This window comes from Phragmites australis, chromosome 7 (genome assembly GCF_958298935.1).
Source record: "Phragmites australis chromosome 7, lpPhrAust1.1, whole genome shotgun sequence".
In the NCBI taxonomy this organism is placed as follows: domain Eukaryota; kingdom Viridiplantae; phylum Streptophyta; class Magnoliopsida; order Poales; family Poaceae; genus Phragmites; species Phragmites australis.
The window spans coordinates 19,632,551-19,704,639 of NC_084927.1; the positions used below are offsets into that span (position 1 = coordinate 19,632,551).

The 72,089-nt window shown below is 40.8% G+C and overlaps 1 protein-coding gene across 2 annotated transcripts; it reads right to left on the reverse strand.

Annotated features, from left to right (window-relative positions):
- Window positions 1-18,423: 18,423 nt before the first annotated feature.
- Window positions 18,424-23,359, reverse strand: LOC133924113 (potassium transporter 1-like). Of its 2 annotated transcripts, none has more exons than XM_062369500.1 (10): window positions 23,196-23,359; window positions 21,621-21,846; window positions 21,306-21,528; window positions 20,958-21,206; window positions 20,812-20,862; window positions 20,473-20,733; window positions 20,332-20,384; window positions 20,076-20,190; window positions 19,723-19,977; window positions 18,424-19,628 (listed from the first exon to the last, which is right to left on the reverse strand). In XM_062369500.1, exons 2-10 carry the CDS (start codon window positions 21,741-21,743, stop codon window positions 18,631-18,633), a joined length of 2,328 nt encoding a protein of 775 aa, XP_062225484.1. In that variant the 5' UTR covers window positions 21,744-21,846; window positions 23,196-23,359; the 3' UTR covers window positions 18,424-18,630. The 2 variants fall into 2 exon arrangements, with proteins under 2 accessions (XP_062225484.1, XP_062225485.1); XM_062369501.1 differs by having other exon boundaries at window positions 21,621-21,852.
- Window positions 23,360-72,089: the final 48,730 nt, after the last annotated feature.

Here is a 72,089-nt window from a genome sequence, read left to right on the forward strand (position 1 = left end):
AGGTGCTTCTTTTCATGTGAGTTATGATCTTATTAGTCTCTCTTCCATTAGTCCTCAGTATATTCCCATTACTGTTCAAATTGCCAATGACTAGATGCTCTCAATTGTAGGATGATGCACCCTTTACCTTCCTCTTTTCATATTTTTGTTGTTTCATATGTTCCCAAACTAACTATGCAGCTTATATCTGTGGACTAGCTCATAGATCATGGCTATCGTATTATTCTTGATTCTAACTCTTGTTGTGTTCAAGATCGCAGCACATGTCTTCAGGTTGTTACCGAACCTTGCTGCTGTCACTCGGTGCCGCTAGGAGCTCTACTGGCTTCATCTTCCTTCCATTTCCTCAGTTAGTCTTGTCAGCTCTACTTTAGCTGCTTCATTCACTTTGTCCTTCGCCTAGTGGCATCATCGTTTGGGACACCTTTGTGGTTCACATCTCTCCGCCCTTATTCATCATGGTGTTTTGTGGTTTGTATCAGGAGATGTATCCTTAGATCAGTATCGGGGCTATAAGGTTGGTAAACAACTACAACTCTCCTATCATTGATGTATGGGGTCTAGCTCACTTCGGTTTGAAAGGGGGTCATTGATACTACATTAGTTTTTATAGATGATTTCCTTCACCACTATTGGGTCTACTTTACGTCACAACGTAGTGAGGTTTTTCATGTTGACTCTACCCTTTCTAAAGTTATTTGTCATTTTGTTTGTAAGTAGGGAACTCTTGCCCAATCCTCTTCTTCTGGTGCTCATGCTCAGAATGGTGTTACTGAGCATAAACATTGACATCTCCTTGAGATAGCCCATGCTCTTTTGATTGCATCATATGTCCTACCAAACTTCTAGGCTGAAGCTATTTCCTCTGCTACATATTTGACTAACATTCAACCTTCGTCTGCTCTTAAGGGCGGGATTCCTCTCGAGCGTCTCTATGGAAAGACACCCTACTACAATAGTTTTCACTTTTTGGTTGCATGTGCTATTTCTCCTTACCCCTCGTGAGCTCACCAAGTTGACCGCTCAATATGTTCGGTGCATTTTTCTATGTTACAATGTTGAGAATAAAGGGTATCGTTGTTGGGATCCTATTGGTCACTGAACGAGAATTTCTCGAGATATCACTTTTGATGAGTCCCATCCTTTCTATCCTCATCCATTCTCTTATATTTCTTCTACATCCTTGGTTGAGCCACTTATTTTTCTATTTTTACTGATATCTCTATCACCACTACCACTACCACTATCCCACAACTGAGATCATCTCCCTCAACATTACCATATGATGAGTCCTCTACTATCATACCTTCTATTTCCATCCTCGACTACTTGCCTCATGTGACATATGTCTACACACATCGTTCTCTAGTAGCTATGTCTCCTGATGATCTATCCTCTCCAGGACCGATAGTCAATTCAGCCTCCTAATCGTTTTGGTTTTGCTGGTGCCGTTCTAGCTACACTACTCTTGAGAGCACTAGCATGTGGGATCTTGTTCCCCCTCCTCGTGTCCTTCTAATCACTTGCAAGTGGGTTTATAAGGTTAAAACCCACTTTGACAGCTCCCTTGAGTGCTATGAGGCTCGTTTTGTGGTGCGAGGTTTTCAATAGCAACATAGTCATGACTGTGATGATACTTTTGCTCATGTGACGTACATGACCACTATTTGCACTCTTCTTACTGTTGCATCTGTTATTCAGTGGTCTATCTCTCAGCTCGATGTGAATAATGTCTTTCTTACTGATGACCTACACGAGGTGTACATGCAGCCTCCTTCTAGTTATTTAGCTCTTGAGGGCATGATTTGTCGTCTTAGTCTCTCTCTTTATGGAGTCAAGCATGCTCCTCGTGCTTGGTTTCGACGTTTTACTTTTGTGGTCATTTTTGTTGGTTTTTCTTCTATCACCAATGATCATGCGCTCTTTGTTCATACCTAAGCTCGTGGTTGGACCATTCTTTTGCTCTATGTTGATGATATGATTATTACTTTAGATGATTTGTCAAGGCACATCTCGATGAGCAATTTATTACATCTAATCTTGGTCATCTTCATTACTTTCTTGGGATTGAGGTCTCATTTACACCTGAGGGTTTTTACCTCTCCTAGGGGAAGCATATTCAGGATCTCCTTGATTGCGCTTCTGTCACTGATCATCACACTATTGAGACTCCCATGGAACTCAATGTTCATCTTTTGAGGCACTAATGGTGAGCCTCTTTTTATGCCACTTGCTATCGGCTTATTGTTGGGAGTCTCGTTTACCGTAGGGTCACTTGACTTGATATTTCTTATGCATACACATTTTGAGTTAGTTTGTCTCTACTCCCACTCAACTCCACTATAGTCATCTCTTGTGTGTCATGTGTTATCTTAGTGGGACATTTTTTTGGTGCCTTTTCTTCCCTCACTCCAATTCTTTGCAGCTCCAAGCCTATTTTGATGTTACTTGGTCCAATGATTGTTCTGATCCTGGGTCTCTTTTTGTCTATTGTGTCTTTCTTTGTGATTCCCTCATTGCTTAAAAGACTAAGAAGCAGACTGCAATTTCTCGCTTGAATGCAGAGGCTGAGCTTGGATGTTGCATGTGTTTTTCCATGTGTTGTTTGTGGGATAAAACAAAGAATTCGGCAGGCACTATCTGGGAATGAGTAACACAACTACACTAATGACAAGATTTTAGATTGCTTTCATGCTTTTTTTTTGTTTGATTCCCTATGGATGTTTTCACTCATAAGCGGACCCAGCAATAGGGCAAGCTAGAGCAGTCACCCTACTTACTACTGGCAGCGAGACCCCCTCCCCTAGAGCTCTAACCACTAATTGCCTAGCTAGATTTGGAGAAGATGAGACAAAGCAATGCCTGCGTTCTGCATCGAGCGGCGTCTTGGCCTGTTAGGGAAGACGAGGAAGAACGAAGGGGTATAGGCCTTGGGGGCTATGATCTAAGGATTTGGCTGGCCCAGCATTGTGCCACTATAGATTAGAGGAGAAAAAGGCCAACAGTTGGAATCGATCACTTTCTGGCCCTCTTGTCTCAACATGACACTCGCTCTCCCTATCTCTCGCCAGTGCAAAGTGTCACGGCCGAAGCCCCTAATGCCGCCAGCCGCTAGAGTGCCAAGGTGGGAGAGGCTGAAGAGGGTGATGCATTGGGCTCCAACATCAGGTGCAGACACATTCCATTCGAAGGAACGAGTGATGGGCTGGAGGCTGGAGCCTGGAGCCTAGAGGAGCCGAGCTACCCGAGCAACCATGGAAGAGGGAGTGAGAAGAGAGATCAGAAGCGGCTGGCCTGGTGCCTGCACTGCCCATAGGAATAGCATGCTCTCGCAGGGGCATGATCGTGATTGTAGAAGATAGTTGAGCTCTTCTACTTAGAAGTTTGATTTCAGTACATTACTAAGCAATGTGCATCTGCCATGTATTCTATGTATGAGTGTATTGATCGCATAACATGCTAAACCTTCAAGGCTTTGAACATAAAAACATAGTTGCAGATGTTCTCACACAATGCTTTGCACTCATTTAGGAAAGTTGTATTGTTGTAATAGCTTAAATGCTACTTCACAACTATACCATGTGGCCTGTGATTCCAAATATAGGGGAAAACTAATGAACTTGAGTTATCCATTGTCGATTGCATATGCAAAGATCACTTGCATTTTTTGATGTTTTCTAGTTGATGTTGTTTTGGAACCGCACAGTATAAGCAAGTACAAATAAATCATAATTGTTAAAGTAGCATTGGGTATACTTGTATTTATTTGTATTGCTACCGTAAAATTAGTCGCTTGTATCTGCCCCATCTAAAATTTAAGGTTGGGGCCGCCACTATTTTCACTGATAGCTCTTCGTGGATGAAAATCAGTCTCCAAACAAGTTTGACTGTTATGCCACTTCTGCATGATTTGCCCTTTTTCTGTTTTGTTCCACTTGTCATACCTTTCACACATTTTATCATGTTATTTGCCTTCTATGGAGTGCATATACAAAAGAATTAGTTATACAGCTGACTTTCTGGAGTTTAGTGCATTACTATTAATGAATAAAAGGATAATGGAATTGGTTGAATGTAATGACACTCTGAATTTTACTATATTGCCTTCTCACTGAATTTTCCCTAAATCCCTTAAATTCTAAAAAAATGAACCTTCACTAAGGTGGAGGACCTCATTATTTCTTTTGGTATGATCTTTTATAGTTATTTAACGAACCACACAGAATTAACAATGAGCAGGAGGTAATGGTTGCCAATATCTGAAAAGATGATATTGAATTTCAAGTGCAATTCGGCAATTCCTTTTGTACATCATGCATGGCTTAACATTGTTGGGTAAACATTCTTATGCATCTATAGCGCCACTTCAATCTCTAATATATATATATTTTTGAAAAGGGAAGCTTTGTTAACTCTCATAGCCACATCAAGATGATACAACACACAAGATTCACCCCTGACCTCTGTATAAGGATGCACACAACCAAACGAGAGGAACAAATAAAAACAAGAACAAAACTCTAACAAAAGAGAACAATGCTTCAAAGTGCCGACTGCGGTGGCATAGCTTCAATGCGAAGATTAGAGCTCTACCCAAACCAGGTATAGAGCTCCCTGGCCACTTGCTCCAAGTGTGCACATCCAGAATTAATGAACTAGCGATGTTCTAGTGATTGCAGCACCGGCCACGTATGGAGTAATTGTGTAGTAAAAATAACTTGCAAAAGAGAAGAATGTTTTCTTTTATTAAAGACAATATCATTCCTGCATAACCATAGCGACCAACAAAAGACAGCTGCCGTCACTAGAATAATTTCTTTCAAATTTTTACTAAGATCATGTAGCCAATTTCCAAACATATTTGGTATACTTGTGGTTGGTATAGATTTGATGCCAGCTGAACTATAAACCATGCAGAATGAGTAAAGCAACATTAAAAAAGAGATGCTTAATCATCTTTGGTTTGTGACAAAAGCATCACTTCTGATTGTCTTGCTATCTTTTAATTACATTATCCTCTGTTAATAGTACTCATTTGCGTAAGTACCAAAGGAAGATATTAATCTTTCATGGAAGTTTTAGTTTCCACATCTGTTTGTACTGAGTAAGTTGATTGCTATGAATGAGTGCTCTATACAGTGAGTTGACATAGAATCTTCCTGACTGGTTTAAGTTCCATCGAAACTCATCTCATTCTTCAATCAAGTTGATGTTTGTCATGCGAGACAGGAGAGCATTCAACATTATTTGTTTAGGACCAATCAGGTCCCTTCTGAAGGTGCTCTTCGGTGGAAAATCTTGCAAAATGGTAGCCTCGTACTATGTTATAAAGTTCTGGGAATTGATTTCTTAACGACGAATTGTCCAACTAGCTGTCTTCCCAAAATCTGATTTTTGACCCATCTTTAACATTAAAGGAGTCATACCGGAAAATGGTATGCTTTACTTTCATTAAACCAGACCAAAAATGAGAATCACCTGATTTCCTTTCCACTTGAGTAAGTGTTTTAGATCCCAGATATTTGTTTCAAAGGAGGTCTTGCCACACCCCCCTCTTCAGTGAGTAGTTTGTACAACCATTTGCAGACGAGAGCAATATTTTTTATATCCAAGTCTAGAATACCTAAACCCCCTTATTCTTTGGGTTGGCACAAGACTTTCCATTAGCCAAGCAGTATTTCTTTTTATGACTATCACTTCGCTAGTAAAATATAGATCATAAGTAGTCAAGTCTTTTTTAGAACCCCTCTTGGAATTAAGAAAAAAAGGACAAAATGTATGCGGGAAGACTGCTTAGAACTGAGTTAAGAAGTATGAGTCTTCCTCCTACTGTCAAGTATTTACCTTTCTAGTTGCTTAGTCTTTTTTCAAAATGTTCCTCTACTGCTTTCTAGTCAGAATTCCTTAGCTTATGGTAATGTATCGGGATCCCTAGATATCACAAAGGTAACTCATATTTTCAAAACCAAATATATACATATACTGATCAACATGATCCTTTGTCGTGCTAAAGAAGAACAATTCACTTGTGACAGTTTATTTTTAGGCCAGAGAGTTGTTCAAAGGCTCATAACAAAAGCTTTAAATTTTTGCTTTTTTGAGGTCATGATCCATAAAATAATTGTGTCATCGGCATATTAAAGAATTGAAATCTCATTATCTACCAGCTGGGGCATAATATCATCAATTTGACCAGCATTCTTGGTTCTCTCGATTAAGGCTGCTAACATGTCTATCCGACAATTTATTGTGTTCCATTTGAAGACCGCGTTCTGTACTTCTTTTTCTGAGAACATGGCTGTTAGAATTTCATTTTCATTATTTGTTACATGAGTGATATCATCTGTCCATGACACCCTCATGGAAAAGTGATTGTACTCAGGCAGACCAAATAACTTCTTGTAGTAATTTGTCCCGTATTCTTTTACCTGAGGTTCCCCCTCAATTCTTCCTTCCTGTTGATCCAAACAAAAGATACGTTGTTTCCTATGTTTACCATTTGCGATCATCTGGAAAAAAAACACATGTATTATTGTCTCCTTGGAGGACATTGTCAATTTTAGCCCGCTGCTACCATTTTTCCTCTTCATAGAAAAGTTTTACCAGTTTTTCATTTGCTTTGCTCTTAAGGTCAATCTCTATATTGGTTAATATGCATGCTTCCGATATCTTATCCAATTTAGCGACAATTGCTAGGAGTTCATTCATTTCTTGTTTGTAAGTCCCGCTAGTGTGCTTGGCCCACCCTCTTAGGTAGCACCTTAGCGAGCTGATTTTTTTTGTCCACTTTTGTGTGGGAGGCCGTCCATTGAATGGTTGTTGCCAAATATGGCATACTCCCTCTATGAACCCCTCCCAATTTAGCCATCCCAGTTTGAACCCTAAGTGTTTGTGTCCCAGTATCCAACAAGATAGGAGTATGGTCAGACACTTCCGTTTGTTCAAGGGCTTGGACATTGGCTAGTGGGTATTTTAACTCCCATTCAATGGTCATTAAGACTCAATCTAATTTATCAAAAGTGGGGTTTAAGGTATTGTTATACCAAGTATATTGCTTATCAGACAGGTCAATATCTCTTAAGTCCAAGCTGTCAATGATTGCAGTGAACAAGAAAGGCCACCTATTGGAGAACCTGTTATTATTTTTCTCCTGTCCATATCTTAGAATATTAAAGTCCCCCCCCCCTCCAATTAGTTACCACGACAAATTTTTACCAGCTCTTCAAGGAAACTAGTTTTGTGATCCGTTTAGGCTGATCCATATATTGTTATGAGGGTCCACACGAAAGAGTCAGCTTTATTTTGAAGATGGCATTTCACCAAAAATTGACCATCTGAAATAGCAACAACCTCAAATGTATTTGTATTAACCCCTATGAGTATACCACCCGGTCCGCTGCGGGGAGTTAAGCAATGCCATGATATATCCAAACCGCCAGATAGTCGATTAAGAAGGACAATTCCTACCTCCCTTTTCCTTGATTCAAGAAAGGCAATAAAATCCAATTTGTATCACGGATACATCCAGAGATGTACCAGTGTTTAGCCAAGTCACTAAGAACTCTGCTGTTCCAGAAGACACCTTTCATGAGACTTTAGTTTGATTTTTTTTTTGTAGCAATCGCTTTTGGCAGCTTTTCTTTTTGGAGGGATGTGACTTGGATTTTTTAGGAGGAGCTTTAAGGTCATAAATTAAGCTTCCCAACTCCACCTCATCCACATCTACCTCGGTGATCTCATTCACCAAGTGAGAAAGTAAAGGGTCATTCAAAGCGATCTCCAACTCATCATCACTAGATCCGATAATAAGATCAACAGATTCATTTTTATTATTTTGTCTAGATGTTAAAGGTTGATCCTTCACACTATCCATCACCATGTGCTTTAGGGAATTAATGAAAAATTCAATCTCCTTATCACTATTACCCATCGCTATACCAAGAGTACTAACTTTAGAGTAAAAGGGCAGACTTGAACCTTGAGGCGTACCTGGTGAGGTAATGAAGGTATTTGTTGCCATAACTGAAGGGAAGCTTGTAAAAGTACCCGATGTTGTTGAACTTTAGTTTGTGGCCGAGGGCCATCGACGAACTCCGCGTGGGGAAGTCTAGGTTTTGGCTATCGTATGCCTCAAAACGTAGGCCAAAGAATCATCATCTGAAGCTGGTGTTCTGTTAGCCGAGGGTGCCCCAAAAGAGTGCATGCTACGATGAAGTCCTTGCAAGATTTTAGCACCCGTCGTAGCATACCCGGCTTTTCCATCCATGCTGGCTATGCAAGGAGCCAGCCCCTGTGAAGTTCTTACACCTGAGACACACACCACACCTACGGGTAGGGAGGCATGGCCGAGCGGCTCTAGTGATACTCATTGTCATGTCCCTATAGCGGTCGAGCAGTTCTCACCTAGGTGTAAGAAAGTCGCTGCAGCATGAGTTGATGGCGTAGATAGGGATAGTGCCGCATATCAATACACCGTTGTCTCCAGCACCTCATCAGTAGCCATAAACCAAGGCCCTGTTGTGGTCTAAAGCGTTTCCCCTACAGGATCCCATAGAGCAGCCAGTGCAAGAAACCAACCCATGTGAAATGCCTGCACCGAAATTGCCTGCCACATCAGAGAGCAGGGCACAGCCGAGTGGCTCAAGTGTAGCCCGATGTGTTTGCTTGTCTCGCAGACCTGTGGAAGTCATTTTCTTGTTTGTTGAAGGCACGGCCAGAGCAGTCGTAGTGCCCCAATACTCCACAGTCAACGACCTGACAGCATTTGCCACCATCTTGGCACCCTCACCTACAGTAGCAGACAAAGGCATAGTCAGTTTCTGCAACACCTCCTTGCAACAGGCCATGGCGCTTCCCTACGCGACTGCAACACCTGGTGCCTGCACAACTAGGGAGCCACCAGTGCTAGGCACTGTCCCAGCTGCGTGGTTGCCATTTAGTGGACCCTGCCTGCCAGGATTGCCACCCAATGACGAAGAGCCTACGTGAAGGAATAATCTGATTATCGCCATGATCACTCACAAGCGAACCTATGTCGTCGAGCCTGTAAGGTATCTGATCCAATCCTGCTATTGAAGCTTCTTTCTCCAAAACTGAGGCCTACAAAGGAAGTTGCATGTTGTTCGATCCCAGCAGTGGTGAGGGCCGGACCCCTCAAGCACCTGCTAAAGGGTGTGACTACAATGAGTCACGACCCAGCGTCAGCGCCCTGAAGGCTGAAAATGTCTGAAACCCCATGTGACCCCGTTTGAGTTGAAGAGGCCACCTGCATAGAGTCAACATTTTTTGTATTTTACAAGTTATTCTAACATTGGTGTTTTTTTTATTTCTTTTTGAAATTATCGTCATGATGACCCTAATTGTCATTCTCATCTAACAAGTCATCCTCATCAAAATCATGGTTTGAGATGGGGGATTAGGAGTATGTACATTGTCACCCTTGAAATTAGGATCTTCCATACTGAAGGTAATGTCATATCCCGCTAAGACGAAGATGATGCCTGATCTGAGAGGGAGAACTTTAGTGTCCAACATTGCAAATTGCAGATGAAAGATGCCTTTCCGACAAAGGCATTGCATATCAATTTCTTGCGGGGCACCTAGAATTGTGCCAATAGCCCAAATTCCCATATAGTGATGGAGGACAGATGGAATACCTGAAATATGCACCCACACTATATCCAAATGAAAAGAGGGGACAAGTTCATCCACCACCGCCCATTCACATATCGAGATAGTTGCACCAGGGGCTCTCAAGTAGAAATTGATATCAACCATCTTGTGAAGCTCCTCCATTGACGAGAAAGCCACAATAAATCCATCATCCACATATGGTTTCGCTTCCCAGTTCCTATCTAAACGGTTGAGATGTTGCAACTCAGATTGTACAACCTCAGCCGTTAGTTTTGCACCTGAGATTTTAATTAAAGTTGTAGGTGCTATTGATGGAACAATTTGTTTACCATTGAGAGGTGGGATTTGTATGAACCCCAGCTTACTTTTTCCAAAACCGAAGAGAAGCATCCAGGTTGGGAAATTTGAGGATGGGGCATCTCACCAGTAGATTATCATCTTTCTTATCACATATGATGCAATAGAGCACGACCGCACAAATGTCCTACGTGTGACCCTTTGTTTTACACCTGAAGCAATAAGGTGTTTTTGGCGCTTTCAGGTTTGGATCTTTTTATTTAGCAGGCGACTGTAGAGAGCGAGAATTTGTCGATAGAGGATGATGTGGTCCCTGGTTTGATTGTTGGGAATCTGACTTGGAGCATTAGTCATTTCCATGACATTGGCCACTGGCTCTATGCCCGGGTCTTCCACCTCGCCCTTTGTAGTGTTGCCTTCTTTGGTCTGCCGTCTCGAAGGAGAAAGTTGCACCCTGTGCTATCCTATTTTCGATTGCAAAGTAAACCTGCCATGACAGCCAGCTTCGCCAAAGGATTGGAAGATCGGCACATGGCTGCAGGCTACCAGCCCGCCAATCTGGGGAGCGCCTTCGGTACTTATCTTGTTTGAGTTGTTAGTTAAGCCAAAGGTAACTTCGATAGGCTGAGAACCAAAGCTACCATGCCTGGTGGCTCCTACTATCTGAGGGTTGGAGTCCATGGAGAAGGGAGTGTTGGTGTGACGCCCAACACCCTCTAAACTTGTGCCTACCCTAGAACCCAGATCCTCTTCCCTTAAGTTAGGGACTCCAGAGCTATCGGCCGACATGAGAGCTATAGCATAAGAGCGGCAATCACAAGTTGGCAGCCTACAACGACTGTTGTCAATGGAGCCAATGCCACTACCTATGGATAGAGGGGAATCGAGCTCCTGGAGGGACCAAAACCTGCCAAAGAGATCCTGCTAACTCTTTCCAAACAAGTGGCTTGGGTTTCCATAATCACAAGAATGCCAATATCCACATAAAATGGAATTTGAGAGGCTACCTTGTTTGCATCCTTGATTGGAGGGGTAACCGAATTGGAAATCAGTGGGTGGCGTGTAGGAAAGTGGGCCATTGACCGATGATTCTTAACCTCAACTTGAAGGGCTTCTGACAGGGTAACCGGTTTTGGTGATCTCGGCGATGAACGGATGCTCCTTCTTGGACATAATGACCACCCTCGGTCCCTACACCAATGGTCATGGACGATTGCATCGCCCAGAGTGGTCAAAGGTGAAATCCTAGGCTCCGGCAGGGGTCTCTTCCATGGCTTTTACTGGGTCCTTGTGATCGACGAGGGTGGCTAGCAAGATGGGCATGACATGCCCTCATACACAAAAGTGACAACGGAAGAGATGTTGATCTGCTGAACAACAACATTGTTGGCGGAAGAAAATATGTGTTTCACGAATAAAGTATGGTGAGAGTCTCTTTTGGAGAGGAGACTCAAGCTTGAAGAAGAAGTGAAGAGAAAAGAGAACCAATAATGCGTTGATAGTAAAAAAAGATTCATCATCTGACCTAATGGCCATGGGTCTGTATTTATAGTATCGTTCAGGGTGTAAATGTGTAAGCATGCCCTTACAAAGATAGCAATACAAACTATCACTATACCACAGGGACCTAGGTAGGATGCATTTACCCCTAATCAGAAGATATTATCTACTATGATAATACAATGGTGCCAGTGTCCTTAAGGGTTTGGTACTCAGCCGGTCGCCTATAGTGGAGTCGCACTGTCTAAGGTGTCAGTCTGTCTTCCACTTGCGCTTGGATGCCAGAACGACCTCCATTTGCATCAATACTAAATGTCAGTCACTTCCTTGCAGCTGGAGGATAACTGACAGGCCCCTCTAGCTGATCTTTATACAATACCTCATGACTCACCTACCGTGATTCGGGGAGCCTACATAGGCTTTGGAGGACTGGGGCTCTGGAGAGTTCTGAAGCCCGGAGATCCGCAAGGCCTTCGGGGACCTGTGGTCCATAGGCTTAGGCTGATTGAGGTCCTTAATGACAACCCCTAACAAGCATCGACTATTTGTCTAGCCAACGAATAGTCAACATCAGTGTGAGGAACGGTGACGCCCTAAGAGGAGGGATGAATTAAGATATTTAGAAACCTAAAACAAATTGGCTCCAAAAACTTCACAGGATAAACCTATATCAATTTTTATCTAAATGTGCTCTAGATTTATCTAGTGTGTCTACTCTACCACTCAAAATGATTGCAACCTACTCTAGCAAGATAAATTGCAAGTATGTAAATACGAAAATATAAATAAGGTAGAGAGACAAACTTAGTACAAGGAATTTTTATCTTGTGGTATCGCTTGATTTCTCCTTCGAAGAAATGCACGATGACATAAATGCCACCCCTAATCCACGTTGGATCTCCACAAAGGATATGCTCTCGGTCGCTAAGTCTCTTCTGGTTATGGCTCTTGAGCTACCAAGTTACCAAGATAAGGTCTCAAGCACGATGAGTCACCAAGCCACCAAGGCAAGATCTCACTACTAATCTCTCTTTCGGTCACTTGCCACCGTGATCACTTTGGAACTTGAGCCACCAAGAAAAGGGTCTCTGCATCCTCGTACATGGAGGGTCAACAAGCTTAAGCCACCAAGGACCAAGATGTCGGCAAGTCATCAAGACTCTAAGGTGCTGATATACCACTTGGTACAAGCTAGCATTACTCCTTGATCCCTTCTTCAAGCTACAGCACCTAGCTACAACTCACTCTAGGCTTATAAGCACTAAATACGCTCTAATCTTGTGCTTAATTGCCTCGGATAATCACTTTAAGCATTTTGGTGACTTGGATGTCTTTTTAAGTGTATATGAGCTTCCTCTAGACTCCAGCAGCATGCCACACCTTCAAATGACTGACTGGAGGGGTATTTATAACATCAAACCCGCCATCTAGTTGTTTTCCAAATAGCATAGAAAAGTTGTTAATACCAGATGATTTGTTGAGAATAGTAGTATTAATACCGGATCATCTGGTGAGTACAAACTCTAAAACTAACCGTTGAAACTCCACTCACAGCCTCTGTGAACACGGAACACTCCGGTGTGCCTTCACATCCATCACCGAACCTTCCGATGAGTTATCTTTAGCCAAGAGAGCCTTTGCAGCCTCTTTGTGTATAATGCTCTGGTCTATTCATCTGGTGTTTATTCCATTCACACCGGACCATCCGGTGAGTTGAACATTCTCTTCTTTTCCCTAGAAATGCTCCGATGCAACTATCTCTGTGGTCACCAGACTATCCGGTGAGTTGATCTTCATTTTTCAATACTTGCGGACGCCTCTCCAAGAAATGCTCCGGTGCCATACTCCGGATGCCCAAACCAAGCACCGAACCTTCCGGTGGGTTGATCTTGTGTCTTCTGTACTTGTATTTTTCTCTGCAAGAAATGCTCTCATGTTACCCTATGCAGGTCACCAGACTATTCGGTGAGGTCCTTAGCCTTCTCCCCATTTGTTAGAAATACTCCGATGAGTTCAACACACAGAGCACCAAACTATTAGGTGAGGCTATTAGCCTCTGTGCACAATACTCCGGTGAGTGCAAACTAATCTGCATCGGACCTTCTGGTAAGGTCAATTCTCCTAGGACTTCTCCAATTCAATCAAATTTTTTCCCGGCTATGGTGGCTTCTTGATATATTGCATCTATGAGACCTACTAACATATATTCTTAACAAATATGTTAGTCACAATGACTATGTTGTCATTAATCACTAAAATCATAGTCATGGCATAATAGAGCATTTTCACTACAATCTTCCCCTTTTTGGTGATTGATGATAACATGCCTTATGTTGCTTCTTGTATCTTCTTCTTCTTCTCCCCTTTTGTCAACTTCGGCATTCCTAAATATCTTGTATCTTTCCTTCTTACTTTGGTCATCAAACTTCTCCCCCTTTGTCAACAATCCCAAAAAGGGCTACAAATATATGTTTAACTCGAGGAAAAGCGTTAGAGCATATGAAAGAGAGCTTCATAAATCATGATCCAGTAACATGATACCAATTGAAAAGATATATTAATTGTAAAGATAGCAGGCATTGATATCAATTGAAAAAATAAACAAAGATCATAATTCATGAAACTCACATGATATAATCTAAACTCTCCCTTTATATGTGTATACATATAATGAGACACACTTGTGAATACCACTTGTAGGAATGTAGTAATATATGCACATCTAGACAACAAGTAGAGGTAGGAAGTTTAAGTCATATCATGCATGGAGGTAGTTTAAATGTAGAAATGAATTGACAATGATACCAATTAAAGTATTTAAAGTAATGCATACCTCTGGGAACGTGTTAATTTCTCTATGAGACTATAAAAGATACATGTAGCAACACATTTTACTCTCAAAATTATAATCCATAGGATATACTCCTCCTAAATGTGTGCATATAAGTTTTGAATACTTGCAAGACATATGCACTTGTTATTAATAACAATATAAAGGGTTATTAATAACAATGTAAAGGTACTCTATAGATTGGTTCATTGCATATATAAGATACCAATTATAAAACTAGTACTATGTAAGGAATCTATAACTAATAAACCATATAGGTTGCTCATAACTTCGAGACAAGCATAAGCAACCTACCATATGAAAACCTACATTAGGCATTGTAATAAATTAAAATAAGCATATGTAATCCTATACAAGGAAAATAAGCTACAACAATTGAAAGATCTTGCTCCATTACCTTTTTACCTTTGAATAAGAATTTGGGTATATGATGATCATGATTTTCATCAAAGTGCTCAATCTTATACACTTGGTTTCTTTGCTTAAAATTTTACTTTATTTTGTGAGCCAAGTCTCTAAATCCTCATAATCGGCTAGGTTTCAATTATTATTTGGAACCCAAATTGATTGGGGTCCCTTCATATTGGTGATGACTTCCTTAGGCACCTAAATGGGTTAGTTCCACTCCCAATTCTTTCTCCCAACCATATGTGCAATCACCTTGCCATTGTTCTTCTTTTTGAGCTTATAGTGGTCTCTCTTGGTCCTGGTTTTGTAGTTGAGCTTGGTGTAGATGTTGGAGGTCTTGTTGGAGAGGTTCATTTTTTTGTTCTTCTCCTTGGTCTCCTTCTTGACTTGCTTGCATTGGAAGGACTGTGACTTTCTTGATGATATTTGAAATATGTCACGATGGATCCCTTTGCAAGCTTCTTCACCATGGTTACACGATTATCTTGAGGAAATTGGACATGGTTCTTGCCTTTTAATCTTGTTAAGTCCTTTTTGAGTTTTTTTTTACTTCTTTCTTGAGCTCATCATTTTCTTGTACAATGAATTCATTAGATGGTTCTAAAAAAATATTCTCAACACATATCTCATTATAAAGTGGTGAGCATGATATATCAATTAAATCATCACAAGAAGTGCAAGCATCCACCTTAGAATTAAAATTAAATAGAGAAATAGATTGCTCCAAAGAGGCCTTAGATTGAGATTTAATGCACTCAAATTTTGTCTTAAGCTCATCATGCTCTCTGTTTAGTAAATTTAATTTGCTCAATAATTGTTCATAATTAGAAACAAATGTAGCATGAATGTCATGAAGTGCATTGAATTTCTTAAACTCTTTTGATTGTTTCTTAAAGACCATTTATTGCTCATTGATCAAATGAAGGAGTTCATCATAGGAAGAAAAATTTTCATCGAATTCATCATTACTTACATCGTTATCCATATCTTTGGTCATAAGGCACTTGTGAGATGCTTGCGTGTTGACTTGCGTAATGATGACCTTGAGGAAAAGCTTCTCTTAGAGGAGTGGGTGGCAAAGCTCTTATCACTTGAGCTTGAATCTTCATTTTTACTCACCTATCTTCCCATACTTGCAAATGCTTTAGCTCTTTCTCTTGTCTCCCTCTTGCTCTTGGTATTCTTCTCCTTCTTGATGTGATCAATAGTTTTGACCAAGTCTTTCATGCAGATTCTATGATCAATCTTAGCACTTTTATGGGAAAATTGTTTGATGCTATTGAGCTTAGTAACAATCACATGATATTTCTCATTGCGCACATCCTTTGTGCCTTCATGTATTTCAATGATACTAGTTCAAATATCATGTGCATTGGTGAGAGAATAAACACGATTAAATGCATCAACATTTAAAGATGATCAAAGGACACTATTCGCCAATGCATCTAATTATCTCTCTTTGTTGGTGATGCGAGCTCTCATCCCTTCCTCAATGACTCTCTAAATATCTAGACCTTTAGCTTTCAAAAAATAAGATATTAGAATTTTCCAACAGATAAAATTTTTATCATCGAAAAGTTGAGCACTATAGGTATCCATCCTAACCTTGTACGTCACAACTCTAGGATGTTGAGCCTATCAAGAGCATGAGGCTCTGATGCAAATTGCGAGGAACGGTGATATCTTAAGAGGGGAATAAATTAGGACATTTAGAAACCTAAAACAAATTGGCTCAAAAACTTCACAATTTGCATATATCTATTTCTATCTAAATGTGCTCTGGGTTTATCTAGTGTGTCTTCTCTACTGTTCAAGAGGATTGCAACCTACTCTTCGTGTCCTCGTACACGTGCTTTGCCGCCGCTCCACAACAAGTTAGAGGGTTAACAAGCTTAAGCCACCAAGACCTAAGATGCTGATGAGTCATCAAGACTCTAAGGTACCGACGTACCACATGGTACAAGCTAGGATCATTCTTTGATCCTTTCTTAAAGTTGCAGCAACTAGCTACAACTCACTCTAGACCTAGAAGCACTAAACACTCTCTAATCTTGTGCTTAATTATGTTAGATAATCACTTTAAGCACCTTGGTGGCTTGGATATCTTCTCGAATGTATATGAGCTTCCTCTAGACTCCAGCAGCATGCCACATCTTCAAATGACTGAGTAGATGAGTATTTATAGCCTAAAACCCGTCAGCTAGCTGTTTTCCCTATGGCTCAGAAAAAACTGTTAACACCGGTTGATCTGATAAAAATATTAGTACTAATACCGGATCATCCAATGGGTACAAACTCACAAACTAGCCGTTAGAACTCCACTCACAGCCTCTGTGAACATAGGACACTCCGGTGTGCCTTCAAATCCATCACCGGACCTTCCGGTGACGGAGCCTTTGCAGTCTCTCTGTGTAAAATACTCTGGCACATTCATTCGGTGTTTAGTCCACTCACATCGGAGCAACTGGTGAGTTTAATTTTCTCTTCTTTTTTCTGAAAATACTCCACTGCAACTATCTCTATGATCACCGAACTATCCGGTAAGTTGATCTTCATTCTTCAATACTTGCAGTTGCCTCTACAAGAAATGCTCTTGTGCCATACTCCAGTATGCACAAACCAAGCACCAAACCTTCCGGTGGGTTGATCTTCAATCTTCTACACTTGCATTTTTTCTGCAAGAAATGCTCTGATGTTACCTTATGCAGATCCCTGGACTATCCAGTGAGGTCCTTAGTCTTCTCCCCCTTTGTCAGAAATACTACGATGAGTTCAACATACAGAGCACCGGACTATCGGTGAAGCTATTAGCATCTGTGCACAATGCTCTGGTGAGTGCAAACTACTCTGCACCGGACCTTCCAGTGTTGTCAATTGTCCTGAGACTTCTCTAATTCAATCAAACTTTGTCCCGGCTGTGATAACTTCTTGATGTATTATATGTATGAGATCTACTAATATATATTATTAATAAACATGTTAATCTCGATGACTATATTATCACTAATCATTAAAATCACAATTACAGTTTAATAGGACTATTTTTATCACAATCGGCTCCTTCTTTGACACATAAGATCTCATCGGTTGAGAACCCGGCAATGCGCGCTGCATGGATGAACTCACTCGTATTCCGAATGCAAATCCCGAGACTCAGGGTCGATCCACTTCCCAAAACTAGATATCCAACAGACATCGGATGCCGCTCATGGAAGAGATCTGGCAAATTGCCAGATCAGGCACAGTTCCGTTGTGTCTCCTAGGCCGCACTTCGCTGGAGCTGCATCAGCCGTTTCGGCATCGTGCGTGACATAGACGCGGGTATTACGAGGGATTCAAAATCGCCTCTCCGTAATTTTCGCTTCTCCAGATGTTCTTCTGCCTGACCAAACGCTCTCCTAGAATGACCATGGAATTGAGTCCCCGTATGTGCTCCTTGACGACCTCCTTTCTGCTCGGCAGCCACCAATCCACCAGTGGTAAATCCGTGGTTGGAATTAGGCGTTGCAAGCCGGGCGTAGAAGCCGAAACCACACCTCTCGGATATGGGAAAGAAGGATACAACCTTGAAGTGCTGGTAAGTCAGATTTTATTATCAGTGTTAATTTACTCCTCTGTTAGCTGTGCAATAGGCAGTGAATAGGGTAACCGCATCTGTTTAATTCCCCTTAATACATGGACAAAGCCATGAACTTTGCCTGTGACTGGGGGCATCTTGAAGAACATGAGAGAAATACAGCACCACTCAAAACTTTTTACTTCCGGTATTACCTTGCATTTGATAAATTCTGATAACACCACACTATACAGAGAATGAAACGAAGCCTTCCAGCCAAAAGAAAAGCCCACTCACACATGCCTCTTTATTAAATAAACAAGTGGCACTTTGCCCTTTCAAATTAACACTCCAATTAGGCACACCTCATACTTTGATAAAAATCCTATATTTCATATGTGATCCCAACTTTGAGCAGCTGATCTTTCGGAATGGACAATGCGTTATGCCCTTCATTCAAGTTCTTCCTCAAGAATGTGTAGATATAGTTGACAACTATCTTCTTCAAGATTGATGACTTGGGCCCTGCTGACACATTGGCCTCTCCCATCAGATACACCACCCCTCGCTCCACCTCTCTGTCAATCAACTGCTTCTCCTCCTCGACTGAATGATTTGCACGGAAAGTGATCCTCCCCGAGTGGCTGCTCACCCGGGGATGGATCGCCTCCTCACTGTGCACGACGGTGGACCGCCTCGGCCTTGTCTGCGCTTCAGGAACTTCGGTGCTCGGGCTGCTCTCGTCGTTCTCAGCTTCGTATTGCGCGAATGCGCTTTCCTCCTGGATGAACATCTTGAGCCTATCCGCAAGGAACCCCGCAAACTCCTTGGACTCCTCCAGCCTGTCGCTGTAGCCATACCGCGCCACGCACCGGAACATCCGCTGCTCCCTCGGGCCGACCTGCCGGAAGAGGAACCTCTCCGCAGGCACCACGTGCGGGATCGGCAGGTGCTTGATGGACATGAACACGAAGATGGAGTGCACAGATGGTATCTTCTTGATCAGCCGAGGGAACACCGGGGGTATACCCTGGATGAGCTCCGTGTACAGGAGTCCCACTCCAGGGATCCGCCGCACGTCGTTCTTCTCTAGAAGAGTTGTCATTTCATTGGTAGGCACAACATGGTCGAGCTCGTACCAGTATCTTTTGACATGGACATAGTGCCATGTTGCCATCAGGGTCATCAGGACCACCGCGAAGCAGAACGGAAGGTATCCGCCCTCGATGAACTTTGACAGTATGGAGGAGAGGTAGATCAACTCGGTGAAACCAAACACGACGTAGAACAGAAGGATGAACACGATGTGCTTCTTCCATATGAGGAGCATCACAAGAGTCATCAGATGGGTGGTGACACTGAAAGTGGTCACAACACAGATCCCTGTGTATTACCAAGATCATATCAGATTAATGTTTTTTTATTTTTTATTTTTGGTGTTCAATTCAAAGCCTCAAGCATATAGCTGTTTGCTTACCATAAGCATTGCCAATGCTAGTGGTCGTTCTGAAGGCGATTGTGACTATGATGCTTGCCAATCCCATCATGAAGTTCACTTCAGGAATGTATACCTGCCCCTCGTACTTCTTTGAGGTGTGGATCACTCGAACCCTGGGCAGGCAACCGAGCGACAGTGCCTTGGAGAGGATGGCAAATGCACCAGAGAGCATAGCTTGGCTTGCAATAATAGCAGCACAAATTGCAACGATGAAGGTTGGCCAGAACAATGGTGCTGCACGGGCAAAGGGAGTCAGCTTTACTTGTAATATACTGCTATGTCTATGAACTAAGTTATGTCAAAACAACACCGGCAGTTCTAGTCGTTTATACCTGGGATGGATCTATAGAAGGTGTCTCCAACGTTCTCTGGAAATTTCCTCAGGTAAGCGGCCTGCCCGATGTAACATAGTGCCACCGACGGGAACAAGATACCGGTAAAGCTGATCTGCAAGAGAAAATATGGAAACCAATGTAAGATGCTTGTGTTCTAAGACCTTGGGGACAAATCTCTACGATTGAAAACTAGATGCATAGTTGAGAGTGATAAAACAGTGAAGCAAAAGCAAATATGCATTTTGGGCATTACCTGAACAGCCCTGACGTTGAAATGTCCTAGGTCAGCAAACATACCTTCTGTGCCTGTTGCATATGACAGTAAATTCAGATTACAGCCTTATATGCCATGGAATCACTTTCAGGTGCTTTTGTTTTGTCAGAAAAAGGTTACCTGTGACACACAAGATAACACCACCAAGTGAAACCCATCCGTCCTTCCCGTTCCTTTTGAAGTAATGTACTATGTACATCGGATTGAAGGCCCGTAAGACACCGATGTCGTGAACAACGAGGTTGTACAGTCCGATACCAGCAATCAGAAGGAACCACACCGAGATAACAGGAGCAAAGGTGTACCCGACCTTGTCGGTCCCAAAGCGTTGGACTGAGAAGAGCATGAACAGAATTGCCACAGAGATCCAGACTACTTGCGCTGTAGCAAAAACAACAGGAATGTTAGATGTGATTACACAGGGTAACAATTGATCATGCCGGCTCTTCTTTTACGTACTCTGAGTCAAGCTTGGCGCTTTTTCTCTGATCCCACTCACTGCAGAGAGCACTGGAGAACATCCATCGAACAAGAACGCGTTAGTATTCTGCAAGATGGTTACGATATGATCATACTTCTAACTCTGCATCTTCTGTTACCATTACCTGATATGGCCGGTGTCAAGGTCCCATCGCCCATCACCATGGCTGTGCCAAGGATTGTGAGGGTGAATAGTGCAATCTTGGCAGCCTTGCTAGACTCAATCTTCTGCTTCACCCACTGTGCCCTCCTCAGCTGCGAGCTTGGTGCTTCTATGCTGTAATTTGATACCATGGCGTCCTCTGCCTGCTGGTTCGGGATCAGTCTTATCTTCGCGTACCGTGATATCAGCGAATAAAGCGCAAACGTGCCACCTGTAACAGTAGAGGGTTGTTGATTAGTACCAACTAAACACCAGGAATGCACCAAGTCCTTCAACTTATCATGACCAAATTTCAGAGGTATGTGCTTACCATCTCCATTGTCGTTCGCATACAGCACGATGAAGACGTACTTGAGCATCGGTATGATGATGAGGGTGTAGATGATGAGCGACAAGACGCCCAGCAAGTCGTCATTGTTCTTGATGCCGCTAGGGAAGGTGCTGGAGTAGACATAGAGCGGCGACGTCCCGATGTCACCGTAGATGATGCCGACGCTCTGGAAAGCAAGATGCAGCGTCCGGGACCAGCTCACCTGTGTCACCCAGAATGTAAACTACAGTCAGAATTCCATTGCCGATAGAACATGTCTGGGACATGATCACCAGGTTGAAAGAGGGGGCATACCTCGGAGCCATGGTGCTTGGCGCCAGAGACCTTCTCTGCGTCGCCGAAGAGCGAATCGTGGCGTTTCAGACTGAGACGGTTGGTCGACTCTGTGCCCCCAGGTTTCTCGACCTCGAGCGACATTTCTGATCTCTTTTGCTGCTGCTTTTCTGTGCTGCTCCGAACCACTTGGAGGCCTTCTTAAGATGTTGGGGAGTGTCGAACTCTATTCTGCGCCAGTTGCTACCTGCATCTTCCAATTCCCAAGACTTCAGATGATGTTGTGAAAATCAAGCATCACTTTTCTTTTTTTTACGTTTACAAGAAGAGATTGGCTTAACCGAGATAGAAGCTTTAAAGAGGAACAAGAAAAATGCGAGGTTTCTTTGGTGCTAGGCAATGGTTGGATGGAGTAATTATAACACAGAGCCTCTAAAATTCGTTTATAATCCAACCACATGTGAGACGACCTACGTACCTATAGCACCTCTCTTACATTTTCGTTCTCATTTCATATAAAATAGTTAACTTAGAGATGCTATATTTGGAACAAAGGTTTATAAAGCCAACTCGAACCTATTTAAACTGTCAAGATGGTACTAAACTTAGACTGAAACCAAAAATACTAATATGCTAGTATATTACCAAAATTTAAAGAGGTCAAGATCCATTGGGTAACTGTGCCGGCGCCTAGTAAATCAGCAGCATAATTGTAATCGACTGGCTACAATAATGCATATTTTAGTCAAAAACTTTGTTATGCACAGCAGTTTTCCTATTCCAAGCATGCAAACTGCTTATGTTTTGCATTGAAGCCAAATTACTACTCCCTAGTGAACCTAGTATAATGGAGTGGCCAAATTGGACTCGACTTACTTCATTCTTCAAAAGTAATCCAAGTAATTTCTACAAATTGTTCCCATACAAATACTTCATAGACATAAACTTTTTATAAAAAATTGGAGAAGAGACTAATTCCAATAGTATAATCGCATATACTTGACCCACAAACCTAAAGATATACCAACCCCACTCGGTGTAATAAACTCACAAAAAAATTTAGACAGGAGTCACATGCTGCAATGGTACTTTTCAATAGTTTTCCCAAAGATCCCCTTGGGTCGTGCACACCTCCCTCACTCGGTTCCAACTTCCAACGATCAATATGATAACAAAATCTCAATTGTTTAAGGGCTAGTCAGACCGTAAATAAATCTCATTGGGTGCACCCTTGACATCCCAAGCCCCAGCCTTCCACACTTGCTGACACACCGGATGGAGATTCACGAAACCAGCTTTTTTTTTTACCAGTGACTGGTAAAGAGTTCCACACAGAGAGGAAAGAAAGAATCCTGTCGCATACACAATCTCTCCAGGAATAATTTTTTTTGTTAGTGTGTGATGAGAGCTTCAGAGATTGGGGAAAGAGAAAGAACACTCCTGTACATGCCATCTTCAAGGGAAAAACGATGCAAGCAAAACAAGGCTTATGCACGCCATTTCTGAAGGAAAAAAGGTTTTGGATCTTTGGAAGAAGAAAATGGTGAAGCAACACAAATGACAGGAAAAAAAGGGTTAAAGAAGGTGACTGGCTACCTGGCTAGAGATTGCTAGCTGAGGCAGAAGACTTAGCCCGGCGGCGACGACGAGGCTCAGCCTGCTACCGGCGGCTGGCCCTGGCCGGCGAGCTGTTTTGGCAGGGCGAGAGTAACAGAGACAGAGAGAAGGGAAGAGATGTCCCCTTGCACTGGAGGGAGAAGGTCTCTTTAAATAGAAGCGGGATGCAAAGTGCCAAAACGAGTAGAAAGGCACGCACGGCTGGGCAGCGGGGAAGCGAGAGGCTTCCTCCAGATTCCCGTGGAAAACTATGAAGGAACGTGAATAATTCAGCGGGGTGTATTATTGGGTGCAGTGGCGGTTTACAGAAAAAGAGAGTTGCAGAGATCAGAGGGTGCTTCCTAGTCTTCGGCTGCCAAAGACTTCGTTTCATCCGTTGCAATAATTGATGCAGAAAAAAAAAATTACTAGTCCTACGACTTCCATTTCTTTTGCAGCAGCAAATTTATTTATCTCTCCACTCTTTCTGTTTTCGCGCACTTGTGTGCCGTCAAACTTGCTTAAATTTAAATGTCAAGTAGCAAATATGATGTTTAAAACTGTCCAGAACGGCTGCATGATCTTCATGGTTTTCAAACACAGCAAGTCTGTGTTTGGATCAGTGGGATTACATCAGAAATTTCTGAGATTTAATTCAAATTTTCATGATCTGGATGTAAATCCCCCTATCCGAACAGGTTTAAAATTGATAAACCATCTGCAGCCAGCTCTTCCAGCTAGGTTTACATTGTTTCGTTGGGAAGATGTCAGAATTTGTTTTCTTTTTTTGTGTGTCAAAATGTTTTTATGTCATATTCAGCACTGCACAGTTGTGGGCTATTCCTACATAGTACAGGCTTACTGTCGTTCTCTGATTTCAAATGGACAAAATAAACCTTCTACAGAGTAAAGCCTTACTGTTGTTGTCTTATGTATTTGTAAGATTATATATGAACCTATAAAATTTACTAGGCCGTCATCATCTAGGGGAGGAACAACTGGTTCATGGATAAATACAGTCACCATGGCATTTGGCAACGGACAGCTTTTTTTAGAGTTTTAGTGACGACTCAATGCACACTGCAATGGACCATCAAAATGTTTTACAGAACAGCTGCCTGGTTTGCCATTTCTATATTTTTCGTTATCTCCCCAAGGAAACACTTCATGACTCTCAAGTTGATGACAAAGCCAACACATCTGTATAATTCAGGAGAAGGTTGAAGGGTTTCTTTTAACTGACTAAGAAGGGTACCGCCAACTGCTGGCTAGTTTAGCTACTAAGTCATTCTCAATGCTACGGATGGAGTCGGAAAAATTTTTACTCGGAGAGTCATATGGTAAGAACTAAACAATAAAGGAGGATCCAATTCGTTTGCTGTTTTGTGCGGAAAATTAGTCTTTGCGTTCTACTGTCTCAAAATTTATCTAAACATAATTAACTGGCAATATCTTCCCAGTCTTGTTGGTAGTTTCTAGATAAAAAATGTCCAAATTTTTTTTGCAGTACGGTGAATTCAATATCGGCACGCAATGGTAATAACATTTGAGAAGTTGAATTTATCAATGGAGGTACATTTTTATTAACATAGTTTATCAATCTTTTGAGTGATTACCCACAATGTTGTACATGTCGCAGTAGGTGAGAATCTTCATACGTCTCTTGACATCTAAAAGGCTAGACCTAATTTACACTCATTACTATAGAACTGAGTTTATATGCTGATCCATCATTGTTGGTTTCTTATGCGCCGGTAGTGATGGGGCATTACTACCAGTTCATTAGCCGCGCGAGAAAATCAGTCATCGTGGCTTATGAGCCGGCAGTGATGATGGATTGAGTCGACAGTGATGCACCAACCCTCATCACTGCTGACTTAATCTACTGATGGCAATGATATCTCTACATCACTATCGGCGGAATATATGAGTTGACAGTGATATCCTCTACTTTCCCACCTCCTTTTACCTCAAACTAACAGAGCTATTTTAGAACTCTCTCCCTAACAAAATTTCCTATGGTAATAACAACTTCATCTTTCCTCCCGCATTGATTCCCCCACCACTCAAGCTCAATTTTGGTCAAGAAAGAGGTCTAGATTAGCTCTCTCTAGCTATCCAAACAAAATCCATTCTTTTCTCTCCATGTGCTCATTTTCTTTTTCTTCATTTTTTAGGGCAAGTGAACTCTGAATTTTCCCCAACAGTAAGCAAGTTTGTAGGAGTCTCTTGAGGTCAAGTAAGTTTAAATTCCCAAGGTTAATTCTATAGTTAGCATTTTAACTCAAAATGTTACCTAAAAACCCAAAGTTGATCTTATCCCTATAGAAACCTAGGCAAATCTTCAAAGTTGATTCTAATGAACTATAGGAATTTTATTTAGAAATCTACAATATAGAAACTTTAGGTGTGAGCATATTTATTTTTTATTTTTAATGAATTAGAAAAATTAGCCATGATATTTAGATATGTAGCAAGATCCAATTGTATTTTTTATACTTTATTTAATTAGCAATCTCCAATATAGAAACTTTAAGTATGAGCGTATTTATTTTTCATTTTTCCTTAATGAGTTCTAGATAAGGGTTAAATTTTTAGGGATAGCACCAACAAATACTCAACGAAAACGGATGTGAAAGCATACAAAATGTGGCTCCTCCAACCTCGGCCAATTACCAGTATGAGATGGTGAGGTAATTTATTTGTTGGTATCGCAAAATCTTCTACATATTTTAAATTTGGATTTACAATAATCATATAATTGTAGATGGATAGAAGATAGATGTACAATGCGAGCCGTGTGAGCGCAGAGTACAAGAACAGCGTGTAGGGTTTCCTGGTAGCAGCCGCGACGCACAAGTCAAATACACAGTCTCAATATATGTGTTGTCCATACGTTGATTGCGTGAACAAGAATCAGTTCTCCACCATCCAACAGATATATTCCCACTTGATGCCAAGGGGCTTTATGCCTGGCTATACCCGTTGAACCAAGCACGGTGAAGCTGAGATCGTACAGGAAGGGTAATACATTTGAAGAGAAAACAAAGACATGTGCACCGATATGCCGGTCGACGAATACATCGATATGCCACTTGCTAGAGATACTTTGGCCGATGATGATTTAGAGGAGATGTTAGCCGACACCGACGTCGATGATCTGGAGTAGATGTTGTGCAATGGGGAGGGGAACTTCACCAATAGAAGAGAGTTTCAAAAGTTACAGCGTATGGAAGAGGACTTTAAAACACCATTGTTCCCGGGCTGTAAAAAGGGGCACACAAAGTTGTGTGCCGTACTTTCACTGCTGCAATTGAAGGCAAGCAATGGGTGGTCTGATACAAGCTTCACAGTGTTGTTACTGTTCTTTTGAAATTGCTTCGAAAGAAAATGTGCTACCAGAAAACACATACCAGGATAAGTAGGTTGTGTGCCCATTGGGGTTGGAAGTACAAAAAATACATGCACGTCCAAATGATTGCATGTTGTATCGCGGAGAGCATGCAGGCTTGCAAGCGTGTCTCGTTTGTGGTGCAGCATGGTACAAGCGTGACAGTGATGATATCGATGGTGAATGAAAGAAGAACAGGCGTCTCGTGAAGGTGATGTGGTATTTTCCTATAGTCCCCCGTTTGGAGCGTTTATTCATGAACGAAAGGCATGCCGAACTGATGCGATGCCACGCCGATGAGCGCAAGGATGATGGAATGCTAAGACACCCCACTGATTCTACACAATGGAGAAATATCGATAAGAAATATAAGAAGCCATTTACAGAAGATATGAGGAATATAAGATTTAGGTTGAGTACGGATATGATGAATTCATTCGACAACATAAGCAGTAGTCATAGCACTTGGCCTATGACTCTATATATCTACAACCTTCCTCCTTAGTTGTGTATGAAGCGAAACTATATTATGATGCAAGTGCTGATATCAGGGCCGAGGCAACGTAGCAACGATATCGATGTCTATTGAAACCATGAATGGAAGATCTTGTAATACTGTGAAACAATAGTGTGCAGGTATGAGATGCATACAAACGAGAGAACTTCACCCTACGTACAATACTGTTTGTAACAATCCAAGATTGGCCAGCCCTTGGCAACCTATTGTGCCAGACTGTCAAAGGCTACTGTGCATGCGTGCATTGCTTGGATGAAACAAAGAGCTTGTGGCTGAAGAACAGCCAAAAAATGGTGCACCTAGGTCATCGTAAATTTCTTTGTAAGGATCACCCGTACTGTAGCAATAGGAGAGCTTTTGATGGGACAATTGAGACTCGATCACCTCCTAAGCATCGCACTAGGAGACATATATATGCGATGGTAAAGGAACTTAGGGTTATCCTTGGAAAGGGGCGCGGGAGTACGCCGGTTCTAAAATCTAATCTTAGAGCTCCTATGTTCAAAAAGAAATTTATCTTTTATGACTTAGCATATTGGCCGAATTTGGTGGTTCGACACGTAATCAATGTCATGCACATTGAGAAGAACGTGTGTGATAGATTGATAGGTACGTTACTAGACATACCTAGCAAAACAAAGGATACACTCCAAGCACGAAAGGACCTAAAATATTTGAAACTCAAACATGATCTACATCCCGAAGAGATGGAAGAAGGCGACAAATATCTTGAGCCTGCTAGCTACAATCTGAGTAAGGCGGAGAAAATTGTAATGTGCAAGTGCTTACATGAAACCAAAGTTCCATCCGGTTACTCTGCCAACATAAAGAGACTAGTAAACATGAAAAACTTGAATTAACTAGCATGAGGACTCATGATTGTCATGTGATGATGACACATATACTTCCAATTGCAATTAGAGATATTCTGTCGCTGAAGGCCCAAAACCCAATCATATAGTTGTGTTCATTCTTCAATGCGATATCATAGAAGGCCATTGATCCAACCAAGCTAGAAAAGCTGCAGGAAGACGTGGTCGAGACTCTATCCCAACTTGAGCTGTTGGCAAGGACAGGCCATAAGGTTAAGTAAAATATATGCGGTAAGCAACCTAGACATATATGTGTGAGCACTTATACTTAACCAAACATGGCATTCTACTCTGCAATAACCAACTAAACAGAAATGAAACTGCAACATAAAAGTAACATAAGTACTTGAACAATTAAGTAAACTGAACCAACTCATCTATCACCATAATGACCGAACCATCAACCACATATCCAAACCATAAACCACATACGAGAACTCTACGACCGGGTGCAAATGAAACAATAGTATGCTCATGACCGAGAGCGTAGTAGTTCGAACTGTTTATACACCCTGCAGGAGGATACTCCTGGACCCACACGACACGAGGACCATACGGCTTGTGCCACCCGCTAAAGTGTACACAAGGGGGTACTCGTGACAACATTTCCCAACCAGCCCCAACCATGTTGATTGTGCATCGCTCGGCGCGGTGGTACTAGAACTACTCCCGGAGCAAACTAGTACCACTTACAAGCCCGCCCGCTTACACCGTCGATGTTCAGGCCCACAAAACCACAGCTGTGAAGGTATTCGGCTCACCTTACCATTAGATCGGCATGTGGTGAGTAAGATAAGTGCTAAAGCCAACTACCTTGATGATTGGCCTTAAACGATGCAAGCGGTCTACGGTGCCCGGGTTCCTCTCCCGAACTGCCCCCAGGACTTTTCTTTGAGGCAGACGTCACCCCTAACACCACCCACATCTTGTCTCATACTCATCACTCATCTAATCAATATCCACATGACCATATACGTGAACAAGCAGTAAACCCTAAGCTTGCGAATAACGGTTGAACCATTGCTTGTCTTCTACCAAGGACATATGCATTGCTAAGCATTTTATTCGACTCTTAGACATTTACTAGGTTACCAAGGCTACAAGGATATAGATGAATAATTCAAGGTAGGGATTATGCAATCAATATAGGTTCTACCTATAAAAACCCGACATCGACTCCCTATACATGCAAACCTATACATAAGCATAGTTTATCAATATTTAGATTTCATTCAATTTGACAAAGGTGCAATATGATAGATGCTTGCCTTGCTACTTAGGTAGCTGCCTATAGTTACCCACGCAACACTCGCCGAAATTCGGAAGATCGAAGTTGTCTTCAACCACGGTTGCCTCCCGCTCCGGCTCCTTGTTAGCTAAACAAAAACGCGTGCAATGATGAACATGAATGAATACAACAAGGCATGCCACAATGCTTAACAACATGCTAGAAGTATAAGATATGTGAATCAAAGCAATACTAAACGATCTAAATGAAAACCGAAAAATAACAGCCATCTGGAGTATCCGTATTGGTTCGAAGTATCCAGGCTTAGACCCTCCGAGTGACCCTCCGGAAGAGGTGCTTGGTTGCTACTTTTTATTTGACTGGCCTGGAAAATTCGGATGAATCCGGAATGTCCGAGTTCCGGAGTATCCGAGCCATCCTCCAGGGAAGGCTCTCGGTTAGCATTATTCTAACTTGACTCAGAACCTCTGGGCTGGTCCGGACTATCTGGTATGTGCCGGACACTCCGAGTGAGGTTCCAAACGAAGCTTTCAGCTATACGATTACATAACTACCCGGAGTCTTCGGGTTTGTCCAGATAATCCGAGTGATACAGACTTGGGTTCTTCACGATTTTTCTCTCGGGTGATTTGACTCATTTTATAAATCTGTGCTACACAAACGTGCATATGCCTTATCCAAGAGATCCTAAACCAAACTCACACCCTAAACCCTAACCAATTTTGACACAATTCAACGGACAAATTTTGCTGAACCCAGAGTATCCAGGTGAGTCCGGAGTATTCGAGTCAGCCCAGAAAAGCTGTTCTCAATGGGTTTTTGGTTGATTCGAGTTGCGATATTTTTCAAGCCTAAAGGGAACATGTTAAGGATAGTACAAGGGTACTTAAACTTGCTCATCAACTACTAACACATCTCTAGAGCTCAGATTCGACTAAAACTCCATTTTTCTCCAAAAAGCTCAAGAATGCCAAGAACTTCAAGAACTACTCGATTCTTCTACGAAAATGAAAATATATTGCATAGATGAGTAGCTTATGAGATAGAGAATGTAATGGTACCACATGCATATCTTAAATCCTCCTCTTGAGCTCGGATTTTGGGAAGAAAGGGAGAGAGAGAGAGGAAAATGGGTATTTCCAATGTATTTTTCATTATTTTCTCCCCTAATTTTCTCTCTCTTATCCAAATGATTTTTAATGAAATGCATTAGTGCTCTGAAATACCATTACACAAAATTAAGCATAATGCTTAATAAGCATAATTTTACTTAAATGTGTGATTAAGAATTTGGGACGTGACATGCGTCCCCGCACGTCCACACGCCATGAGTCGTCCATGCGGAGACACGGTCCTCATCTCGGGAGGGGTAGAGGAATACTAGATTGGTTTAACTTGATCGACTTTTCGGAGGTGACATGTGAGAACTATTATGTATATATATGTGACATAAATTACTATGTATTAATGAAGGTGTCTTTATTATTGATTTATATTACATATATCTCATTGTATGCATTTATTGAGTGGGAGAGAGATGGAGAGATCGAGGAGAGAGAGAGAGAGAGGACAGGGCCGGAGTAGAAGAGGAGGAGGCACAACACTATCGGCTGAAACAACCAACCAACAGTGATATCCAGGGAATCATTATTGGTCAAATCATTCAGCCGGCAATGATAACCCCTTTCACTACTGATCCACAGAGCCAGTAGAGATAGTTTCCGATTATTATTGTACGTTACCCACTGTCGACTCCAAAACCGACAGTGAAAGGAGTTTTAGAGCCGGTAGTGATGTACTGTTCCATAGTAGTGACTTCACACACACACACGCACACACGCCCACACACACGTGCACACACACGCGCGCACACACACACACAGATAGATAGATATATATATATATATATATATATATATATATATATATATATATATATATATATGACAGCTATTCTATACTCCTAGGAGTATGTACTCCCACATGCAATATACCACCTCAACAAACACTTTATACTCTTTTATCATTTTTAGTATACTCTAATACTAATTCTAAGATACTCCAATATGAGTTGTATGAAAAAAAAATTCAATGTTAGCCTTTCATTTTTGCTATATACTCTTTTTTATACATAAAAGAAGTATATATGCAAATTATGATAAAAATCATGGAATTTCATAAAAAATTTCGTGGGATTTGTATTGTAGTATCTTATAATTACTAATGAAGTATATTTAAAGTGATAAAGAAGTATAACACACGTGTAAAAGTGGTATATAAGAGGTGAGAGTACATACACCCAGGAGTACATACTAGTTTTCCTATATATATATATATATATATATATATATATATATATATATATATATATATATATATATATATATATATATATATATATATATATCAGCGACTTCCCCAGATCATGCACGCTAGCTGCAATTGGAGTGTGTTTGCTCCTAGATAAGAAGTGTGATGCTCATTTCCTTCAAATGTTCAAGCATTGTTCGAGAGTTGACGCCAGGGTGCAGTGCCCATATAGGGCAGTCAGCTAACGGTTTGAATGCTTTTAGCCTCATGTGTAGATTTTTTTCCCAATTAACCTAGAGAGGAATCCGTTTGCACAAATACCATGCATGGGTGCATATGCTTGTGTCAATATAGCCACTGGTCATCAAAACTATTCATATCTCATCATAAGTTCAGTTACCACGTACTTATTTTATTTACATGTAGGCAATGCATAACAAGGGATTCGATTTCCCTCGCTAAAGAAAACAAGGAATGCGATTGAACGATGTGAATTCATATTCTGATCAGTGTGCATTTGCGGTAATTTTTAGCATTGACTTGAGAATAATGGAATAATGCTCACTTAGCTAGTTGATTCCGCAATCAAGATCTGAAAGTGACATGCTGTAACTGTCAGCACTGCAAATTGTCCAATTCAGTACAGAAGTCACAAAAGTAGATAACTTGGTGAGATCATTTGTGAGAAAAAAGGAAACGGTTAGATTCATCCAAGTGTCACCTTGCTACATGAGAATTGTTTAGGCGAAGCATTTCTTGATTTGTCCAGCTAGACTAATTTCATCAGAGCGTACACGTGTTAAGTTTGCTGAAGAGTATGATGATTTAAACTAATCGAACTCGTTTGAGGAACGGATTGTACTGATGTGATGCACGGATATTTTTCGAATCTTAATGGCTTCGTTTTAATACGTTTCTTTGTGGAAATTAATGGTGAAACTGAGAGTTGACCTTGAAACATTATTTTCGGTCTCTGAGCTTGAAACCTCTGACTAATGATTTTTTTTTAGAAAAACAGCAAATGATTGGTGCTATTTTAATCGGTGCTTCCCGAGAAAGAAGCCATATCCATCTTTGTACTCCTAGTTTTAAATTCGAGATCAGATGAATAATTGGGGGTTTCTATTTCTAGCGAATACTATTGATATTTTAATTCCAGCGCCATGACTAAGGGCAGAGACTAAAATTTATTTGAACCTTTCATGAGATGGTGGATACCGCTGTAATGTCATTATCAGGAGTACATTAGATTCGCAGGTCAATGCATTTTTTCATGCTGCATAATTTGCAATCATCTATCTATTTTTAGCTTGAGCTTAAGATTCACTTCTTTCCATTCTGAGTGCCAGTTAATTAGCTCACTCATTCGCAAAGAAAATGTTAATTAGCTCCCTATTATTAACTAACTCACACCTGTCAAATGACATTAGTAATTTGCTGTACACATGTCAAGCAAATCAGCTCCTCTCCAAACACTGAAAAAAAATATAAGAAAAAGAGAAGGTACACGATTCTATGGAAAATATTTTATCATAACAGTTGTAGACGACTCTGTGAAAGGTAAGTTCTGAAATCAGCAGCCTATAGCACAACAAAGCTGACCATTGAAAAATATAAGAAAAAGAGAAGGGTAACGACAACAATGCCCATTGTTTCTTTCTGCCCTCTCTTGCTAGAAACCAAAAGTCGTGTAACTTCACTGCTATGATGCAACAGGTAGCTACAAGCCTCAAAGATACTTGCCCTGGTAAGTTTTGCAACAGTTGAAGTGTCTGTTTTCCAGTTACAGCATCTCCTTTTCCTGAACTGCTTTTTACTGTAGCAATGTTTGGTCAAATTTACTACCGTAAAAAACAGTGACAAATAACGATGCAGTTAGCAGCAACAGGTGTCATGAAGTTGAGAGTTGGTAGGAGAGAAGATTCTGCCTGCTGGGGAATACGATCTAGTTGATGCCTGTTGTGCTCCCAGAACCGGCACATGAGGGACACAACTACTGTAACCTCCCTTTCTCCTGAATAATATATTCGCAGATTCCATTTGTGGTCTCACGCCCTCGCCACCGTACTATCTGAATACTGAACCCTTAAGAGTCTCACCTGCTGTTTGGTCCATGCATAGCTTGAGAAGGCACTCTGTCCTGTCCTCACGTACGCCTCTTTCTTGTCAGGTTTCAGTCACAGCGAAAATGGAACCGGCTGGTTTGCGCCTCGTTTGAAATACAGGAATTTGTTTCCGAGCTCTACATTAATTGAACTATTTCATATGAAATTATAGGACTAAAATTGACGATAAGAGGAAGTAAATAGTTAATTTAACAATTTTTAAAAAAAATTAATGATCTTTTCCTATTTAATACCAACACATCTTAAAACTTCAGCGAAAGCAAAAACACTACTGAAACTATTTAAGAGGAGAAGTTGCAAAGTAACATGACTATACGGATGGTATATGACCTATAAATTACATTCAAGACTTTATACACAAAAGCTTGAAACTTTGAATCGACACGAGCTACCTAGAGAAAACCCCTAAATTAATAGAATAGAAGTAAGGGAATTCAATACCCACTTGCACACATATGTGTATGAATTTTATGTCTCTAACAATAAAGAGAATAGTTTTCTCTCACAAAAACTCTAACCTATTATAAAGGCTAAGATTATCCTCTATTCTCCTCCAAAACTTATCACAAGACTCTCATATGGCTGACTTAAGTCTTTTCCATAGTCATACCCCTCTATTTATAGGCCTAAAAGATAACTTAGCTCTTAAGCTTCTTTGTTCTTAAAATACTCCTTGCTTTCAATAGCCTCCTACCTACCACTAGGACATTTTAGCTCATTTTCCGCTCTGTCTATCGAATGGTCGTGACACCTTCACAGCGTAGCTTGGCCTCGATGTTAGCTCCACGATGATGCCATGTGCACTTCACCCCTCCATATTTTTTAGGCCAAACTTCCAAACTATCTTGCACGCTTCTCAAAGCGTGACTCACAGCTGCTTGCTTTGACCTCAAACAAGCATCCTAATATCGACGCGTGTATTCCGTCTTACGATTTTGACCACCAGCAAGTCTCTTTCGCTCCTGATCCCTTGAACCGCCTTATCACTTGCACCGGCATCCCCTTCGCTTGACTTTGTTAACACGTCATCTACATCCTTCCTTTCAAGCTTTGCTTGACCTCCATATGCACAGCTAGGATCACCCTCGACTCTACTTAGTCTTCTTGATCGTCTGGCACCAAGCACCCCATTTGGCCCTGATCATCCCGCTGTCGGCCATCAAGTTGCATCTATCATATACACATCATGACACAAACAAACATGTATCTCTAAAATACGATGTAAACTTATCACAAGTTAGTTCAAATCAAATCCCTATTGAGAAAGATAGTCTAAAGAAAAATATGAACATCGGATATTCTAGTGTGTACAGTCTCTAAACACCGGGCCATCCCAATGAGTGCAATGATTCCTTCTCTAGAAACCTCTTGGAAAACCCTCCGGTGAGTACAAGGTTCATCACCGGATCATCTAGTGAGTACAACTGCATCAGACCTCATTTTGCAACATCTCTGTTAAATGATCTGGTGAAGCCTCCGGTGCTCACACAACTCATCATCGAGCTGTCCGGTATGCATCTTCTCTCTGGCACCAAAGACAGACTTCTCTAAAAATGCTCCGGTGTTAATATCCCCTAAACATCGGATCATCCGGTGCAACATTCAAATTTTACCGTCAAAGAAATAATACTCCAGCGTGCACTGCCTCTGATTACCAGATTATCCGATATGTACAATTTCCTACACACCAGACCATCCGGTGAGTATAATTTCCCTGGATTTAGAGACAAAAATATAAATTCCATTTCCTTTTCACTTTATGTATAGGTCCCATTCTTCTACCCTTTCCGGGTAGTCGATGGCTAGCAGTGACCATTGAATAAGTTTCTTCAGCAAACATGATTATATTTTCAACATATAGACATGCTCAAGCAATCCAAAACTTATCAAATCAAGACTTGTCAATCACTCATCACAAATAAACCAATGCACAATTTAACTTGGTTTCTCAATCTCCCCCTTGATGAGTGCATTGACAACATCACAAAAAGCAAATAATGGTATGAAGAAAGCACAAGAGAGTCATCTAAGTAACCAAAAACTTAAGAAAAAATAAAGCATGTCACTTAGCATAAGAAGGATTGCAAAAGCTCAAAAAAAGAAGAGAGGCAAGCCAAAAACCTCAAAGGCTCAAATACATATGCTCATGCTCTCCCTTCATGAATGCACAAAATTGCATTATAGATTTTCTCCCCCTTTCATTATGCAAGATTCTTCTTTGCGGATTAATGCATATTTTCTCCCCTTTTAGCAATGCAAACATCAAGTACAATATTTCTCTTCCTTTGAGATAAAACACCATGCAATGCAAAAGATATGAAAATGAAATACAAACCTACAAAGTTTCACATATATATCACAAATCACTTATAAGGACTAGAGATTTTAAAGCACTATAAGGAGTAATCAATATAACTCTAAAGCGCATAAAATTTCAAAGTGATTCCATATCACAAGCACTAGGAGTGAAGTAACTTTTGATCATATTGTTCAATTATCCAAAAGGTGTCACCACAAGAGCATTTGCGGTTTCATAATCAGTAAAAGATTAGAGAAATTAGTGCTATGTCACGAACTATACAACCAAATTCAACCTGACAGGCTATGCAAACACCCATATATCAATCCAAGCTTAGTTTGACAAGATGAAAAGGAACATTCGTAGCACATTAAAAAACACAAATTAGCTTCATCAGTTGATCATTTAACTATCCTCAAGTGAACTTAAACAACCATGGGTTTACTTCTTTAGCAAACCACAAGAAGCATTAAGCCACCATATTAGATTCCATTTTAGCTCAAAACTTGATCATTCATTTAATTACCTCAGTATAAGATTCAAGATATGCAATTTTTCACAAAGCCAAAAAAAAGTTATGCCTTTGAGACACAAAAGACCACATGCTCTCCTAAGTATTAATCATAGGTTAAACATTTACATAAACAAATGTCAAAACCCCTGATCCGCTGAACTGAACAAAGCGATATAGCACAAGCTTTTCATAGAACTAACCCCAATTTAAACACTGATCAAGCTAAAGTAAAAAACTCAAGAGTGACAGATGATTAGATTCATATTTCAAGTTTTGTGCTTAGAAAATTCAAGCTTGCTTAACATATTTTATGCCATATCTCAAAAAGGGTCTAACCTTGCACAAATTGTTATACATCCACTCTACTTAGCAAAAATTCACAACTAGTATAAGAAAATACAATGAACATATAAGTGAAGCTCAACTACTATGATTATCTTACATGATGCTATGCAAAGCAAATACAACAAAAGTAAGATAAAGTATGTACAAAGGCAACTTTCCCTCATACAATGCCATAGAGATAGCACACTCTAAGCTCACCCCTCAAATAGACAAATCTTATTGCATCTAGAGGCTTAGTAAAATATATCGGCTAGCTAGTGTTGGGTATCTATGTAGCTCAACTCAATATCTCTCTTCTCATTGTGGTCTCGCAAGAAGTGGAATCTCACATCTATGTGTTTGGTTCTGGAGTGTTAAATTGGGTTATTTGCAAGGCTTTTGGCACTGATGTTGCCACACAAAAGTGGCACACTCTTGAAGTCTAACTCATAGTTCCTCAAAGTAGTAAATATCCACAAAATTTATGAGCAACAGCTAGCAGCAGCTACTTATTCAACTTCAGCAGTAGACTATGCAGTGCAAGAATGCTTGCGAGAAGATCAACACAAAAGAGAAGTAACTAAAAAATGACAAGTATTGGAGGTACTCTTCATATCAATTCTACAGCCAGCAAAATTCGCATCCGAAAAACCTCGAAGAGAAAGAGAGGAAGATACAGAAAACTAAAGACCATACTCCAGAGTATGCTTGAGGTACCTTAGAATATGTTTCACCACTTGGTAGTGAGACATCCTCGGTGATGCCTAGAAGCGAGCACGCAAATAGACAGCTAAGTGAATATCAGGTCTTGTCGCCGTTAGGTATAGGTTGGAGCCAATCATGCTCATGTACTCTCGCTGATCCACCTCCTCTCCATCTTCATCCAGATCAAGCACGGTCGAGGTAACCATTGGTGTCGTTAAGGGCTTAGCATCGCTCATGTTGAACTTCTTTAGCAAATCCTTAGTGTACTTCGTCTGGTGAACGAAGGTTTCTTGCTTGAATTGCTTGATTTGCAGTCCAAAGAAGAAGTTGAGCTCACCCATCATCGATATCTCAAACTCCATGCTCATAGCTTCTGCAAACTTGGCCACAAGTGCATGATAAGAGGCACAAAAAATTATATTATCCATGTAAATCTGAATGAGTAGGAAATCATTACCATGCTTGAGAGAGAACAAGGTTTTATCTACTGAACCTATCTTATCCACGTAAATCTGAATGAGTAGAAAATCATTACCATGCTTGAGAGAGAATAAGGTTTTATCTACTGACCCTATCTCATACCCATGTTCTAGCTAGAAAGAGTTACGGCTATCATACCAAGCCCTAGGTGATTGATTAAGCCTATACAAAGCTTTCCGAAGCTTGTACACTGTTTTTGGGTATTTAGAGTGCTCAAAGCTAAAGGGTTGCTGATATAGACCTCTTCTCTTATAAAACCATTCAGGAAAGCATTTTTTATATACATTTGATAATACTTGAACCCTTTAGATGCAGAAAATGTAAGTAGGATCCTAATAGCTTCTAGCCTAGCTACCAGTGCAAAGGTTTCTCCAAAGTCTATCTTATCTATTTGAGTGAAACTTTGAGCCACAAGTCTAGCTTTGTTTCTCACTACAGATACATCCTCCCCCTATTTATTTTTGAAAACTCATTTTGTGCCTATAGTGTGAATATTAGGGGGTGGCTTTACAAGGACCCAAACTTGGTTTCTCTCAAAGTATTCTAATTCCTCAAGCATGGCATTCACCCAATTTAAATCAGATAAAATATATCCAACATCATGAGGCTCAAAGGAAGCAATAAATGCAGAATCAGTAAAGTGAGCATGAGAAGCGGATTTGGATTGCGTTACCTTCTCATTGATGTCACCGATCATCATCTCTGGAGGGTGTTGCTGCTGAATATGTTGAGGAGCTTCGCACTGCGAGATGATCTCCCCCTCAAACACTACTGGTAGGCTCAAAAATACCTGAAGTGAAAGCAGAGATTGCAGGATCCTTAGCCAGTATAAAAGAGGTAGGAACCATCTCGGGAGTAAGTGTGGTAGTAGGAAGAAGTGGATCATCTTTGTCATCCCTGAGAGCTGAAAGTTCGTCATCTACAAAGATGCTTTCGTTCATCTCCTGGTCACCTGCACACTCAAGAATGGGACTAGCACATGGGGTTGATTCATGAAAGGTCACATCACAAGACTCTATGATGGTGTTAGTGTCAAGATTAAAGACCCTGTAAGAATAATCATGAAGAGAGTATCCCAGGAAAATTCTATCAGAAGAACATGACTTGAACTTGTCAAGATTGCCACATTTTTAGATGAAGCATCAACAGCCAAAAACCCTCAAATGAGAAACCTTCAGCTTTCTCTCAAAACGCAACTCATAAGATGTCAAATTCAAGATCGAGCACAAGAAAATCCAATAAGAAATGTAGCAAGTGGTGCTAATAGCCTCTGCTCAAAACTTTCTAGGAGTCCTACGCTCATAGAGCATCGTCCTAGCCATCTCCACAAAAGTTTGATTCTTCCTCTTAACCATGCCATTTTGCTGAGGAACGCGTGGGGCAGAAAATAGATACTCAATGCCATGTTCAAAGAAAAAAGTGTCAAAGAGATAGTTCTTGAACTCAGTGCCATTATCACTGCAAATTGTTTTCAATGCACTAGGAAGTTCCTTGAATAATCTCAAAGATAAGCTCTGAAAGTATGAGAACACTTCATATTTACTCACAAGAAAGAAGGCCTAGGAGTAGCGAGAGAAATCATCAACAATGATAAGAATATACCACTTCCCACCCACCGAATGAACCTAGGAAAGACCAACAGTGTCTATATGGAGAAGTTCTCTCGGTTGTTTAGTCATCACCAGATTAACTGGTGGGTGAGACGTGGTAACCGTCTTCTCATGCTGACAAGAACACAAACAAGGTTCTTATCAAACTTGAGCTTGGAAAATCCTCGGATCAAGCCGATGGCACTCAACCGAGTAGGCAAATCAAAGCTCATGTGCCCTAGTCTCCTATGTCACCTCCAAAGCTTAGAAGAGGGTTGAGCAATCAAACAACGAGAAAAACCAAGAGACTCAAAAAAATCAGCTCCAAAAACTCTTCCAACTCTGGAAATCCGACAAATCAAAGCGCTAGAAGAATCAAGAACTCGAGAAGTATTGCATTTGAAATGCACTTCCAAGTCCTCATCCAACAACTGAGATACAGAAAGCAAATTATATTACAAATGCTCCACCAAAGCCACATCTTTGAGAGTGAAACTCTCATTCATAGTCACCATACATTTGGCTTTCACCCTTCTTTTTTGATCATCTCCGAAAGTGACATACTCATGTCTCTTCATCGAGGTGAGGCTGGAGAACTATGATGAGTCTTCGGTCATGTGGTGTGAACAACTGGAGTCGATGAGCCACTTGTTCTCCAGGCTTCCATCTGCCACCTACATGCGAGAAGAATAGTAGGTAGATAGCTCAGTACTGGAGTTAGTCTTAAATTTTTTGGGAATCCAGTACTGGGTCATCTGCCCTAAAGCAGTAAAAACATGTGCATGCAAATCAATACTAGCACGCTGAGAGCAAGAACCACGAAAAGGAAAGCATGGTGCTCCAAAGTGCTGGATATCAAAGCCTCTTACACGTGATCCAAAAGATCCATGTTGGGCAAAACCTCTAGGAAGAGACTAAAAAGCATCTGACACTCATGGGTGGGAGCGAGGAAATAGCTCATGTACACCAATAGAGTGGCAGTACATGCCTCGGGTGCTCCACTCTCACTCACACCACTCATCTCTCCTACGATAAAAATAAAACCCAAAAAAGGTGACTCTCTCTCTACCAGTAGGTGCAGTGGTAGCGTCTCTCGGAAACTCAACTACCGTTCACTCTAGGCTCTCTCATAGGTGCCCTCATCTTAGGCTGTGGAGCTCTCTTGGGTTGTGGTATGGGTTTCTTCTTTGTAGGTTATGGTGTAGTCTTGTTCTTTTCTGACATGGATTGCGCGGCATTGATCTTAGCTTTCTCCAACTCTATGGTAGTGGGTGCAGCGAAGACAGTCTTGTCAGGACAGGTGTAAGTAACTCTCTCAAAGCCCAAGCCTAAAGCCAACTCTACCTTGTCAGCACACATCTTGGTCTTGGCTAAGATCAAATTTATTTTCCCTTACCCTCCGAGTATTTCTCCTTTAAAGAAAGAAGATACTCATTCTCAATCAAGAGCTTCTGAACTTACCCTCTAACTCAGCTGAGTTTGTCCTGAAAAATGATGCAGATGGAGCAATTCGGCTGCACATCCTTAGAACTCCTAGCACTCTTCAATCTAGATTCTAGCTCTCTAATACGCTTATCTTTCAACTTAACATCTTTTGCAAGTAAAGGGCATTTTTTGCAAGAGACTAAGAGAGTAACCTAGACTCTTCCTCAAGAAACTTCTTCTCAGCACTCTCAAACCGACTAATGACTTGAACATACACATTCTAAAGTTCAGCATGTTCAGCCATAACCACTAAACAACTCTCACACTTCTCATCATCAGGCCTAAATCTAAGCAATGCAAACTCAGTAGAAACATACTCATACTTAGACCTAAACTCATTCAACTCACGTATAACTTTCTTAAGTAACCTATCTTGACTAACGAGAGTATCATTCAAGGTATCGACTTAGATGTTAAGTTGGTCGTATGAAGGTAATACCTTGAAGGAATCAAGCTCGAGGTCGATGTGGTTGTTGTCATCCACCATGAAGCAGAGTCCAGTGAAGTCCTTGTTCATTTTCTTCTTGTCCTTCACTAGTAGCTCCTCCTCCTATGAGCTCTCCTCCTCGTTAGAAGAAGTGTCGATATCGCTGAGAGTTGCCACGAACGCTCTAGAATCCATCATGGGCACCTGCTTGGTCATCTTATCGTGGTTCTTCTTGAAGAAGGGATTCTTGTTCTTCTTCTTAAACTTGGTTGTGGTCGTGGTCATGGTCACAGGTGTGTCTCGCTGAAATTTCAAACACTGGAAGGTCCGATGAAGCTTAGACATAGCACCATGCAAGGCTCTAGACAAAAATTTGCAGAGAGCATGTCAACCTTTAGCCGAAACCAAACTCATGCACCAAATGCTCCAGTGTGATTATACTGAACACCGGACATACCCATCGAACAAACTCTCATAAAATTTTCAAAACTGAACACCATAAATTCTGGTGACACTGCACTGTCCACCGGACAGATCCATCAGGCTGAATTTGAGACCTTCTGATTTTGGTAGCCATTGACTGAACATTGGAAAGTCTGGTACAGAACACTTTGCCAACATCGGACCTTTTTTTGAGTGAATTTCATTTGCAAATAGCATATTAACAGCTGATTCTAAACTGATCACCGGTTATCCGGATATATGCACCGGACCTTTTACTTAAGAAAGCTGATCTGACATAACTAAAGATCGGATGATCCGTTGAGAAGAAAGGAAGGAGCATCAGATCATCCAGTGAGAAGGAAAACTTTCTGCTGAACTAAAAACTCTCACTAAGTCCAAACATAGAACAAACACAAAACAAAAACACATGTTTGGAGTAGTTTGAGTGAAATCCTTACCTTCTCAAACACTCATTTGCAAATAGTTGCTAAAGCAACTATAGCATACATAATTTTTTAATAGTCAATAAAAAGGAAGGAAAAAACTCCAAGGGAATGTATGATCCATATTGCTTATGAACTTAAATATTAAGACTTTAAATTTACCAGAACATAACTCAGTAGGCATTAAACACTTACATCTTTTTAATCACACTTATAGAGGTGTATGTTCATATCAAGAGTGAACAACAATCTCGAAGAGTGATATGCTCCTTTGTGATCTCTCTACCTTCAATGCACATGCAATACATAACAAGTGCATAAAAGTAAACATGTGTGCAAGCTATATGACATGTGAAAGCATAGCATAAAATAAATTTATCTTGTCATATGAGTTCTCTTCTCAAGCTTCTTCATGGTGAACACAACAACATACTTTGAGTGAAACTAGGGGGCCACCAACTCAAGCAAAACTCATGTTCACTGATATCTTGAGAAAGTTAGACAAGCACCTAACATCAAATGCACCTATATGACAAGGCATCACATGACGTTTGAAGTATCTATCACATTCAACTCACTTCATAATCTACAAAATATGACTTCATCTAGAGGTTTGGTGCAGATATCAGCCAATATTGTAAGGTCACCGGCCACCACACAAGAGAGTATTCAATTTCTACTAAACCCCTTCCTACTTTACCTCCTAAATACAAGTACACTTTCAATGATCATCATTTCCTATTGCATAAGATTAAAAGTGGAAAAGCCATGGCTAAATTCATTAGAACTCAAGCTAAGGGCAAGCTTCCTAGGCAATTTTGGGTGCCTAAAGCTCTTATGTTTCACATGAAAGGTATCAAACTTGGTTAGGTACCTAAACAAAAAGCTTGATTTTATGTGTATATGTGAACTACAAAGCCAGTGAAAAATATTGGATACTTGATAATGGATGCACATAATATATGACCGATAATATAAAGATGTTCAACTCTCTAGAAAATGAAATGAGTGTTCATGACGAAGTCACTTTTGGTGATAATTCTAAGGAAAATGTGGTAGGTTTGGGTAAGGTGGCAATCTACAATGATCTCTCTATTTCTAATATACTCTTAGTAGAGTCTCTCAGTTTTTACATTTCGGAGCTCAACTATATAATTTAGGCTTCACATGTTTATTTAGTGATGTTGATGTTATCATAACTAGCAAGAAGCATAATAATCTAATATTTAAAGGATTTAGATATGGACATATCTATCTTGTAGATTTTTCCTCTAATGTAGCTAGCTTGACAACATGCCTCTTCACCAAGACATCCATGGATTGCCTTTGGCATCGTCGACTTGCACACATTAGAATGAACCAACTCAAGAAGACATTAAAAAATAGAACGGTGATTGGTTTGAAGGATGTAGTGTTCGAGAAGGACAAATTGTGTAGTGCTTGCAAAGTGGAAAAGCAAGTTGCAAGCTCTCATCCATATAAGTCAATGATGTCTACATCAAGAACCTTGGAGTTTCTACACATGGACCTATTTGGACCAACTACCTACAAGTCTTAGTGGTAATCTTTATTGCCTTGTTATTGTTGATGATTATTTGAGATACACTTAGACTTTCTTTTTAGATGACAAGAGAAAGACCATTGAGATCTTCAAGAAGTTCGCAAAAAGGGATCAAAATGAGTTTGTGGCCACAATTATGCAAATCCAGAGTGACAATGGCACAGAATTCAAGAACACTCAAATTGAAAATTATTGTAATGATAGAGGCATCAAGCATGAGTTCTTATCAACCTACACTCCTCAACAAAATGGAATAGTAGAGAGGAAGAATAGGACCTTGATCACTCTTGCAAGAGTAATGTTAGATGTGTATGGTACACCGGAAAAGTTTTGGGCAGAAGCAATCAACACGACATATCATGCATTCAACTGAGTGTATCTCCATCAACTCTTGAAGAAGATGTAATACAATTTTCTCATTGGGAGGAAACCCAATATCTTCTACTTCCGGGTGTTCGGGTATAAGTGTTTTATATAAAGAAAAGAGGACGCCTATGCAAGTTTGAAAAACATTATGATATTAGTTTTCTTGTTGGTTATGCATCGAACTCCAAAGCATATTAAGTATTCAATAATGCACTGGTTTTGTTGAAGAAAATTATGATGTGGAGTTTGATGAATCTAATGACTTCCAATGAGAAGGTATTTCTTACAATGATGTAGGTGCTGAACCCTTAAGAGATGTGATGAGAAATATGCCTATTAGGATATCAAGCCTAAAGAGGATGATGAAGATGAACCCTCTACTTCCGCTCCACACACCTCCTTGGCCCCTTAAGTTGATCAAGATGATGTGAAGGATGATCAACCACTTTTATCACAAGATGTACATATATCTCAAGAGAAAGCTTAAGCTCAAGCTCAAGATATTGGACCACCACAAGATACACCTTAAGATCCACAAGTGAAGCAAATGTATATTTCTAAGGATCACCCAATTGACTTGATCATGGGGAGTTCATCTAGGGGGGAGGGACAACTCCTCAATACCTCAGAAAAATATCGGTGTTTTCTTGTCCATCTCCTTACTTTCCTGTATTTACATTTGATCATTTACTTACTTGCAAGCTTTAATTTCTGTATTTACTTTGTGTTCTAGCTTGCTCGTTTTTCATGCTTCCATCTAGTTTGATCGTGTAGTCATATTTTAATCCATCTAGGCTAAGTTTGCTACTTGTTCAAGAATTCGAATGAGTAAATTTTTTAATAGCCCAATTCACCTCCCCTCTTGGACCATTCGATCCTTCCACCGCCTTAAAGTGAGTGGTGTCAACACACTCAAAGCAGCACGAGAACCACCCCTCCTCCAGTCTCCAATTTGAGAAAGGTCCTCATCATCCAGTGCGTCCGCCTGCTCATCTGTGATAGAAACCAAGAAAGACAAAGCAAATCCACTTGGTGAAGTGTTAGCATAAGAGAAGCTAGCTCCAGCCTGATTGCTACCATTAGATCCAAAAATCAACACCATGTCTAAGACAAGGGGTTTCTGAGATCTATCCGAGCCCCCTTGGCTATCTCGATGGACTTGAGCTTGCTGAAGAGTTCATCACAAGTCAATATGTCATAATTTGGTAACTCTTCAATATTCAAAATCTTCACTTCTCATATGCTACGATCAAAAGCTTAGAGAAGCTTGATCGTCCTCTTATAATCAGAGTAGGGTAAAACACCAATGGATCTAAGGTTGCTAAAAATTTCATTAAATCTAGCAAACATAGCATCTAAAGATTCACCATGTCCTTTCACAAACATTTGATATTCTTGGTTGTATGTGATTTGGTATCTAGCCTTAATCTGATTAGTGCCTTCATGAAAGACACTTAGAGTAAACCAGATCTCACAGGCAATACAGAGATACTAAACCCTATCAAACTCATTTCATCTCAGGCTTATGAACAAAACACTTCTGGCTTTGTTGTTAGCCTCATACTGTTTAATTTGAACCTAAGCCGTCCGAGAAGCAGAGATCTTATACTTGGAATCAACTATCTCCCAAATACACTTCCTTGGCTTAGAAAATATGCCTCCAAACGCACTTTCCAGCTTGAATAGTCTCGGCCATCAGACAACGGATATTTTCACTTCTCTCCATTGTTGCCTACAGATCACACAACCAAAGTCAACAAGTGATCAAACCGGCTCTGATACCAATTGTAGGACCAAGATTAATGACTTGAGGGGGTGAATAGGTGCCTCACAAATTTCTTTCGAAACGGATAGTCTTCTCCTATTTAATCACCCAATGTATCTCAAAACCTCAGCGAAAGCAAAAAACACTCGATGGACTATTTAAGAAGTGAAGTTCCGAGGAAATATGACTCTACGGATATAATATGACCCATAGGTTCCATTAAAGATCATTCTATATATTTTTTTTGCACAAAAGCTTGCAACTTCGAATCAACATGAGCTACCTAGAGAAAAAACCCCAAATTGATGGAATAGAGGCAAGAGAATTCAATACCCACTTGTACACATATGTGTGTGAATTTCATGCCTCTAATAATAAGGAGAATAGCCTCAACAAGGTGAAAACATTCAGCTCTAACAGAAAAACAAAAATCAACTCGAAAGCCGGAAAGACTTGCACCCAAGATAAGAGAACCAAAAGAAGAAAACTAGAAGGAGATGAATATGAGAAAATACGAGAAAATAAATTCCATTAAGCATAGAGGTTAACCCTATTTTAGGTAGATTATAAAATATTTTCCTCTTATAAAAGCTCTAATATATTACAAAGACTAAGTCTATCTTATCCTCTCCTCCAAAACCTATCACAAGGCTCTCAAATAACTGGCTTAAGCCTTCTATACAGCTCTACTCCTCTATTTATAGACATAGATAGGTAGCTTAGCCCTTAAGCCTCCTTATTCTCAAAGTACCCCATGCTTGCAATGGCCTCCTACCTACCATCAGGGCATTTTAATCCATTTCCCTCTATCTATCGAACGGCCGTGACACATTCATGACTTAGCTTCACCTCAGCGCTAGCTCTACGATGATGACGTGCACTTCACCCCTCCATGGTTTTGAGGCCAAACCGCAAACCGCCTCGCACGCTCTCAAAGTGTGACTCACACCTACTTGCTTTGACCTGAAGCAAACATTCCGATGTCGACGTATGTACTCTGTCTTGCGATCTTGATCCCTGACAAATCTTTCCTGCTCCTAATCCCTCGGGTTCCCTTGTCACTTGCACCGGCATCCCCTTCGCTTGACTTTGTCAACACGCCGTCATCGTCCTTCCTTTCATGCTTTGCTTGACCTCCATGTGCACAGCTAGAATCAACCTCGACTCCGCCCGGCCTCCTCGATCATCTGGTATCAAGCACCACGCTTGGTTCCGACCATCCCATCATCGGCCGCCAAGTTGCATCTATCACCTACACATCATGAGACAAACAGACATATATCTCCAAAACACCATGTAAACTTGTCACATATTAGTTTAAATCAAATCCCTATTGAAAAAGACAGTCCAAACAAAAACATGAATACCGAATGTTTCGGTGTATACAATCTCTAAACACCAGACCATCCGGTGAGTACAATGATTCCTTCTCTAGAAACCTCTTGAAAAACCCTCCGATGAGTAAAAAGTACATTGTCGGATCATCCGGTGAGTACAACTATATCAGACCTTATTTTGCAACATCTCTGTTAAATGTTCCGGTGAAGCATCTAGTTCTCACACAACTCATCATCGGATTGTTCGGTGTGTATCTTTTCTCTGGCACCAAAATAGACTTCTCTGAAAAATACTCCGGTGTTCGTATCCCCTAACCATCATACTATCTGGTGCAACATTCAAATTTTACAGCCAAAGAAAGAATACTCCGGTGTGCACTGCCCCTGATCACCGAATTATCCAGTGTATATAATTTTTTTCATACTGAACCATCCGGTGAGTACAATTTTTTTGAACTTAGAGATAAAAACTCTATTTCCTTTTCGTTTTATGTCAGCCATGATTATTTTTGCAACACGTAGACATGCTTAAGCAACCAAAACTTATTAAACCAAGATTACGCTCTCATCAATCATTTATCATACATAAATCAAGATATATTTAAATTTAGTTTGTCAGACATTAATGTGTTTAACCCCTTGACTACCTGTGTTCGAGTCCGGGGACCAGATCGATCAGGTGGTCGGTCGTAACTTTTTTCGATGAATGTGGTATCTTCTATCCTATTTTTATTTTCTATTTAAAAAGAAAAGAGAAAGTTACACAGTACCTATCACTTGTAAAAGGTTCACACGAGATAGTAAATGGTATCCAGCAGCAGAATATCACACACGTCTTCCTGCATGTGAGTGTGCTTATCCCAGGGCGGCATATGGCCACCGGAAGGAGCAGAGCAGAGCGACCATGTGCGCGGCCTTGCCAGTTTTGGAAAGTGGTTTCTTTTATTGCGAGTTGCGAAAGGATTCGTCAACTCTGCCGTGACACTCTTGTGCACGCTATTCGTCAACTCTGCCGTGACACTCTTGTGTACGCTACGCTGCACATCCACTGAATCTGGCGGTTATCGCTGGTTCTGGCCGGTCCGGTCCGGCGATCCCATCACCTCGATCCACGCATGTGTGCAGCCAGTGGCCAAAGTGAGCGCGACGGGCAACGGTAACACACGAGGAGGCCGCGCAAGCACGGGCGGCGCCGCACGGTTCATCTCGGCGAAAGCTCAGCCCGTCGTGCTCGTGCTCGTGCACTGTGCATTCATTCACCGATAGGAATCGCGTGGTTCAGTTTCGGATACGCGTGACTCTCCAGCCCTGAGCCCGGCAAGCTTCGACTCCGCCGGCGGCCGTAGTTCCCGCCCGGTATTGGAACGGCGAAAGTGACCTGCATGAAGCCGTGCGGTCATGTGGCACCATCAGTGGTATTTTTTAAAAATGAACAGATAGAAGATTTATCTATTATATTAAATAAAAAGAAAGGGACACGAACGATCTAGATCAAATAAATATAAAAAACAATAAACAACAACGTCGACTGCTCGGGAGAGTTAGTACAAAGGCTCAACAAGTGCGAGATGTTTCGCGCCCACAATCATCCATAATCTAAAGTCCTCTTTGTTTCTCGCAACAGTCGTGATCAAGGTGAAAGTCTTATGTCTAAAGATACACGTATTTTGTTTGTTCTACAGAGTCCAGATAACCAGCATCAAAATGGACCTCACCGCTTTTTTTACACCATCAGCGGTATCGTACGCACTTCTCAGGAGAGAAATCAACGGAAAGTCATGTGTCAATTTGTCAGCTATGTTACAGTTTATTTTAGAGAGCATTATTTTCAGTTTTCTGTAGCCACTTGCAAGTGCCTTCTGCGTATCATTATTTTGCACTTCATAATGCAGTGGCTAAGCGGATTTGCCGACTTGATTTATATGACAGCAGCCGGGCGACACGTTGACTTCCCTTGAGTCCAATTATATATTTCCAGTACTCCTACATTTTCCCCCTTGCTGCACAAATGGCATAGTGCACACACAAGATACGTGTATCAAAGTCCTCACGGATGGTACACCATGTCGAGATAATATTCATTATTGTTCAGAAGTACAACTGAGATTTGCATGGTGGGTATATCAGTTTCTTCTTGTAGAACATTATGGATAGGGTTGTCGTACACCCAAAGTACAGCCGTATATTTGAGAAGAAGAAAAAATGCATTGAGAATCTAGATGCGTATTTATAGGACCGAGAGCGGTGACTAGAGATGAGTTAATAGCAAAAACTAGAGGGGAGCCAAAGTACAGCCTCACCTAAAAACCCTAGAGAAATAAGAGAAAATCATAAAGATAATGATTTCACTGGATAGATCTAAACACTAGGTTTCATGAGAAATCACTTCAAGTATCATCACTCACAAACTCTTGCAACTTGATTGAAAAATACTTAGATAAAAAATGAGAACCAAATGAAGAAATTCTTCAAATTGATAGATCTAGAGGATGAGGATGGTTGAAGATAACTCATATATGATTCGTATACTTCGAACAAAAAGAAAAACAAATTCAACAAGGTAGAAAATTTCAGCTTTCAAACAAAAACGAAAATTACAACGAAAATCGAGAAACTTGCAACCAAGCAAGTGAGCCAATAGAGTGAAATTAGAAGGAAATGAACACAAGCATAGGAGGAAATATAAACTTCATTATTTCCAAAGGATAGCTCTAATTTTGACATATTACAAAGTATTTTGCATATAAAAAATGCTCACCTAATACATAGTCTAAGCACTTCTCTTACCCTTCTAAAACCCTTACTTACAGCTCTCAAATGGCTCCCTCCAATGGCTCAATCAGCCCTCCTTATTTATAGCATAAGTTACTTGACCCCTAAGTTTCCAAGATTATTCTCAAAATATCTCTCTTTCAATATACTCATACCTATAGTCGAGGGTATTTTCGTCTATCTTTTTTCTCATCTATCGTATGGTCGTAGCATTTTCATGACTTATCTTCATTTCGACGTAAGCTTCGAGATATGCACGTGCACTCCTCTTTCCCGTAGTTTTGAGGTCAAACCGCAAAATCGACTTATACACTTCTAAAAGCGTGACTCATCACCACTTGCTTACACCTTAAGCGAGCCTAATGATGTAACATGTGTACTCTTTCTTACGATCTTGATCGTCGGTAAGTCTCTCCCACTCTTGATCCCTTGGACCGCCTTGTCACTTGCACTGGCATCCCCTTCGCTTGTTTGTCAACACACCGTCTTCATCCATCTTTCCATGCTTTGTCTGTTCTCCACATGTACAGCTAAGATCATCTTTGGCTCCATTCGACCTCATTGATCGTCTAGCACTAAGCATACCGCTTAGCCCCGATCATCCCAACATTGACTATTAAGTTGCATCCATCACCTGCACATGACAAAACAAGCAAAATGTGTATCTCTAACTCCATTATAAATTAGTCAAAATCAAAATCCTCAATAGAAAAGATTATCTCAGAAAAATTGTGAACACCAAATGTTCCGATGTGAACAGCCTCTGATCACCAAATCATCCGGTGTGTGCAATATTTCCTCCATTGAAAATCTTGTAGAAAACCTTCAAGTGAAGCCTCTGATGTGTAAAAAACTCATCATTGAATCATCCGGTAAGTACAACTGCACCATACACCCCATTTTGCAACCTCTCTGGAACAAATGGTCCGATGTTGAAGATGTTCAAGCATTCGGTGTGAACATCTTCAACATCGGACCATTTGGTATGCAGTACAACTCCAGACACTTTATTTTGCACAACTCCTGAAAAATAGTCTAGTATGCATCTTTCTTTAACACTGGATCATCCAGCGAACACATCAGTTCTTGCCTCTGAACTAAAATACTCTGGCGTGAACTTTTCTGAACACTGAACCATCCGGTGTGGTCAACTTCTTATACACCGGACCATCCGGTGTGGTCAACTCCCTATACACCGGACCATCCGGTGAGTATATTTTTTATAGACTCAGAGATAAAAATATCAACTTTATTTTTCTATGTAACTTTAGTTAGTCATGATCATAATTGTAATACATAGACATACTAATTACAATCTCATAAATCATCAAACAAAATCAACAGTATTATCAATCACTCATCACATACAAATCAGGACACATTTTAACTTGATTTCTCATCATTATTTTTATTTTAAGAAGTAGATCGATTTGAATCACGTTAATGTGTTATATTGCTTGTTTTTCGAATATAGATTTGTACTGATTGTTGAATGAGATAGGCTTACCTAGCCAATGTTACTCTAGGCAGAGTTCCTGAACTTAAAAAAAGTATATACTTACCACCAATTTGATTCATGTTGTACTGTTTATTACCTTCATTTTAAAATAGATGATGTTTTAACCTCATCTATAATTTCCAACTACATGACGTTGTATGATTTTGAGATAAATTTAATCAAAGTTTTTCAATCTTACGGCCTACTTTAAATAATTTCTTTCTAATGCAAGTCTATTTTTCATGCAATAAATGTTATTAAAAAAATATAAGAGGTTTATTTTATCTTTCATTTAATACTTATATTCAACTCTAAAATATCATCAATTTTAATATGGAGAGAATAACATATTTGATTGGTTAGACAACATACATGAGCGTATTTGCTAAAATAGATAACATATTATCATATTTATAATTTTAGCATTCGTATTCAACACATCATTTACCGATAATAGAATTTTGGTACACTATACGTCGAAAAACCCTTATTCGGCACACCGTGTACCAAATATCAACCGTATTCGTCACACGGTGTGCCAAATATGACCGTGTGCCGAATTAGTGACTGCACGGCAGGCAAAGGCCATATTCGGTACATCATGTGTCAAATATTGCACTGTAGCACATATTCGGCATACGATGTGCCGAATACGGTAGATATGTGACACATAGTGTGCCGAATATGGGCTACAGTATCATATTCGGCACACAGTGTGTCGAATATAACTGGGCCCATGGTTTTTTGACCTATGGTGTACCAAAATTCCATTTTCGGTAAATGATGTGTCGAATACGAATACTAAAATTATAAATACGATAACATATTATCTATTTTAGAAAATACACTCATATATATTGTCTAATTTTAGATTTTGCCCTTCACTTTATGTGATCTTTCTAGCAGGCCTTGCCACCTCTTGTCTTTGATTTTCGTTGCCTCTAGTTTCGCGTACAAGCTAGAAAGGCTAAAACACCGTAGTACCGAATACAACATGACAGGCAACATTATGCGCAGCAACATGATGGATCCCGAGATCCTGTGGTCGCTGGTTGATTATGTTCCTTAATTTCCGCTTGCCGGTGATCGGCAGTAGAAGCTTTGTACTACAAAATGCTAGTGTAGCTTCGGTATCTAGGTAACTAGCTGCTGGTGCTCCCACCGTGCGCCTTGGAAGCACGTGAGCTTAATTTATAAATAACTTATGTATAAACGTGGTGAAAAAACCAAAGGGGATTAAGAGGATTACATTGCAACTAAGTCGTAAGGCAAGGAATTAAGAGTGTGCTTAAAGTGTGTAAACCAGAACTTGCCAAAAGTCTTGGAGAGGAGAATTTCCAATTTCCTAGATAGGGTCAGCTTGTGGTTTGTTGTGATGCTTTGCACTACACTGCAGAACAGGCTATCGAGGGAATCCTTGCTGGTTTTATCGAGACTTTGTCGGCTCCTAAAATTATGCCTATAACTAATTGTTTCATCCAAATCTAGAAAAAAAAACGGATACCTTCAAAATACCACAACAAGTTTTTTAGTGGTGAAAAATCAATAACACTAGTATTAGGTCAATATGATTTTAGTACGTGATTAATATCAACATAGTCGATAAAACTAACATTATTTACTAGTATGCAATATTTAGTCTCATGGATGCTATACGATGGACTTGAGGTTTCAAACAACTCAAAGGGATAATTTTCAAGATCAAAGAAGAGCTTTATAAAGATATAATAACCTATAATGTAGACAAATGATCATGATGTTGGAAGCATCACTTGTGCAGATAATTTTGTTTTTCTTTTTGCCTAGTTTGAAGACGGGTTTAGATTTAGTATCTTGATATAGTATCCTTAGGTTAGTTACATAATAGGATATACACGGTAAGTTTGAGTAGCTCTAATAGACTAGAGGAAGATCTAAGACATCAAGGAAGACAAGCCATAAAGACCGAGATTAGAGTTGGATGAATTGGACAAGTCCCCACTAGAGAACAGATCACTGTATCATACTTTGATGTCACCATATCATATTATGAGGCATTGTAACATATGGTGAATCAAGACAGAAGGTAGATAGAAAACATCAGTGGTTTTCTAAGGTCATCATATTATATAATGATGTCACAATATCATACGGTGGGTACTATACCACGAGATAGAGAGTTTGTCAAAGTGACGCCGAAACAGATCAAGTCATCGTAGCATATGGTTAGGAGGTTACCATATCATACGGTGGGGTTCACCCCATCATGTGGTGCTATAGGACAATGGTCACAATACTATGTTTCCAGATAGTGGTTGCTTGAAGACTGAATGCCACCATATCATATGTTGAGGTACATACAAACCCCAACGGTCGAATTTTTGACCGTTGAAAGGAGACCATTGTATCATACAGTACTAGTCACCATATGATACGATGACTGGAGTTTCTAGGAAGATTCCTCCAACGGCTAGTTTTTTAGAGTTGACAATAACCACTCAACCTCCACACACATTTGAGAGCTCTTTTCACCAAAGTGAAGATATTTAAGATCAAAATAATTAGAATAAGATTAAAGACTTGATTAGTGTTAGTTTAAGACTATTATGTATTTAGCTAGGTGATTAATCTAGAGTTCGATCAAATGAGTGATCCACATTGTTACTCTTTATGTTTGCCTATATCTAGATGACTTAGCGGCGCTGAGTCTTATGAGACCCTCCAACCGAGTTTGTGGAGTGTTCTCAAGTATTGCGAGTAGGAGAAGTAGCATGTGCCTGAGCGGCGAAGTACTACCGTAATGGAGACGACATTGAGCATCTTGGTGCACCTACTAGAAGACCCACTAAAGTGTGGGGAGCGCTAATAGCAAAAACCACAGAGTTATCTGACATGGGAACTTGGCCTTTGCGAGGGGCACTAACACGGACTAGGGGTGAGAGGCAACTCGTTGATACCGTAGAAAAAAGTCGTTGTGCTGAGTTTGCACTCTCTAACTCATTTACATTATGCACTTATTTATTACACTATTTAAATTTCGCATTTACTTTTCCTAGAATGACCATGTATAGCTTGTAGGATTGGAACCTAAGGTTGTGTTCTTAGAGCATCTCCAAGAGATGTCCAAAACCCACTCCCAATATCATCATATAGGAAGCATTCCCAATAAAATTCACTCCATAAATCTCATTAATCTCTAATAGACTCTCAATACCACATTCCCTATATATCCTCTACTATGTCCTTGATGGGTGGACCCCACCTATCATCTCTCTTTCCTCTTCACCAGCGGCTATACGAGTACACTCCTTTGTCGTCTTTGCTCCTGCTGCTACAGCCGCCTGTCTCCACGAGCTGCCCCACCCGCTCGCTGCTCATGCTACTATGGCTGCCCCGGCCGCGCCCGTCAATGGTCGCCTCCCCCGAGCTCCACTAGCGATGGTGCCAGTATCCAATGTCGACTCCAACCTCTACATCGTCTTGTGCAAGATCAAGGCAGGAAGCTCGTGAATCAGAGGTCATGAGGTGCTCCTCCTCCTCGCCACCGACCTCTTCGTGACGCCATGGTCTTCGGGGCTCGCATGGTGGCCAGAGCAGAGGGTGGGATCAAGCTCAAGTTCTAGGCAGGTGGGCTCGGCGAGAGCGGAGGTGGGTGGACTTGCCGTCGGCCCCATTAGAGGCTAGCTCGGTGGGGACACTGATGGGGAGCAGAGGCGCGCAAGGAGGGAGGCTGTGGAAGAGTGGAGGTTGGTGGGTCTCGGGGCGGATAGGGAGCCGGGTCACTCCCAACTTCTAGCTAAGATGGGAGCTCATTTTGGAAACCGGTAAAAATTGAGAACAAGATTGGGAGGCTATTGGAGCTGGATTTTGGAGTCAAAATCCCAAAAAATGGCTATTAGGAATCATTTTAGGTGTCTCTCGGAGATTCTCTTAGAATAGTCATACTAGATAATTCTATAATATATTTAGACAGAAAATTAATTTTAGATTATCTTATTGATTTAAACCAGTTAGTTTTAGAATTCTTAATCCATCTTCAGTTAGGACACCACCGGTCCTTACAAATGGCCAAAAATTAGCCAAGTCGACAACCACGGCAGAGAACCGTGACACCAGTGAGCTAATATAATGATCTTCCGTTTAGTCACCTTCAAGGTGGAAGCTACATGGTAGCTAGGAGCACTTTATCCCGGTGCCTTGATTTCGTCTAACCAGACCTTCCTGCCCTTTTCTCACCAACCAACTTCCCGGTGCTTGTTTGAAACGTGTTTCAAAGAAACTCCGTAGTTATTTTATAGAAAACAGTTCAAATCTATTAAAAATATGAAAGATTTTAACGTCCATTCAATTTTAATACCATTTCTCTCTTATTCATACTTTTCGCTAGGCATTTGTACATCAGCGTCTTCAATATTTCTAAAGCAATAGGAAGGCGCTGTAGTCATTTCACCTCAAGGAAGTACTTAGATTTTGTGGTAGTTGAACAGCTAATTTGAAATAGAAAGTACTTCCCATACAACTCCCTGTACAACCATGTGCTTTATGCCATTCGGCAGATCTGTGGTCTTAGAGCACGAAGAGCTCACTTAGGCTAAGATGCTTTAATCAACTCATCTTTTCCTACAAATTTAGTGCGTAAACAAATCAATGACGAAATCTTTCACTGCAAATTGGCACATATATACTTCCTCAGATCTTAGATATAAATCAATTTGGACTCATGCATGCGAATTAATAAAGTGGGTGTACAATGATCATATTGTCTATGAATTATTGTCATAATTAAGATAGTTGGAATGCTTAATTCATTGGATGGACATAATTAAATAGATGCAAAATAGGAAAGAGTGGATAAAAAGGTGCCTTAAAGTTGTTGGTAGATTTTATTTGGTGAAGTAGGAGACAAGCTAGATGGACTTATATTTAGGTATACTGGCTAAGTGCTCGTATGTTGAAACAAAAATATAAATATTAGACACGGTAACATCAAGTACAAAATCAAAATATGGAGATATGAATGCGCTATAGGAGTACTGCCGAACGAATTCGTCAGAAACGATGTTGTAGTTTGATTTCAGATAGGATTAAAAAAAATAAGGAGGAGGAGATTATTTATAAAATTTCCTTTTAATTTCTTAATTTATTTTCATTAATAAAACAAGTCTCATATCCGTAGAAATAACGAGACAGGAAGTCTAAAGGACGAGAGTGAATAACAGAAGTGGGTAAATTATTCGAATTTTAAGGGTTTTTATCAGATGAAATGAGAGTAGAGAGAAGAGTTGACGTGAGCACCAATTCGTGTTTTGGACATGACATAATTTTTCATGTGTAAATTTGGCTACTATCTTCTACTAAAATATATTTATAAAATAAAATAAATTTATGAGATTATGAAAATATTTTTCAAGAAAAATTTATACATAGAATTTTCATATTTCCATAATAAAAAATTTAAAAGTTATTGATTATGAAAGTTTTAAATGTTCGATCAAATCTTATCTTAAACATCAAGTATATTTTAAGTGGACGGAGTATTTATTTTTCGTGTTAACAGTGGGCCAGAGTGTAGTTTACTAGTAGCTACTGTCTAGCCGTGCTTATAACATGAGGTTGAAGGATCGAAGTGTGGATTCCGGAACGTTCTAGATAGGGATGACGAAGGGTTAATTAAGAACAAACAGACTATCATGACACGATTAAAGGCACATACACCATTATGACAGATGTTGTCTATAAGTCGATCCATGTCATCTAAAGGCAGTTTAAAAGACAACTTCTATAACATATATTTCCTCCCTTTTCAATACATATCACTTTTAATTATTTTATTTGTTTTCAAATACTTATCACTTCATGTTTTTAGACGTAGTTTCTAATTTTATTCATACAAAACTTATCCATTTATTTACGGTAGATTCTAGAATATTTGGACTAGTTTTTAAGTGTATTTTTGTTATTTTTCATTTAAAATTAGTACTATCCTTGGTATATCTTGGTATACGTATTTAATTAAAAATGATAAATATTAAAAAAACAGATTGAGTAATTTAGCAGTATTTACTCATAATAAATGCCATCTAGAGACATTTAGCCTCGTTTCGTTTGCCACAGGTCCACTCAATGGACGACCTTCTTTTCACTACTCATTAACTCATATCATATCATTGGAATCATACGTGGCACCCTTTATGGATAGCTGATGTAACATCTTTGTTTATGTCTTAAGATTATCTCCAATAATTACTTTAAAATTACATACTTTAAAACACTATTACAGTATCCCCTATCACTATTACAACATCCCTCGTTCCTTCCATCTCCAGCAAGAACTTTATATCTCATCCACTATCTTCTCTTATATATTAAATGGTTTTTTCTCCAACCACCAGAACCGCTAAAGCAGCATTGTTTTTTACATGTTCCCGTTGCAACGGCTATTGAATGGTACGGTAAAATTCGGTGGGACGTTTATTAATTTTATTAATTTAAAAATAAATATATGTTTTTCCAAAGGGACTGTTGCATTACAAAGTTGGGCAGTCATTTAATTCAGCGAGACAAAAATTGTTGGCATGAATTTTTTCGAGCTTGTAGAGGAAGGCCACTCGGCTTGCAGCGGAAGCCTCACGACTAGTGGCTTCCAGGGGAAGGAAGTGCGGTGGCTTCCGTCACAATGCTCAGCATCTTACTATATATATGAGGCAGGGGTAGTCTCACATATGAAAGCCAGCCAAATGAATCCTCGTTTAGTCTGAAAGCAGTACTTGAGAGAGCTGTGTTTCTCCTCCAACGACTCTTCCGATGAGGAAGATGATATGTTCGTAGAGACTATGAGAGCCTGGCATGCCGAGACGGAGGCATCTGCGAGGCGACCTTGGGGCGGTTCAGTGCCTGGTCGCAAGCGCATCCACCATTATCGGCTGGAGGGCCATATTAGGTTGTACAACGACTACTTTGCCAATCCTCACGTGTACCCCGACTACATTTTCTGTCGTCGGTATTGTTACAAACAGAAACTCTCCACATTCGTAAGTGTTATGTGTTGATGTAGGTGTGCTGTACGTAATGATGTATGTTGTTGCAGGTTCAAAATGAAACGTAACCTTTTCCTCAAGATTATAGGGGCGGTTGAGGAGCAGGACCCGTGGTTCCAACAGAGGAGGAATGTCGCAGGTGAGCTAGGGTTGTCCACGTTGCAAAAAGTGTCTGCGGCATTTCGTATGCTAGCATACGATGCGTCGGTCGATTCTCTAGATGAGTGCCTCCGTCTAGGGGAGAGCACCATCATTGAAAGCATGAGATGGTTTGTCCGTGCCATCATCGATGTGCTCGGCGATGAGTACCTCCATTCTCTGAATGATGAGGACACTGCTTTTTTTGCTTGCTATCAACGAGCGCAAAGGGTTTACAGGATGCTGGAAAGCATTGATTGTATGCATTGAAGGTGGAAGAACTATCCGACAGCGTGGTCGGGTTCTTTTACCGGCCATGTGAACGCATCGACGATCATTCTCGAGGCGGTGGCATTGCAGGACCTGTGGATCTGGCATGCCAGGTTCTTTGAACGACATTAACATTCTGCAGCGGTCACATCTCCTCGACGACATTGCCGCAGGCGAGGTCCCAAAGGTACAATACTCCATTAATGGGCACCATTACACCATGGGCTACTACCTGGCAGATGGCATATATCCGGAATGAGCCATGTTTGTGAAGCCCATACAATCTCCAGTTGGCAGGAAGCGGCAACACTTCGTGCTTCAGCAGGCGGCAGCACGCAAGGATATGGAGCGTGCCTTCGGAATCCTGTAGTCCCGATTTCCCATAGTTCGGGGGCAACGAGGTTATGGGACGAGAAAACCCTTAACAACATCATGACTGCCTGCATTATCATGCACAACATGATAATCGAAGATGAGAGACTAGATGAGGAAGTCGAACACGTGTACAAGGGTGCTGGTGAGAATGTGCAGTCGTCGCACGACCTAACCCCTCCATTGGTAGCATTCAGCCAACGGTACAATGCTATAAGAAGCAGGCAGGGGCATCAGCACCTCCATGACGACCTTGTTGAACACCTTTTGCAGATCCACGGGGGGGGGGGGGGGCGATAGTAGCAGTGTTACTAAGTTTAGCTCTGTCATAAGCAAGTGCGTATTTTGTGTAGTGCGTTTCGGAGTAGAACATTGTAGTAAGCTCGGTTCGTATCATGTAACCTTGACGACATATGCAAAAACAATGCACAGGCCAAGCTCGGTTTGCTGAAGAAATGTCCCCGTGACTGAAATGAGGGCTCAATAGCCCAAATTGTCAAACCAATGTACAACATAACATAATATAGGTTTCGCTCAACCAAATTCACAATCAACATCATAGATTAGACTGATGGACCAGAAGAAGCACGCCTAGCTGCAATAATGCTCTGTCTGAGGCTTTTGTAGTATTCCTTCTGGTCATCATCCATTTGTGAAAGATCCATGTTCATTATGAGCATCTCCTCCTTTAACTTTTCCAGTTGCATTCGCTCCTCCTCGAGCCTGAGCCTCTGACACTCCACATTCATCATCTCAACAAACCTCTCGGCCCTATCCTTCTCAATTCTTTCTTTCAACGAGAATTGTTGGTCAAATATCTCCTTCATGGGGGTAGAAGCTGAGTTCGACGAGGTTGAACCGCGGGCAACCTCCTTGGAGCAAGCTCAGCCGGGTGGCCGTTTAGGTCGTGGACTGGTATTGGAAGCAGGGGCATCCGCAGCTTCTGCTCCGGGAGATGACTCAACATGCTGCATGGACGCGGGGCTCCCGGCGCCGAAGGTCTTTTACTTCTTGCACGAGGACTCCGATTGCCACTTTGGATGATGTCTCAACTCCTACCAACAAGGCAGCAACGTGAACTTTTTGTGCTCGACGGCCTAGAACATCTTGCAAGCCTCCACGATCTACAACCAGTTAACAACGATTATCATGCCAATATCACAAAGCAAGTTCACTTATAAATCAGAACCAAAAAAATAGCAACACGTATAACTCAGGCCTGCAGCATACCGTCTCGCCCTCGGTCATCCCACTCCTCCTAGAACGCATGGCCCTAGCATAGTGGCCGCAGAACTTTTGCACCATACCGTTGATGAATGTCCACCTCCCCTGCAGCGACCTCTTATTGCGAGTAGATGGGAAGTTTTTGTTGTCATGGAAGTATGACTCGATCATCTGCTAGAAAGCTCCTAAACTCTGGTTCGTCCCCACCACAAGATCCATGGTCACGTTCAGCCATGATGACACAAGTAGTGGGTCTTCCTTCATGGTATAGCTTTGTCCACAGCCACCGCCAGTTGCTATCTCTGCTGGTGCCTCTTGGGACTGCAGGTCTGCCAAAGGAGGTTGTGTGTCGATGATGCCTTCTTGGATGTTCGGCACAATGTCGTCCCAAGGGATTGCATCATCTCACTACGAAGGAAGTCGGCATACTCCATAGAGTCCCTACACACTAGCAAATAAGCACTGAAATACAAAATGTAATGAATAACTTCAACATGCTTTCCTTCATGTTCAATAAAACGGCTTCCACCACATGTCATATCCAACATTATTGAAAAAACCATAGACAGTTCAAACTTTTTCCTAACAAGTAGAGGTTAACTGTGAACATATAGAGTCCGGCTACATCAACTCGATAAATCACAAACAACTAAGTATGAACCCTACCCGACTATAGCCTCCATGAATGATCCGATTCAATGGATATGGCGTCATCCGAATCAGCACACAATACGGTTTCGGAGTTCCAGTCAGTGGGAAGGACGTCATCGTCGTCAATGTCCTTTGAACCCGACGCTTCCTCATCCACTGCAACGCTTATATTGTTGGCGTCACCAACATGGTTGGGCACGCCACCACTCAACAAAGCATCTTCAACTTGGAACACAAGCTGCTCCAAGTCCGCCACTATGTTGTCAACCTCTAGAAGAGCTCGGTTGAGTTCGACGGCAGCAGGGCTATTGTCCGTACTCAAATTGTCGTTGGCAACCTTCTTCAACACCATAGCTGCCTCCTGCACATGGTCCTGGATCATTGACACAAGAGCGCCAAGCGCTACAGCGTCCATCTACAACCACGAAAAAAGCGCTTCGGCGACCTCAAACTCTGCCAATGAACTTATATACTCAAACTAGGCGCTGACAAATGCATGCACGAGCATAGTTTTCAAAATCAGGGGAAATGGAGTGTACCAATATGGCAACAACTACAGACAATGTCAACTTCAGACATGACCAAATATGAACTATAGACAGTGTGAACTTTGGACATGAGCAAATATCTACTTCAGACATGAGCAAAATTTTGTGAACATGAGACAGACATTTCTGAACAACAATTGTATAAGCTACAAACAACCTAATAGTCGGTTCATACTCCAGAATGCATAACCTACAAATTCATACCGTTCAACAAATGCAAGAGAGCGAATTTGCTTAATTTCTGAACAAAACCTAGTAGGTACGATCTATGAACTTTGAAATGTCTAAAATTAATTAAAGGCTATGAATGACATTGTGTTCTTCTAGATTGCAGATTGCCATGACACTAGGCATATCACTTTGCATACAAGCATAAACCACCATCGACCTAGATAATAATTTTATGAAAATCTCTCAACCTAGGTAATCATTTTAAGCAATATTCAAACTAGAACATCAGTTCAAGCAATAGATTGAGGCAATTGATCCACACCAGTAACGAGCCTACAAACGCTCCTCTCCACTTTCACGCTAAAATTTGTCTACCTCATAGGACAAGATCAATTGATTCGACTATGGCACAACGATGCCATCTCCTGATATACCACGCATCACAGCTATCCATTCCTCAACTAAATTTGCCCAGCTATGCACATGCAATGGGAATAGCAACATACGAAATTGGCACAACCCCAGCAAGGACGAGTAGTGGAGCGAGGCAAGACGAAGAAGAAGAAGAAGCACCCTGATTCACTGACCGCGAAGAAGATAGAAGAATAGCTCCTCCCCCGGCCTCTCCCTCTCTCTCTCTCTCTCTCTCTCTCTCTCTCTCTCTCTCTCTCTCTCTCTCTCTCTCCCATACTCCCTATAGAGGCGACCAACCACAGATCAGGCCGGGCGCCCCGCAAACCGAATGATATGTGAACGCAGGACTTACCAGAGGCTTGGCGACGACCAAGGACCTGGTACTGCGACCGAGCAAACCGACGGGGGGGGGGGGGGGGGGACCTGGGAAAGCGGCTGCCAGATCTGTGGCGGCCCAGTCCATAGCCGTGGGGGACGATGTATTTTCTGCCCGGTCGTCGGATGCTACTCGCTTCTGCCAGCCATCGAGGCTGCCTGCCTCGCCTCACGTGCCTGCCAGCTCCTCTTCTTTCGCTCCGCGGGAGACACGACCCGTTCGGGAGTCCCGTCACCAATAGGGAAGTAGACGCCGCATCCCTCCACAAAAATGCCATTGTTAAAGCCCTCTTCGCAACCCTGTTCACCTCGATATCGTATCCACTGGAGACCGCATCCGGCCACACGCCGACCGGCATCCAACGTGGATGCAGGTCATGGGCCAGATACGGCCTCCGCTGGAAATGGTCTAACGCAAAAAACCGAGGCCCTAGCCCCGTATCACGAGACACGTAGAGTTAATCCGGAGCGTTGTATTAACTATCGACGACTTCTGTTGAAGTATGAAAGAAGCTATTGCACTGAATACTGACGAACTAGCGTCGGGGCAACCAGAGAAAAAACTAAAATTAGATAATATATGTGATCGTATTTATCAAAATAGATAATATATCATTGTATTTACAATTTTAGTATCCATATTCGACACCTCATTAACCGAAAATTGACTTACGGTACATTGTATGCCAAAAAAACACGGGTCAGGCCATATTGGGCACACGAGGTACTGAATATGCTACCATAGTTCATATTCAACACCTCATGTGAATATGGGTGAATATGGGCTACATTGCCATATTCGGCACCTTGTGTAACGAATATGGCTTGCCCCTGGTTGTCGCGTCCGCTTTTGTCGTGTCGCTATTGCTTCAGTGTTTACTTTTTTGCAAATGGTCAGCATGCATACATGTTATTGCTTTTGGTGCATCGTTTTTGCTGCTTTCGTTGCATCGTGTTGCCTGCAGCCCACTATAAAATGAGTGAGGAGTAGCAAAGGCGAGGAATAGCAGAGGTGAGCAGCGGAGCACAAGGTGAGGAGCAGCAGCGTAGCATGAGGTGAGGAGCAGCAGTGCAGCACGAGGCGAGAAGGAGTAGCAGCGCAGCGCGAGGCGAGGAGCAGCAACGAGAGATCAGTTATAGTAAGTACTTAGATTATATATGTAATTAATATAGATTAGTAATAATAATAAGAGTAAGTAGATTGTTTAAGCCAATCAATTAGATTTGATAAATTATATTAAGTTGATAAATTAGAGTACCTAGATTATGTATGTAATTAATACTTAGATTAGTAGTAGTAATTAGAATAAGTAGATTGATTAATCTATTAAATTATATTAAGTTAGTAAATTAGAGTATTTAGAGTATTTGAATAGTTTTATTATATGAATTTAATTAGTCAGTGTAATTATATTATTGACTTAGTTTAATCAGTATAATTAGATTCTTCCTTTAGTATAATTGTATGTATGTTATTAACCAGTATAATTAGAGTATTTATGTAATTTAATCAAAGTTATATAATTACTCAGAGTACTTAGTTTAACAGAACTAATTTGATTAATTAGCTTAATCAGTTAGGTTAATGCATTTATTATTTATTGAGTTGCGTAATTAGTTGTGTATAGTATATACATCTAAGTAGTTATTTTATTACATGTATGTTTGTTTAGCAGATACGCTATGACTATTAATATTTATTATAGAGAACATCCCGCTATTTTGCACGAGAGGCTTGTATCCATTGAGAACTGCCAGCATATAGAAAGTACTGTTGAGATACCTATGAATCTAGATTGCCTGAAATCACATGTTATGAGCCTTTTACGTGTGAACCAACAGTCCTATAATGTTGTCCTAAAGGGTGTACGGCCACGGCTTGTTTCAAACAGCTCGATCGTTGTCTATACATTGTTCAAGATGAGAATGAACAACGCATAGGCTTTGTACTCATGTAAGGCATTGGAGGAGAACTTTGAAATAAGGGTGTACATAAACATAGTGTAACGACTGATGCAAGGTGATGCAGTGATTAGCATGGAAGTTTCATGTCAGCATGTGATGCATGAAGAGGAGAGAGGGCATATCAGGGAGGGCAGTTCTGATACAGAGGGAGCTGGAGTGGACCCTTCTGCGGTAGATATAGGATGCATTGATGATGAAGCTGGTGGTAGCGGGGATGAAGAAGCTGCTGACAATGATAACCCAGTGCTGGCCATCCAGTACTTTCGTGATGCTGGGCTACTGGATTGTACTGTCGTTGAGTATAACACCCTATCAAACTGAGGATACCATAATAGCGACATCCAGGTCGGACAACGGTTTCGTAACAAGGAGGTTATTCACTTTATTAGCAATTATGTTGTAATCACAAGAAGGACCACAAGTGCGGCCGGTCTAACCCTACGGAGTATGAAGTCAGGTGTATCAAGCACCCGAATTATCTTTACTTCATACGAGTACATAATCCAAAATATGAGAACTATTTTGTACTCAGTAGACACACCCCATATACATGCAGCAAAGAGGCTATTAGGAATGTGAGCCACGCCGTTGATGCGAGGTTCATAGCCTAACTCCTCGTCATCCTTGTTTGCACGAACATATGTAGTATCGACACCTGTAGTATTGAATTATCATGAGGACGTCATTGACTCCATGCAGCAGACGCCTAACTGGAGCAGCCCACATAATTTTAACTGGGCTGCTGCAATGCAGGCTGGTAGCTTTGTCGAGCTTCTAAGAGGCCAGTACCCCTAATATCCCGATGCACCTGGGGGTTCTAGTGGTACCAGGATGATAAGACTTCGGCACATCGGACTCCATCGGAGCACGTACTATAGGCATTCACACTTCCGCATGAGGATCCTTCATCATGGTACATGCAGAACCAAGTTAGTGGTTCATGATACACGTTCGGTGGGGATCCAGCAAGGCAAGACGATGATGATGACGATGACGAGCAATGGCACATGTGGCAGAGGCCAGTGCATGCCGCTGGGATGAGGGCCAAACACCCGCTAGATTCTTACACTCCTGGGGATTGCATGCGGTGTCGGCGTCGTTGAGTAGGTAGTGCACTTGTACTTGTTCATGACACATGTATTATTTACTTTATTTTCATGGTCATCTCTATTATGTCTTATCTACTGTATTGTTAATGTAATTATTTTTAATTTATTTAACGTTTGTCAAATAATTATGGCGCATAAATTTATTTATTACTTATTCATTAAGCATTGTTACATATTAATTATGATATTTAATGTTTCTTAAATAACGAGAGATTCGTGCTTTGGTGCAGAGCCAGAATGTTGTAGTCAAGGAGCAATAAATCTATGGCGGGATCTTCTAGTACAGGCTTTTTGTGGGCACCTACAACGATTGATGTAGCATTAAATGTCTTATTGCAGGTTGTGCGTGGAGGGAAGGATGATCCCTTCAAGGAGAACAACCTAATCTAATCCGTGTCCAAATTACATGTAAGACCTTTCTGTTCCGCATTAACCGCTCTGCTCCAACATGTAACCATCGACGACCTTAGGGTTCTCTTGCATGAGCGACATCAAATATATCTCAGGGTGTGCGAACTAGCCGACCATCCTTCTGTGCTATATTTCTCTATGAGGCAAAGAAGAATGACGATGTTGGCCAAGCAATATGCATCCCACATCTAGGTTCGTCATTTTCTATTTAGTCTCCATGCTTATCTTTTTTTTCATTGATTCAAATGCTCGTCTTTTGCGTTAGATGTTCCCGAAAGACACTGAGTTGATTAACAAAGAAATCACAAACCTCTTGGTGAGGTATATTCTCTTCGGCGGGGGTGTGATGCCTGGTTCGCATAGAAGACGATGAAAATTAGTGAACCTAAGGGGTACAAGGGCGCCCTGTACTTTTCAACCAGAAAATGATGAGGCCAATAAGGATGATGATTTTATGCCACCAATACCTCGATGTTCCAGCAGCAATACAAGAGAAGTTTCAAGGAACACTACAAGAGACGTTCACACACCACATCAACATGTTTTATGACCAACAAAGAAATAGGATGTGTTCCTAGCGTGATATATCAAGATGACGACGAGGACAAAGATTTCATGCCGCAACGACCCCTCCTTCCAAGGCCTTCATCTCCAGAGGACACTGATGATCCTGAAGATTATGGTGGATTTGCTTCTACCTATCCTCACAACTTTCAATTATCACCTCGGCGATAATAATCATTTTACCCTGATAGCATGGACTGGCACAACTAGCATTCTTTCACTAGTTTACGTCGTCACTTTCCACCGTCATCTTGAGATGATCTAGATAATCAACAGCTATGCACTATGCATCTTGAGATCCTCATAGCCTTTGAGACTACATGGTGAATTAAGAATTTTGAAATGTACATTTAAATTAGAAAATAATTTCTATTGATACTTGGCAATTTCTAACATTAATGTGCTTAGGTTCAAACCATAACATATGTTCATACCAATGTTTTGACTCAGCCTTTAGACAAGAAGTGACCAGAGCTTTAAGCATAAAATGACAACACCTCTATCCTGACTCTATATCTTTAGACACGAAGTGGTCACATAACAGAGATTCAAACATGAAATGGTAACACGCCTTTTTCTGTCTCTGTCGGTGGATGTTACGTGATGCAGCCGATCCCGACATGACCAGGGTTCAAAAATTCATCCGTAACTGACCAAAATGCTCAATAACCGGGCATCTCGGTCTGGCTCGATTTCAGAAACCGAACGGTAACCGAATTTGAATTCAAAAAATTCAAAAAATTAAAAATTAAAAAAAATCAAAAAATCCTAAAACAAACTAGACACAATTATAAGACCTTCTGTGAAAACAAATTCAAAAATAATGTCATTTGCATCATATTCAATAGGGAGGAAGTTTTAAAAAAATGAAAAAAGTTGAAGCGTACGGCTCAGTTATAACTCATATTAAGGAAAAGTTTAACATGCAAACACATATTTTTCTTGTGTAGGGCGTATCTTATGAGGGTCTTTAAAATTGATTTTACTTCATTTATAATTTTATTAATTTCTCTATGATTTTTACAAAGTTCAGAAGCATAAAGTGAATATGTTAAGAAAAAATACTATAATTAACATTTTCATGTGTACTATTATTTTTTCTACATAAATAATAGTATAAATAAACTAATAAAAATGATTTCACTAATTTTAGAGGTGTGATGGGTCAGTTATGAATTAATCTAGTCGCAACACATTTACACAATCCTGCATGTTACAATAACTAATTCATGAGTTCATATATTTTTAAAAAATATAGGATCATGTAAGAAGATTAACAAAATTATTTTCATGATTTTTGGATTAGCAAAGAGTAAACTATGCATTTAACTTAGTTTAACAAATACATTTTGTCGCTGAAAATTTTCAACTTTTTTATGAATATAAATACTTTTATCATGTAGAACATGTTAAAAGAGAACCAACAAAATTTGTTTCACTTGATTTGAATCTCAGATGAATTAGTTATAGATTTTACAAGATTAAGCTAATTTTTAGATTTTTTTTTTTGAACTTCACTGAAAATTGAGAAAACCGCTCGGTAAATCGAGAAAATCGAGTGGTTACCGATAAAATCAAGTGGTTACCGATAATACGGAAAATTCGAGAAAACCGCTCGATAAATCAAGAAAATCGCTCGGTAACCGGTCGATACCGAAAGACGATTCTGTCAAATTTTTTACTATATTTCAAATTTTAGAAAATAAATTTTATTCGAATTTCAACTGAATTTTGAACATTATCACAACAATCGTAAATTTTTGTACCGAACGGGTCCGGTAACCGAACTCGGTAAATGAAACCTTGCTTGGACTCGGGAGCTGGTCAAAATCGCCGGGCACTTTTTGTCCCTGCTCCCCCGTCCCTGGCTAGCGCGTGCAAGCATCGATCAGGAGCTCCAAATCCCAAGCGCGGTTCCTGCCGTGACACGAGATGCCGGCAGAGCGAGACGTTCCAAGTTGCCGCCGCAACCAGCCGGGCTTGCCCAATCGCTATCCGGACACAGAGTGACCAGGACAGCCGGCACAGGCACCACCTTGTGTTGGGCGAGTCTTGCGGGGAAATGAAAAGGGAGTCGGCCGATGTGCACTCACAACAGGCCGGCACACGGCTCATGACCGGCGGGCCGCGCGCGTGACGACGGCGACGCTGCGTTCCGTTTGCTTTTCTCGTGACAAGCATGCCAAGATAGATACATTTCCGTTCATATGGTTCTAGAGTTGGATAGTTAAATTTTAAAAACTTTAATTATTAGTATATATAAAACTATTAAGATTTAACATAGAAAATAATTATAATAAATTTGTCATAAAAAATATTTAGATAACATCTAATTTTATCAATTTTTATCAAGATAGTTAACAAAAATAATGATCAAACATGTTTATTAGAGATCATGTTGATATCCTAAACTACAAATAAAAGAGAATAGATGTAGTAGGTAGACAGGAAACTGCCCGACGGTGATGCCTGCGTACGTCTCAACGCGATAGGTGTAGTAGAGCGGACGATGAGAGGTAAAACGATATAGCAAAGGTATATGGGTCACGACCAGTTAGCAAGTATATTTAGAATCATCTAACTGGTTTATGAGATAGCGAGGTAAATCACTACATCTTCATAATCATCTAACTGAACATTAAGTAACCAATTTCGGATTACCCCCATTGTTCGTGCAACTCAACGTTCAATCACCTTATGAAAGACATAGACCAGCTAGCAGTATATCCAGAAAACACTGAAATCCTCTTGTCCAAACATATTTCATATGGAATAGAGAAAATAAGGGGAAATGGTTTGGAATTAACCTAGGAATCTTCCCAAAACCTTGCCGTTTTTCCATTCCCCACAATAAGGTCAACACTTTTAACCTTGAGGACGTCGTACCAACATGGGGAGTCATCAAATATGTGCTGAACAGAAGCAACAGATGAATTGGAGAGGTATGAAACCTTGCCAACTTGCTCTTTCAAATTTTTACACCAAACCAAATGGGGGCCAAAATTGGACAAAATGGCAAAATTTTGGATTGACAAGCTGCTTGGGTACCAAACCCAACACACCATATATTCCTTCCCCACCTCCATCGCACCAACTGTAACTGCATGATGCCCCTAATCTTTGACACGTCATGTTGTCGATGGTGGGAGTCAACCGTAGGTGAAAAGGCACTCGTAATTAAACCTAATAGAAGTATGGTTTTTTTTAAGTGGTAAATAAAATTTACCGAGGATCACTGGTAAACATGATTTATCGAATATATCAGATATACTAAATATAATTCGAAAATAATTTAAATAAAATGTAAATAAGTTTCTATAAACATAATAATTTTTCATACTAAAGTTCACTAATAAATTCAAAAAATTAGATATATCCAAGCATAATTTTTCCCTGATTAGAAGTTAGCTTGCTCCCGAGCGTCCGATCCAATTTGACAACAGCTCCGTGACGCAAGACGTTTGACCAGCCGCGCGGCGGCGGCGGCTGCGGCGCAAGCAAGCGCGCCCGCGGTCGACGACTAGCGAGCCGGCGCGTCGCCGGCGCTTGTCTGAGACTATCTACCGACCTGTCCCATTCGGTTCGCAGCTCCACGCCGCAGGAAGATCGAAGAGTACGGGAACGGATCACGGGTGGATGGACACGAGTGGCAGCAGATAGATATTTCTCAGATCCCGACGCGTCGACCGCATCGTCAAGCCCAAATAATTGTACATGCCCGAACCGGACGGGCGGCCGGAATCTGCAGGGATGATTCCTCTCATCGGCCGCCGCGAAGCTGCGCGCCCGCACACGGGCTCCCGAGGCATCACCAACACACTTTAAAAAGTCAATTCTAGAAACATCGTATACAAAATCTTTCTAATAATATTTTTTAATAGGGCTGTACTATTTAACATACTTTGAATATTTAGCTTTCTATGTCTCAACGGATATATTTTTAAATGACTACGGTTCAAACTTTAATATTTTTAATAACTATTTTTAAACATATAAATATCAACGACAGTTACAATTTAAGTATGACTAATGTAACTAGAATAAATAAAATTACAACACCCACACGCTATGATAAAAATATTTATGAATCGTAGCAATCTATATGATTTGCACTATGGTATCGTTTCAATACCAACAAGATCTTACATATTAGAACTTTAGAAGATGGTGTTTATAATATTTGCCCCATATCTATTACACAATCTACTTTAATTTGGCGAGATCGATATGATCTCTACGAGAAGAATCAAGTTGTCATACATCCAGCATATCATGAAATTAATCAGCTCTCAGGTCTAAAATCTAATGACAGTTAGCTTAAAACTTCACTTCCCATAGGTCTTCATACTCCCTATATATATAAAAAGATTAACACTGGAGATTCCCATAGATTAGAACTCGATCTTTGTATGATTAGTTTGTAATTGACATGCATTAATCACACCATATTGATAATTAGTCACCTGCTTCTGAAAGCAAATTATGGGTTAGTTATGTGGGATAGAGTCATGTCTATCAGACTTAGAGAGCATTGATTGTTATTGAGGAAATAACATATTAGGAGTGGATTGTTTTATAGATCTAGAGCACTAGAAATGAGATAATTCAAGCTCATATATTTGTGTAGGAGTGTAGGCAGGTTGCTGAAGTCAAGTTACGGATTTGCGGTCGTGAGCTTCATGGACAAGAACTGAAAGTGTAATAAATAGAAAAAAAAAGAATCAGAATTTGAGCTACGACCGTGTGATGTAATCAAATGTAAATGGCATTCTCACCTCAACTTGCTACTACAATAATTGAACACAGTAACCAAGTCGTTGCCTCCTCCACCTTCGGCTTCACCAAGCTCTCGCCGTCGCCCACTTTGCACCTCTTCCCATCCGGACCCTTTACCTCCCACACCTGCCAAACCAAAATTTAGAATGAGACCAACACATCACGAACTAGAAAGCTAGATCATGGCGGAACCCTCCCCCACCTTGCCTAAGTAGCCTCATCGCCCTTCCTGTTGCCGACTCCCGTAGGCGCCTTCCTCTTCCTGGTATTGTCGTCGTCCCTCGCGCACACCCATGCCAGGTCAGACATCGACGACCCCTCCAGGGACCCAAGCACCCCGAATGGGTCAGCACCACCACCGCCACAAAATGTCTCTAAGAACCTGCCATCCAGCATGCCGAAGTTGAGCCCCAGAG

Coding starts and splice junctions, on each gene's coding strand:
- LOC133924113 (XM_062369500.1), bottom strand. CDS start 21,743: ATGTCGCTCGAGGTCGAGAAACCTGGGGGCACAGAGTCGACCAACCGT. Junction 21,529..21,620: donor CCAAGCACCATGGCTCCGAG/GTATGCCCCCTC, acceptor TGGGTGACACAG/GTGAGCTGGTCCCGGACGCT. Junction 19,978..20,075: donor CTTCTATAGATCCATCCCAG/GTATAAACGACT, acceptor TTGCCCGTGCAG/CACCATTGTTCTGGCCAACC.